The sequence below is a fragment of the Eubalaena glacialis genome, chromosome X (genome assembly GCF_028564815.1).
Source record: "Eubalaena glacialis isolate mEubGla1 chromosome X, mEubGla1.1.hap2.+ XY, whole genome shotgun sequence".
In the NCBI taxonomy this organism is placed as follows: domain Eukaryota; kingdom Metazoa; phylum Chordata; class Mammalia; order Artiodactyla; family Balaenidae; genus Eubalaena; species Eubalaena glacialis.
Window position 1 is genome coordinate 94,199,373 of NC_083736.1, and position 72,089 is coordinate 94,271,461.

The following is a 72,089-nucleotide window of genomic DNA, read 5'->3' on the forward strand; positions in this document are numbered from 1 at the left end:
GGTCTGTTTTGGGCACAATGCCCACCCTTCTGCTGGGGAAAATGACAGGGGATGTAAAATGTAAAATGCACTTCCTTTCTTTTCCCAGAGAGAAATGTAAACTGTTTCAGATGTTATTGTTGATTTGCAGGAGCCCTTTAACTACTTTGGATATGAATCCTTTGTTCAGCTGTGACTGAGGTGCTGGGGGCCTATTTGCCACAGCATGCTTTAGTTTTCACTTTCACATTAAGTGAACGTTATAGAAGTACAATTCTGAAATGGTGATGCACAAGGCTGTCTTCTAAGCTAAAGCTACCTGGCTTCCCTGACAAGACTGTAGACAAGGTTGCATCTACAGTTCAGTCTTGTCCTCATCTCTTCATGATCAATACCTGATTTTGTCTGTACGATGAGAGCAGATGCCTCTGTCAAGGAAAGACTCCCATTCATAGAGACATATATAAATCTATATCTGAAGGCCCAAACCCATGGATCTTTGCATTCTCTCCCTGTAAGAAGGCCACAAGAGAAGCTGAGTCTCACAAAGGAATGGCAACTGAAAAATTTATCCTGAGAAATACAACCTTCAGGGGTACTAGAGGTTTCTGTCAGTTTTACCAGCCCATTCTCTCCCTGTTGGCCAGCTACTCCTTGGGAAGCCACAACCTCAGAAGGTTGTGTGGTGAGCCTGAAGTCAGAGCAAGGGCATTGGTGCACGTTAAGAAGTGTCTCTCAGCTAAGAAATTTGAAGTACACTTACGCATCACGGGGATGGCTCTGCCAAAGAAAGCTATTTTTTCCATTCATCTTCGCCAAGACTCCCTTTCCTCCAGACAGTGCTTGGGTGGGAACTATCAACACTTTCCTCTGACTCTCCTTTTCATATATTCCTGTGCTTAAAGAAGCCCCCTCGCTGCACATGATCTTTCTCCAAACACAGAATCATATAGTTGATTTGGTTTCTGCTTACTAAATTTCAGTCATATCCTGTTCACCTTAAACGTACACAGTGTTGTATATCAATTATATCTCATACTGGAAGAAAAAAAATAAATTTTAGTCATATCCTAGTACTGCCTTCCAGAAGTTACATCGATATGAATTTCCCTGGAGTTTTGCCTGTTCCCAAACTTCCCAGACTCTTGATTTACTCCCATATGGTCTGTGGATCTTAAAATTTATACTCAGATAATAAACTTATATCTTAAATATTAGGGCATATCCCACTGTAGACTCTGTGTTCTGACATTATTTTATTATTTTTCCCACTCTTAAATAGTTTGCTCATTGCTGACAGGTGAATCATTGAGTTCATCAAAGCAGTCAGTGAAAAGGTTTCACACTAATTGCTAGATTCCGAGTTCAGCAAATTTTGTCTTGGTCTCAGTGTTCCTCTAACACCTATTTCATTTAAAGATGATACTATTTGTATATTTTGTAATGTTCTTTGTCTGCCACTCACTTTGTCAGTGTGCGTGCCTCTCTATCTGACGGACATCCACGACATAGTTGTGATTTCTACTCAACCTTTTCTGTGTCACTGGCTTCTGAGGTCTCCATGCCTCTTCCTTGCTAACTGATGGGAGTGAAAGTCTCCTGTTTAGAAGACTGGCCTAGTCAGAAGATTTATGTATCCTCAGACACAGTGATGAGCTCATTCAGGATTGTGTTATGTGCTAGGCCCCAGAAGACATTAAGATTGCTTTGAGTGAAGTGTGTAACACTCCCTGCAAGTGAGAAAATGTGGGACTTTTGGAGGCCATCACCCAACATCACTCTCCAACTCCCACTCTTTTTTTTTTTCTCAAATGAAAATAGCTTTACAGAAATTCTTTTCTCACAAAAAGAATGTAGGCTGGGGGTGGGAGAGGGCAGAACTGAAAGAACAAAAAAGCATTAAGAAAGAAAAAAACCACACTCACTCCAGGTCTCCTTTTCTGATGGCTTTTTCTTTTCAGATCTGGGACTAGATTTCAGAGGAAACGGTAGACATTTGTAGCTGGGAGGTGGGGAGGTGGAAGGAGAGGTTGCTGCCCCAGGAGCCTAGGGAAGGAAGAGGCAATTTTTCAAAAAGTACAAGTGGCCAGTAACCCCAGGGGAAGATGCTGTCCCTTTCTGGTAATCAGAGGAAGGCAAACACAACTACAGGGAGATGGGATTAGCAAAGAAGAAAGAGTAACAAGGCCTGATATGGGGGAGGGAATGGAGGGGGGCGGGCCCTCTTCTGCCGCACTGCTGGTGGGAGGGGAAATTGGGGACCCGAGTTGGTGGATGACGTAGCTCTCACGTGACCAAGAGCTGACGTGTGCAGAAGTCCTTCTTGTTCTGGTCGTTGTTCCCGTCTGAGTACCAGCTCCCCATTGCCCTGAGGGCGAGCGGGCCTGCAGCAGAGGCAAGAAGGAGGAGGAGAAGGAAATTGTCCCGGATCCCTGCAGGTCAGTGCCTCGGAGATTCCAGAAGGTGGGGGTGGCCGAGGGCGCAGGGCGGAGACCGTCGCGGGTCCTGGGGCGCCTCCGTCGTCTCTCCCACTCGCCGCCGGCTTTCCAAGACATCTGTCCCGCCCGCAGCCCATTTCGTTGCTGCGAAATGGTGAGCAGCGGGGTGTTTGGGGAGGAGCTCAGAGATTAGGAGGTGGGAATCTGGTGGAACCGAGGCCATAATCTGGAAAGGGAGCTGCGGCCTGGGTGTTTGCCCCCAGTACTCCAGGACAGTGCCGGCGGGGAAAGGCTGGACATGGGGAGAGGGGTGTGCAACGTGATGTGTCAGCAGAACCCCGAGAGGGGTCATAGGGGTGGGAAACCTTTGACAACCAGGCCTCCGAATTAGGAAAGAGTTTTCTGTTCTGGGGACCGGTCCGTCCACCAAGCACTTGGTAGCGGCTGTTTCCCGTCTTTCTGACTGTGACTGTGTCTTCCTGACCATGGCTCTGTGTCTTGTGGGTCCGAGCCTCTCCCGGGTTGCCAGTCTTTCCGTAGGTTGCGGCACTACGCCAGGCTAGAGAAGAGGAAGGAAATTAACCCCGATCGGTGAAGGTCGATTTGAGGGTAAGACCAAATGGGGACCCTAACAGGGGCGGTGGTGGGGGTGGGGAGAAACCAGAGATGGCAATAATCTAGGTTGGGTCTGAGTCTGAGTGTGTTTCTTGCACTCCTGGGACTGTGGCGAAATGGCGTGCGTTGTGTGTGTGTGTGTGTGTGTGTGTGCGCGCGCGCGCGCGTGTGTCGCGGGGGGTGGGGTGGGGGAGAATGACAGAAGGGAAACCTATCAGATAGTTTGTTCATAATCCTCTTCTCTCAACAGCATTTAGTCCCCATGTTTTCGATCTGTCATCCTGCAGGTCTGCTGTAGCAGGTGGCACCACTTGAAGCGAGGGAGGAAGTTTCCTCAGATCAGTAGAGGTCGGTGTGGGCGTGGGGGCTGCTTGGAATGGGGGAGGGGTTGGAAATCGCCCGCGGTTGGACAGGCTCACCCAATCCTACCTTATTTCCCTAACATCCCTCCCATTTCAGGCTAGGGAAGGGGCAGGCACGTGCATGTTTTGGATGGCATAGAGAGGTTTTTTTTAAAAAAAATCTGACAACCTATATAGGTGAATCAGGAAAGCAACGAATGTACAGTCAATCCATCAAGGCTTCAGTTCTCACTGGCTCTGGTCTCTCTGCAGATTGCAAGGGTTGTTAGGCGTGGCACACCTCCAGGGGAGGGAAGAAGGGGCAAACTGCCTGTCTGAAGGAGGTTAGTGCAAGGTGCCACTCCCTGGGAACACCCGAGGTTGGGGTGGCTGAGGGCCCAGCAGAGACTATGGGCTCCGTTGCCTTTATCTAGGCTTGGGGAGGGGGTGGACTGCGGAGGGTAGGGGGAGAGTGAAATGAGGAGGAAAGAGTTTGTTAACAATCTACACTTCCTGCCAAGAACTCATTTACTTATCCCTCTGTGCAACTGTCTGCATGGGACAACACAAGGAGAAGAGAAACTCAAACCCCTTTTCCTTCCTCCACCCGCTAGGTCCACCTCCAGAATCAGCTGTTGTGGCCTTGAAGTGGCTGAAGACAATCATCCTCCGAAGGCCTGCACCCAGGCCAGGCCCATAGCCCTCCTCCCCCAGCCTGTGACTACTCTGTTCCTTGGTCCCTGATATCGTCAGGGACGATTGCATGGGCTACGCCAGGAAAGTAGGCTGGGTGACTGCAGGACTGGTGATTGGGGCTGGCGCCTGCTATTGCATTTATAGACTGACCAGGGGAAGAAAACAGAACAAGGAGAAAATGGCTGAGGGCGGGTCTGGGGATGTGGATGATGTTGGGGACTGTCCTGGGGCCAGGTACAATGACTGGTCTGATGATGATGATGACAACAGTGAGAACAAAGGTATAGTATGGTACCCACCTTGGGCCCGGATTGGGACTGAGGCTGGGACCAGAGCTAGGGCCAGGGCAAGGGCCAGGGCTACCCGGGCTCGTCGGGCCGTGCAGAAAAGGGCTTCCCCCAATTCAGATGATACTATTTTGTCCCCTCAAGAGTTGCAAAAAGTTCTTTGCTTGGTTGAGATGTCTGAAAAGCCTTATATTCTTGAAGCAGCTTTAATTGCCCTGGGTAACAACGCTGCTTACGCATTTAACAGAGATATTATTCGTGATCTGGGTGGTCTCCCAATTGTTGCAAAGATTCTCAATACTCGGGATCCCATAGTTAAGGAAAAGGCTTTAATTGTCCTAAATAACTTGAGTGTGAATGCTGAAAATCAGCGCAGGCTTAAGATATACATGAATCAAGTGTGTGATGACACAATCACTTCTCGCTTGAACTCATCTGTGCAGCTGGCGGGACTAAGATTGCTTACGAACATGACTGTTACTAATGAGTATCAGCACATGCTTGCTAATTCCATTTCAGACTTTTTTCGTTTATTTTCAGCAGGAAATGAAGAAACCAAATTTCAGGTTTTGAAACTCCTTTTGAATTTGGCTGAAAATCCAGCCATGACTAGAGAACTGCTCAGGGCCCAAGTACCATCTTCACTGGGTTCCCTGTTTAATAAGAAGGAGAACAAAGAGGTGATTCTTAAACTTCTGGTCATATTTGAGAACATAAATGACAATTTTAAATGGGAGGAAAATGAACCTACTCAGAATCAATTCAGCGAAGGTTCACTTTTTTTCTTTTTAAAAGAATTTCAAGTGTGTGCTGATAAGATTCTGGGGATAGAAAGCCATCATGATTTTTTGGTGAAAGTAAAAGTTGGAAAATTCATGGCCAAACTGGCTGAGCATATGTTCCCAAAGAGCCAGGAATAACTTCTTGATTTTGTAGTTTAGAAGCAACACACATTGTAAACTATTCCTTTTCTCCACCTTGTTTATATGGTAAAGGAATCCTTTCAGCTGCCAATTTTGAGTAATGAATATCATATTGTATCATCAACGCTGATATTTATCTGAGTTGGTCTTCAGGTCTAAGCTGGATGAATGAATATCACTACCTGTTCTGAAAACAAGTTTGTTGCTTTTTATCTCACTGCCTAGATTGAAATATTTTTACTATTTCTTCTGCATAAGTGACAGTGAACCAATTCGTCATAAATAAGCTCCCTCCTGTCATGGGCATTGACTTAATTTGTGTATTATCAATAAAATTGTGTGTTAATGCTGGAAAAAAAAAGAAAGAAGAAAAAGAAACCATCCTTGTCTTTTGGTTTATAATCTAGTTGGAGAGATAAGAAACATACAAACAAAAAGATAACAGAATATCTCAAGCATATATTCATCGTCAAATATGTGTGTTCAGAGCACAGAGGAAGCAAAGGTTTCTGTGGGATACAATAGTCAGCTACAGATTTATGGAGGAAGTGGCCATTTAAAATGAGTCCTCTATGGGATAGGTAGTTAAGGCATTCCGTATGATGGGAGTGACGGGGGACTGGTGTGAGAAAGGCATGGAGGCAGGAACTCTTCTTATGACAGTAAGGGGGAGACTAGTCTGCTTAGAGTGGAGAATGTAAGGATGGGAAGTAAATAAATTTGGAAAGCTGGCTGAAGCCAGTTTGTGGAGAACTGTTTGAATATTATCCCACTGAACGCTGAGAGCCAGTAAATAATTTTGACTAGAAAGAATAATTGGAATTCATATAAAAGTTCCTCTCTCACCCACTGTGCAGTGTGCTTGAGGGTGTGGCAAAATGGATCCTTTCAAACCCTGGTGGCAGGAATGAGCTTACACTGGCACAAGGTTTGTGGAGGGCCATTTTGTAATACATATCATAAGCCTTAAAATAGGTAAACCCTTTGTCCTAAGGAAATAATTGATTCATTGGCCAAAAACTGTATGTACAAGGCTGTTCATCCCAGCAATGTGTGAAATAGTAAAAACTGGAAACAACTTAAACAATTTAGCACACTGGATTGGTTAAATAAATTAAGGAATATTCACGTGGTATAAGATAAATATGTCACTTGCAATCCATATTGCCAGGGAACGATATTCATCATGCATTGTTAAGTGAGAAAGGTAGGTTAGATAGCAGTATTCATAGTATGATTCCATTTTTTTGAGAATATAAGACGTTTAAGTAGACACTAAAAACTCTGGAATTACAGACACCCAAATAGTAACAGTGGTTATCTTTGGGTGGAAGGATAGAGTAATCTTTAACTTTTTACTTTTTATTCATCTATGTGTTCTTATTTATCTAAAACAAATACTGATTTTTTTCAAAAATTTTTGAAAAAGAAAAGTGTTGGGAATGGAGCAGGTGATTGATTGGAGCATGTACTGAGTGGAAAAAATATTTAGATTAAACATGAGGTGGGTTGAAGTTTTCTCTCTGAAATAATAGATGAGTGCTGAAGATGGGGCTCGTTGTGAGGATTAAATGAAGTAATACATGGGAAATACTTAGAATATTCTGGCACATAGCAGTTAATTAAGAAAAGTGAGCACGCTTAATTCCCTCGAATTCAAGGTTGATAGCTTTTTTGGTTGACCTTTGTTTCGCTGGGGGCATTCTGCCACGTGTCAGCATCATTTAATAAATAATAACAACAATAAAGTTTAGCACTTATTAAGTGACCACTGTGTAGAGTGATGTCATTCCTGCAAGGCAACTGTTACAATAATTTCTCAAAGAAATAGGGTTTTCTTATTTCTAAGGACACAAAGTGTTTCATCAGACATGATCTCACCCGCCCTCACAACATATTCCTAGTCAGTTTGGAGATGTTATCCTGCTTTATACATGAGGCCAGGAAAGGGTAAAATCTCTGTTCAGTTATGATCTGGTTTTAGCCCCAGGCTTCCATATACTTACTCTAATGTTGCCTATAGTAGACAAAAGGACCAAGGACTGGTTAGCTTAAAGTTGTTGGGTATGGTGACCCTATTGAATCATGAACACGTGGGGGCTAATTTGACATCAATTTTAAGGATGGGATGAGGGTAAAGGGAACTAACATTTTTCTTGCTCTATTATTAGGCAGGAGAAAAAGATTTGGGAGGGGAAGCCTAATCCATTTAAAATAAGTTGAGTTTGAGGTAACTGTGTGACATCCAGATGGATACACCCTATTGTCACTTGAATGTATTGATCTGGCGCTCAGAGAAGACTAGGCTATAGATACAGATTTGGGGGCCACTGGAGGATGAATGATAATTGAGGACATTGGAGTGGATGTGATCCCCAGAGAGAAGGTGCAGAGAGTAAGAGTGGAGGGCTGCAGAAAGAACTGGGTAAGGGACTGTGGCAGCTGGGGAGAGAAGCATAGAATTGCACCTGTGGATACCCTTCCAGACACTTGTACTATCCATATACCTATATATTCTATACATCAAATTGGATGATACTGTAGATGAATTTTCAGAGCCTGATTTAAAATTTTTCTATTTTTCTACTAAAAATTATTCATTGGAGATCCTTAAGAAAATAGAGACAACAAGAACAAACTTGTCCCCTGACCCGGATCTGTATCTTGAACACCTAAAAAATATTCAGATCAAGCCATGTTGAACTTGGGGTGCTGAGTGACTTTTCTACATGGGGTGAAAAATGAGGTCAACTTGCGTAATGAAAAGCCACCGTGCAGCAGGGGCACAGGTCTGACCAGTGTCCATCTGTTCCTGCAGGTCTCTTTTCTCATCCCTTCCCATTCTTCTTCCCTCTCCCTCCCTCACACTTGTCTTTTTATTTCCTCCTTCTGAGAGACCATTGGCAGTAGTCTCTTTGTGCTTCTGTGTCTTTTGTGGGTGACCGCTTAATTCCCGTGACACCAGGTCATGCACCGGTGGGCATTTGATACAGAATAATAATTGTCATTGCTGTGGTAATACGGTGACCTGGGTGTGGCTGGATGCCAAGATTTTTTGGACCTTTGTTGAACAGAGACTGAGAAGGCACCAGTCTTAACGTGGCACAGCCCTATGTGCACTGCATGTAATTTTGATGTCCCACACCTGGTATTGTTTGGCACGGAATCACCCAGACTTTGGTAAGTGCTGTGTGAGACAGATATGTGACTGCCTGGTCCAGGGAGGCCACAGGGCCGGCCCAGCCACACGCAGATGTCCTCATGCTTTCACATCGGAGGCTGCCACTCTCAAACATTTTGGGAAGGGCACAGTTCTGTGATTGTGGCAGCTCATCGGGGCAGGGAGGGGGCAGTGTCTTCTCTTTAGAGAGGATGGCAACTTCTGGGTAACCGAGGAAATTAGAAACTCAGAGGATATTCTGCTATTTTGGTTTTTCTCTCATCTAATGGTTTTAGGAATTTAAGTGGGTCTATCCCAGTCAAATGTGTTCAAAGGGAATTTTACAAAGGTGGAGTAGAGTTCTCTTATAAATTGTCACCCAAAGCATAATATTTCAAGGCTCAGGAAACTGGTTTTCTATTTTTAAATTCATATTTTACTTGCCTTGTTTCAAAAGAGATTCTAAGTGTAGGTTTAGCAAATTGATGTGGTTCAGGCAAATTTTGTGTTTATGCCTCTGTTTGGTTAATTTCTCCGCTAAATTCCCTTGAGAATGGTTTTTTTGAAGAGTGATTATGACTATTTTCAATGCTATCTTTTTACATTCATTTTACATCACATCCCAGGTTGAACGTTTTATTCTGATTTCTCTGTTTAAACTGTGGCTCTTCCTTGCCTTTAAAGCAGAACTATCGTGCTGCCATCTCGGGGTGCAGAAGACTAGGGTAATGACCCCTGGTTTGCTCTGCCCTGAGGTGTGGTGTCAAGCAGGATAACACATATTTACTTTCAGAGATGTGTATTTCCATGCTTTCCCCTCTCCATTGGGTCCCTCTCAGGCCTTGTGTTAAGGGCTTGGGCAATGTTGGGTTTGGGGGTAAGCCTGAGTGGAGGGAGAAGGTAGGGGGTGGGAAAGAAGCCTTATTGGATGGGTAACTTTATCCTAACAGGTTCATGTCAATGGAATTCAATCCAGCACTGGCAGTGGGCTAAGTGTAACTCTTTGGCCCTGTTGACCATTTACATTTTAAAAAGTGAAAGAGTAAGTGTAATACAAGCATCTTTGTTTGGGCATTAGAGCCTTCTGTTTATTGAGCATTTTTCTAAGTTTGCACATGGACATAACGTGTTATTAAATGGGGTGGAATTTCGTTTTGAAAATAAAATAACAGAATGACAGTCTATGTTACTATAAGAAATGTAATTACCAAATAGATCAGATTCTTAGTGTTGGCTGCTCAGAACATTCTCTCCCTAAGATCAATGTGCATCAGAAACCAAATTATCATCAGAAGGTTGTTTATTTAGTGCTCAGGGAATCAGAGCAAGCTGACTTAGGTAGATGTTAGTGCTGTCAAAGTAGAAGAACCAGGTGCATCCACGTCTGCTATGGAGATTGACTTGTGGCTGAAATCAAATACTTGTATTCAAGAGCTAGAGCATCTTTCTCCCTGGACACAATTAAAAATTTTGTCTGCCTAGATACCCCTTTGCCAGAGGTGGATCATCAGTTGATGGTAGTTTTATGACTTTTAAGATATATTATCAATTAGCTTTCATACAGAGTGAGAGATGTATACTTTTACAACAGGAGAAAACTGTAGTATTTGCAATGCATTCTCTCTTACATGTTGATTAGTATCTTTCTTTTCTGGAATTTTTTTGATGAGTAATGATAATTTGTTATTGATTTTTTTTTGAATCTCAAGCAAAATGAATTGTCACCTCTTTAGTTTTTTTTCCATCTCTATTTCAGTCTTCGCTAAAATGTGGTTTAACTATAATCTTGCTAATTTTTGTGGCTTTCTTTCAATAAGCTGTAATGAAAACCCTGACATAATGAAATGGATCAATAAAAGAAAACTTTTAATTTTTACCTTCTTCCATCATTTAAAATGAATTAAATTGGATTCTCTTTTTGATATTAGAAAGGATGAAATCTAGGCAAGACCAAATAAAACATACAATATTTAAAATATTTTCTAAATCTTAAATCCATTTAAGCTGACTTGGGGAATGATTCTTTGTAATCACTTATTATTTAACATCATCAATCATCAGCTCTTGTTATGCTGGTCTGTGTAATCTATAGCCAAAATTGGAAGTATTAAATTGCACCATGTCGCTTATAATTCCATTAAATTCTGGTTGATTTTCTTCCGATATAAAAGTTAAATCTTTATGTTATGAATGTCATAACTTGTGAATGTCTATAAATATGTCATACATATATCATCACATGTGTTTAGGTGGAAATGACTATAATTGGGGAAATATTAAGATATTAGTAACACTCTGGAATTGTTTTTCAGCTATTTTAAAACTATCAATAGAAGTCCCAGATATATTTGTTTTAACTTAGAAAGGGGAAAAGTTAGTATCTGGGGAAGAAGGCCATATTATAGCTTCTGCATTGGTGGACAGGATTATGCATCCACCTGGGCATTTGACTACCACTCTGAGACAGATTTGGGAATTAACACCAGTCTGAGAGATTATTTTTCATAATGAACTCTATTTTAATCTTCTTTATTGTATTTTCTTAAACCATAGCAGTTCTATTAAAAACTAAAACAGATAAATATGAATTAAAACGTAAAACTGCCCTTTTCTCGCCCATTTTTACAGTTACCTACTATGAATGTGTTTTATGTGTATTTAAACATAAATGATACACGTATTCATATTTTTATCGGAAAATGAAATCACAGTCCATATATTGTTCTGTTCTGCAACTTTTATTTCACTTAAAATACATCATGTGTATATTTCCATGCATATCCTACCTCATTTAACTTTGTTCATGGTGTCTTTTTCTGTAGAAGAGCTACATATTCAGGTAGTCATATAATTCAGCCTTTCCCTTTATGGCTTCTAGGATTCTGGACATGCTGAGGCAAGCTTTTCCTACCCCAAGAGTTTACAATAATTTTTAATATTTTCTTCAAGCTTTTAAAAATAGCTATTTGTATGTGTGTGTGTTTAATCCTTCTGGTATATAATTTTGTATGTGGTATGAAGTAGAGATGTAATTTTATTTCTTTTTCCCATCCCCAGACATTGAATATGCCATCCTTTTCTCCACTTTTTGACAGAACTTTTTAGAGATTATTAGTTATAGGTTATTTACCACATGTTATTCTTCTCTATAAATGGAAACATTATTGCTCTTTTTGCTATCTTTGAGGCATGATGCACTGAAGACTGTTGGTGAAGTCCTATATCACAGAACCTGTTTTATTAAAGTTGGAATGAATAGTATTGGGTTGTGATACTAGTAATTAATTGTTTATGGGTCTATTATGAAGAAATTTGAAACACCAAAGGGTATATACAGTGCACTATGGGCTGTGAAAATGCCACAACTTGTAAAAAGTAGTCTAGCAAGTGACTTACACGAGTGTGACAACACTTCACTCAAAGCATTGACAATGAACAAGCTAATCGGTGTATTTGAGAGTTTGAAAATCTGCTAGCTAACTCAGTCTTCCAAGCAGGAGAGTTGTTACATATTGTCACATGTGCCTTGGAACCGAAGATAAGAAACCGATCTTTTTGAAACATGGAATGAACTGTTAGATCTAGAAGGCTTGAGCACTATGAATTAAGACATTTTGGTGGACACTTACAAGATAAAATAATATTCTTATCAAAAAACTGGAAGAGATACAGATTTAAATTTATAAAAGACACTTGTGTACAAATAGAGAAAATAATATAATGAAAAAACTGAAATAAACATCAGTGACACATTGACACTGAAACAATTGGTTGAAGTAGCAATTGACTAAAACATTCTATGGATGAGTTTGATAGAGGATACTCCTTTCATTAGCAATATATATCCTTTTAAGCAAAAGAAATAAGAAAATAATGTTAGCACATGGTCTCTAGAGTGCAATACTTCCTAAAAACTTGCTAGAATAGAGGAAAGCTATTGATTTTTTTGTGTTTATCTTTGCCTCACCACCTTTTCTATTTTGCTTATTGACTTTGTGATTTTTAAATAGTCCTCTGTGTTTTAGACAAATACAGTCATATCAATTGTAAATAGAAATTGCTTTTAACTTTTCCCAGTTTTACACTAATTATTTATTTTCTTATCTTATTGCAATAACTAGAATCACCCAAAATACTACTGAATAAAAATGGAGATTGTGGATGACCTTGACTTGTTCCTGGTTTTAGTGGAAATGACTTTGGCATTTCATGGTTAGAATGAGGATTGCTGTTGACTGTTGGTAAAAAGCACTTTCAATATTTAAGTTATTCCCTTCTATTCTTGTTGGTACCCATTAGAAGTAGCTGCTGATTTTTTTCTAATCCTACTAGGTCATAGTAGAGCTTTTTATTGCCAAACTTCTGAGTTCTGTTTGTTTATAAGTTTTATAGTTTGTTAATGTTTTATTTTGATTCTTATATTTATTATTAATATTTGTTTATAGTTACCTTTTATGTACTACCTTTAGCAGGTTTTGGTCTTAGGTTTGCTAGCTTTATAAAATTCATTAGTGAACTTTCAATTTTTTTCCTCTTTTCTGGTAGAGTGTAAATAATATTGGTATTATCTCCTCTTTAAATGTTAGATAGAACTGAACTGCAAAACCATTTGATCCTGATTCCTTTTTTTAGTGGTAGGTCTACAGTCACATTTCCAATCTTATCTCTTGTAATTTGTCTACTCAAATTTTCTATTTCTTGGGTTAATGTTGGTAACTTCTATTCTACTGGGAAATCATCCATTACCTTTAGATTTTTAAATTTGATGTCAAAGATGTATATGTAAAATTATAACTTTTAATCACATCTATTTTTGTAGTGAAATCCTTTATTATTCATAATTTGTATACTTTTGCTTTTCTTCCATTATTACTTAGTTTTACTTATGAAGAGTGTGTTTATTTTATTGGCCTTTTCAAAGAACCAGGCTTTTATTTATCATTTCTACAATGTTTTTTGTGGTCATTATTTTTAACTTTAACTTTACTAATTTCTTCTATCTTTGGATTTGTTCTATTGTGCTTGTCTAATGCTTCAAGAATAGGGCTTATTTCTTTTATTTATGGCCTTCTTGAATAATAATGGTAATTAAGATTATTTATTTTTCTCTGAATACAGCTTTAGCCATGCCCCATAAGCTTTGATATGATGTATTCTCTTTTTCTTTGCTTTCCTTATAGCTTGCAATTTTACTTTTAATTTCCTCTTTGACCCAGGGGTTATTATGGAGAACAGTGCTATATTGTCAGGCAGTTACGTTTAATGGTGATCTTTTATTATTTATTTCTAATTTTATTTTGTTAAGGTAAGAGGATGTGCCTATAAATTCTCTCCTTTTTAGAATGTATTTTCTCTTATATTTAATCTGTTTTTAAATTTGAAAATCATGTTTTTCAATCCCAGAAATTATTTTTTTCTGCTTTACTTGTATTCCTTTCAGTGCTCTTATTACTTATTTTGCTAAAGATTATATCTGACTCCTTAAGTAGTTCTATTTCAGTGGGAGATAATATAAGTTTTGAAGTGCACAGACGTGAATATGAATAGTCATCTGTGGAAGTAATACAAGGGACTGGAGAAATTTGGAGAATAGAAACTCCAAGGAAGGTCTTCTGGGAGATATCCCTTGGAGGCAGGACTGGGATTTGATTGAAATAATTTTATGATTCTGCATTTATTCTTCACTATATGTGCATTTTCTTCAAACATTGTTTCTTAGACATACCTAGTGATGCCTACCTAAGTGGTAGATTAAAGATTTTTTAGAAAGTATCTTTAGACTCTTACCCATAATTCGTTTGTTTTCTCACTCTGTCTCTCTTACCTCTTCCAGATTTGCAATGTATCTCATTAACACAGTGCTCCAGCTATCATTATTGTATTGTATTGTACGTTGATTACCTTAGTTGTAGCTTAAAAAAGCTATGCTCAGAATTTAGTGTCCAAGAGAAAACAGGGTGCAGGCAAATAAGCTGTGTAGAGACTATGGCTTGACCAACAGCTGATACCATTTCCCAATGGGCTCATCCTACTTATGTCTCTGAGGGAAACCTCTGAATAGTCAGAAAGAAAAAAATATACAGTAATTTACTAAGGGATGGGATGACAGACACCAAAAACTACATGAACATTTCCATGTACTCTCTCACATATTTATGTGTATGCATATATGATATAATATTATGTTTTAGATATAAACTTATATTCTTGTTTTTCTCTCCCACAGTATTTCTTACTTTTCCATTTTCCCCATTCCTTTCTTCAGGAAAAGTTTATGGAAGGGCTTTGTCATTTCCCAAAGCCCAAACACATGAAAGTATCATGCTAGGTATAGTTGATGCTCTACACTAAGATGTGTCTAGTTATGGTTTTATTTGTATTCAACCTGCTCAAGAGTCAGTGTGTTCCATATAAGGATTCATGTCTTGCTTCAGTTATTGAAAATTCTGTGCCACAATCTCTTCAAATATTACCTTTTGCTTATTCTCTCTAGTCTTTTTTTATGGAACTTCTTCCAAGCGTATTTTGATATTTTTCATTCTTTCTGCCATGTCTTCTAGCTTCTCATGCATATTTTGCACCACTTTACCTTTTTATGCTGCATTCTGGGTGATTATTTTTTGAGATATATCTTTAAATGTCTTAATTATCTCCTTGGGTTTGAGTTTACCTCTGCTAGAATCATACAACTTTAACCAGTTCCAGATTAATTTTTATGTAGTTTGTGTCCTTTGGGTTCACTAACATGTAGGAACTGTGAATTCAACCCTACACCTATGGGTGGAGCTGGCCTGGGTTCTGATTGCTCTCAGGGATCTCTTTATCCACCCATAACCTCACATAAAAGACAAGCTTTCTTGTTATATATCTTTGCTGTGAGAAAAGGTTTTCTAGTCATCATTTTAGGTACTGGTTGTGCTTCTATGAGATCTGGATTTAGACAGGAGCTCAGTACCAGCCTCCCATCTTCCACTGACTAGAGGCATTGCCTCCTGTGGCCATGTGGGATTAAAACCCTGTTCCCCAGCCCTTAAAGCCAATATCCATCTGTTCGTCTTTATCTCTTGCTCACTGCTGTAAGTTCCTTCTTTGTTCCTTGGGGATTTCCATTTCATGATTATGAGCTTGACTATATTACTACTTTTAGAGGGGGTTCATATTCTATAATTTCTGTGAGTTTTAAGTGGAAGGGGTCAGTTCCGAGTCAGTTCAGCATGCTATTGACTGGAAGTTCCTCATATAGGTTTGTGGGATTGGATTGTGTAGGTGACTTATGTGATGCCTCTTAAGAGATATCTTGGGGGAATGCTGTTTTATATTTCTTCCAGCCAAATAATATAGGGTCTTACCAAGCTTTCTGTATCCCAGAATGGCAATGGCAGGGAAGCAGCAGAGAAAGCCTTGATCATTCAAGGAAGACACAGAAGCAAATAGAGAGCCATCTTGTCTGAAGGGGCCACAAGGAGGGAATGGAAGTGGTGAATTATGTAGAATAATACTAGAACCACATGGACTCCTTCCTTCTAAGAACTCTAAGGCACTCCATAAGCATTCTTGAACTTAGACACAGCATGGAGAAAACAGTAGATCTTGAACTGATACTGTTTCAGTCACCCCCATGGAATGAGAAGACAAAATGAAAATTGTGAGTATTGCTATGGAAAATAAAAGTTGGATGTCTTACACACTTGAATTTGTGGACTGAGATTTATTCCAGTTACATATAAATACATACATATATACACACATGCATATTTGTATATGGATAGTAAACAAGCTGGAAGGATATACCACAGTGTATTAGAATGGCATTCTGTAGCAGTAAGATTACAAGACATTTAATTTATATTTTCTTCTTTGCCTAGTTAACTACACTTTTTCGTATTTTAGCTCAAATTTTACTCCTTGGGGAATTTTTTCTGTCCCCTTTCTACCCCCTTCAGAGAGCTTTGATGTATATTCTTATATACCGGTGTCCCGTTGTTTCTTTGTACTTATATGGAATTATAATTATGCATGCACTTGTGTGATTATTTGATTAATGTATATCCCCCACTAGTCTGTGAGCTTCATGAATGCAAAGACTTAGTTTGTTTTTCTCACCATTGTATTCTCAGTACCTTGCATAGGCACTCAATAAAGACTTACTAAATGGATAAATAAATACATTTCTACATTGTTTGAATATTTTACAATGATTGTATTAATTTCATTATTAAAAGAAAATAAAGATTATCCTATTTAGAACAAATATAAACATAGATCTTCTGGGCCGGTGATTATTTGAGGGTCACACTTCCTAATAAGAATGTGTTGGTAATTATAGCTTCTCTCTCCTGAAAAATCCACATACACCCTCCTTTCATTCCTAACACACAACTTTACATATACTTTAGGTATTTCTAGACTTGGCCAGAGAACACCTGGTCTAGGTTTATCAGTATGGTCAGTGGGTGAGAGTTCCTTGGACACTGGCCTAAGCCTGGCTGAGGGGCCACCAGAGAGGACGTGGAATGGCAGGGAGCAACCCTGCTACAAGGCTAGGCTCCTCCTGGGTTCCCTGGAGTTTGGGAATGAGAGGCCTACCAGACTGCACTCCTCAGGCTAGGTGGGAGGTAGTAGACACGGTCCAGGGAGGCTTCTACTCAGGGAGAGAACAAGTGTGTCTGGGGGGCTCTCCCCGCAGTGATCACTTCTCTAGGCTACATGGAAACCCTCAGGTGCAGGGGTCTAGGAGAGAGCGATCCCATTCTGTTTTCCATTGGTGGGAACAGTGCTCCCATCTATGTTGAGGCTGAGTTATCTTTATGGGAATTTGGGAGAGGGATGGAAGGGGCCAAAGGCATTTACCCAGGTTACCACCTTGGTCACCTGTTAGTGTATATTTTTGAAGTGAGCAACAGAGTCAGGTGCAAAGAATGAGAGGCTGTGGAATATGGGAAGGGGTTGGGAAACAGCACCTTATGCCCATCTTGACAGGACAGGGAGAATCAGACCATCTTTGCAACCCTTACACTCTCAGCTGCCTCGGCCTCACAGCTCTTCCCTTTGCTCAGTTGAATCTCACTGTTCAGAAGGATTCAGTCTAAAAACTTATCAAATACTTTAAGCATGTGGGGGACTTCCCTGGTGGTCCAGTGGTTAAAGACTTCGCCTTCCAATGCAGGGGGTGCGGGTTCAATCCCTGGTTGGGGAGCTAAGATCCCACATGCCTTGTGGCCAAAAAACCAAAACGTAGAATGAAAGCAATATTGTAACAAATTCAATAAAGACCTTAAAAATGGTCCACATTAAAAAAATCTTAGAAAAATGTACTTTAAGCATGTTTATAACACTTCATATGTAGAAAAACAGTACAATCGTAAAACTTAATTGGACTAAGGCACTTGCATGAAGCAAAGCTTCCTTCTTAAGTTGGAAATATTTTTTACGATATATTTTTCCTCGAATTGATTCCTTGTTACTTTTTCAGTGAAAGTAATTTCATTGCCTTTTTTTCTGATGGTAAAAAATGATTGCATGCTGATGCTTATTTTTAAGGGCTGCAATAGTACTAGAAAATACGAGGAAGTAAGTACAAATCTCATGTTTACTCTCTGTCTCTACTACTGACTTCCTGCCCACTCTCTAACCCCAATCCCCTGCTCCATTTTGGTATATGGATATGGTTGCAGGGGAGATCGAAGATGTTACTGCCCCAGGGGATTGAAGGTGGAGGGAGGGGGCCTGAGGATCAGGCTAATCTTGTGAAAGATATCGATGGGGCTGAAAACATTTGAAAACTGTTACCCAGAGTCAGAAAAAGCAGCTACTGAGACCAGCATCCTGGATGATTAATGTCTTTTAATAACATTTTATAATTCCTTCCACAAAGCTCTTGCCTATTGTGGCAGAGGCTGTTAATGCTCCCCAATATTCATGTTGTCCGCTTCCTCCTGGGTATCCAGCTAGATGACAATGGTAAGTGTCCCTTTTGATTGAGTGCAGCCATAAGTCTGATTCTGGGCCAAAGAATTGTGGCAGAAGTGATGTAAGTCACCTCCGGATTTTTCCACGTAAAACCTCTCCATGCTTGACCTGTCCTCTCTCTTTTCCCATCCACCAGCTGAATGGATGGACAGCAAAACCTCCCTGCTGAACTGAAACATTAACTTGAGACTCTTTTGTGGGAAAAAATTATTTTTGCTTTCAAAATCATACTTTTTTAAGTCTTTTGTTGTAACAGTTTTACCCTTTTATGCTACTATGACATTGATGGCTTTCTTTCCTTCCTTTTTTTTTTTTTGGACCTCAGATGATGAAGATTACACTAATCAGATTCCTTCCTTCATATCATACCATTTGCATAGGTCTAATCAAAACCTTTTCCTCTTTGAAAGGCTTTTTGGCACAAGATCTATTCTGCTTATTTTAATAAATATATAAATAAGTTTAAAAGACCCCTTTTCTTTATTCACTCATTTACTACTTTGTTTCTTTCATCTCTATTCCTCACTTCCATCTTCCTCCCAACGGGCAACCGTTCTAATATATTTGATGTGTATATTCTTGTTTGTCTGAGTTCTTTTAGAACTTACGTTATTTAGTATGCATGAATTTTTAATTTAGATAGTGGTATGTTGCTGTGGTTCTTATTTTGTTTTTCTTTTCCCACTCAGCAGTATTTTTTTTTTTATGTTACATGTTACTCTGGGTACATCTAATCTGTAGTTTCCAGCTTTTGCATGATGTACGAAAGTGTTCATCCACTCTAATTTACTTCTTCATTTTCCTAGGAATAGAATCTAGACTGCTTCCAACTCCTTACTACCCCAAACACTGAGATGAATGTCCTCATATATGTCCCCTTATGGACCTGTGTGAGAAGTGTTCTGGAATATAAAAATGGAATTGTTAGGTCATAGGGCACATATACAATTAATGTGATTAAATACTGTCAGATTGCTTTTTGGAATAGCAGTGACAGTCTAAAATCTAATTAGCTGCCTGTATGTGTAAGAGTTCCTATATCCTTGCACTCTTACTAACACTTGGCATTTCCCATCTTTTGAATTGCTGGCCAAATAGGTTGTAAGTGTACAGGTATCCTCCGCTTTTTGAAAGTTCACTTTTACGAAAGACTTAACCTTAGTAGCTCTTTCTGCTAACAGAAAGAAATCTGAAGAGGATTTTGCTCTTATGAAAAATGGAGAAAAGTGAAAATAGCAGTTCAGGGTTTGTTTTGCAGCAAGCCATTATAGAGGCAGCGTGCACCCAGAGCAGCAGGAGTAGCACCATCAAGTTCCTTCTCCCGGAACTACACTCAGTATCAAGCTACCATAGCTTTGAACTGTGTCTGTGAGCATCTGTGTTTTATCTTGATTTATTTTGTGCATCCGTTAGCAAGATGTGTCCTAAGGTAATTGTTTCTTCACTTTAGACCATTTCTGCTTATGAAACACTCTACTTTTGGCCAGTGGGGGAAACCTGTATTTATAACTATATTTTAATTAGCAATTATCTGATTAATAATGAGTTTGAACATCTCCATGTATTTTTTTTTAATTTATATATATTTTATTTTTGGCTGTGTTGGGTCTTCGTTTCTGTGCAAGGGCTTTCTCTAGTTGCGGCAAGCGGGGGCCACTCTTCATCGCAGTGCGCGGGCCTCTCACTGTCGCGGCCTCTCTTGTTGCGGAGCACAAGCTCCAAACGCGCAGGCTCAGCAGTTGTGGCTCACGGGCTTAGTTGCTCCGCGGCATGTGGGATCTTCCCAGACCAGGGCTCGAACCCGTGTCCCCTGCATTGGCAGGCAGATTCTCAACCGCTGCGCCACCAGGGAAGCCCTCTCCATGTATTTTTAAGCATTTTGGTTTTCCTCTTCTCTAGGTGTACTTTTCATATATTTTGCCAATTTAGGGTGGTGTGTCTCTGTCTTTTTCTCTTGGATTTGAAGAGTACTGTGCATATGCTAGATATTAATCCTTTGTTAGTTTAAAATATTGCAAATATCTTTTTTTCTGTCTGTCATCTATTAACTTTGTTCATGGTGTCCTTTATTGAATAGAAATTCTGATTTTTATATAACAAAATCTATTAATCTTTTTTGCCATATGGTATGTATTTCTGAGGTTTTGTTTAAGAAATTTTTGTCCAATTCTAGGCCACAAAGATATTCTCCTATATTATCTTCTATTAACTTCATAATTTTAACTTTCATATTTAGGTCTTTCATCCTCCAGAGTCCAGATTTATATTTGGTGTTAGGCAGGGGTCCAGTTTTATTTTTCTCCAAATCGAGAGCCAGTCTTCCCAATACCATATACTAAACAGTCCATCCTTTTCCATTGATTTGTAGTGCCAATTTTATAGTATATTAAGTTTTTATATTTACTTAAGTCTGTCTCTAAGCTTTTACATTTATCTGTTTATCTCTTACATATTTCTTTTATTACTGTGATATGGCAGGGACAGCTAGTACTCACCAAATGATCTTTGTTTTTTCCTACTCTCCTGCCTGCCTTGCATTTATAATAATTGAGGCCATATGACTAGATCTGGACAAGGTACTATAAGCAAAAGTAATGTGAATTACTTCTGGCCCAAGGTAGTTTAAAATCCTGTATAAGAGGCCACATTTGAGATGGAGGAGGCACGAGATAGAAGAAACCACAAGATGGAAGAGTAACAGCATGGAAGACTGAGAGCTGCCCAACCGGCATTGAATTTTATGTAAACAAGAAATAAACTTTTGTGTATTCACTGAGATTTGGGGGTTCATTTGTTACTGCAGCATAACCTATTGTTATCTTGACTAATGATATAATTTTGTAGTATATCTTACTATTTGGTAGAATCAGTCTCCCCTCTTTATCCTTATTTTTCAAAATTGGCATAGCTCTTTTAGAGTCTTAATACTTCATATATATATATGTTAGAATGTGTCAGTCAAGCTTTGATAGCTATTTTTCATGTTAAGCCAATTTTGCATTCCAAGTTGATCATGAAAAAATTTTTTATACATAGCTGGATTCCACTTGCTGGTATTTTGTTTAAAAATTTTACATTTATGTTTATAGGTAAGACATGTATAGTTTTCCTTTTTCATACTAACTTTGGTTTTGATATACAGGTTAGTACTAGTCTCATAAAATGCATTGGATAGTATTACTTATTTCTGTTCTCTGGAAGAGTTTGTACGAGATTGGAATTATCAATTCCATCTGGGCCTATTTTGGGGAGCAGAGGGACTTTTAAACTACTGATTTAATTTCCTCAGTGGTTATAGGACCCTTTAGAGTTTCTGTATCTTTTTGAGTCAGTTTTGGTAAGTTCTATTCTTCAAGGGATTCAAACATTTCATCCACATTTTCAAATTCATTGCATAAAGTTAATCATAATATTCTTTTATCTTTAAAAATATTTGCTTACTCATTATTATGTCCTCTTGTTCATTGCTAATATTTTTTCTTAACACCTTTTTTTCCTTGATTAGTCTCACCAAAGGTTTGCTTTTTTAAATTATACCATTCACAGGACCAGGTTTTGGCTTTGTTGATATTGTCTAATGTATTTTTACTTTCTATTTCATCTATTGCTGCTCTTGTCTTTTTCATTCTTCTGTCTTTATTCTGTTGGTCTTTTTCTAACTTCTTAATTTGGATGCTTAGCTTATCAATGTTTAGCCTTTTTTTCTAGTCTAAAATAAGATTTAAAAAAATAACTTTATTGAGAGATAATTCACATACTAAATTCACCTATTTAAAGTGTACAATTCAATGTGTTTTAAGTATATTCACAGAGTTGTACAACCATCACCACAATCAATTTTAAAACATTTTTATCACTCCAAAAAGAAACCCTGTACCCTTTAGCTGTCACTCTTCATCTCTCCTCCACTGCCCCTCCAGCACTTGTCCACCATGATTCTACTTTTTGTCTCTATAGATTCACCTATTCTGGACGTATCGTACAACATAAAGATTTAAGGCCATAAATTTCCCTTGAAATACCGTTTTTACTGAATCCCACAAATTTTGATCTTTAGCATTCTTCTTATTATTCAATTCTCAGTATTTAAAAATTTCCACTATGCTTCCTTTTTAACCCATTGATTATTTAAAAATATGTTTTAAAATTTCCAAGCACATGGATTTTTAAAATGTTGTCTTTTTATTATTGATTTTTATTCTAATTGCATTTTGGTCAGATAAGGTGAACTTTATGAAACTGATTCTCAGAAATTTGTTGAGACTTGATTTATGGCCAACTATGTGATCAATTATTGTAAAAGTCCTGTGTATGCTTGAGAAGAAAATGTATTCTCCTATTATTGGGTGCAGGATTCTGTTTATTTTCATTAAATCAGCTTGTTGATTGTATTGTTCTCTATTCTATAACTTTACCATTTTTAGCAAATACTTGTCCTTTAAATATTTTAGAAAAGTGTGTCGAATTATCCCATGTGATCGTTGATGTTTTCATTTCTTTTTTTCTTTACATATTTTGAGGTTACTTTATTAAATGCCCACACACTTAGAATTGTTATTTATTTTGGTGAATTGAACCATTTATCATCAGTTAAAAAATCTTACTTTGAAATAATTATAGATTTACAGGAAGTTGCAAGGATAATACAGAGAATTTTTCTGTACCTTTCACACAGTTTTCCCCAATGGTTACATCTTACATAACTATAGTGTGATATGAAAATTAGGAAACTGACATTGGTACAATATGTGTGTCTAGCTCTATGCCATTTTCTCTCACCATGGCAACCAAGATTCTAAACTCTTCCAACAACGCAAAGATCTCCTTTGTGTTATCTCTTTCTAGTCACACACACTCTCCCCCTTACCATCCCTAACTCCCTATTCTTCATTTCTATAATTTTTTTCATTTTAAGAATGTTATATAAATTGAATCATAGAGTATGTGTTTTTTTTTTGAGATTGGCTTTTTTCCCCCCACTCAGTACAATGCCCTTGAGATCCACTCAAGTTGCTTTGTGTATCAATAATAGTTCATTCCTTTTTATAGCCAAGTAATATTCCATGGTATGGATATACCATGGTTTGTTTAACCATTCACATATTTTTTATCTTTAATAATGCCTTCTGTCTTAAAACCTATTTTTGTCTTATTAATTTGGCTCTTCCAACTTCCTTTTGGTTAGTGTTTACATGGTATATTTTTCTGACTTTTACTTTCAAAGTTTCTGCATGCTTATTCTTTATCATGTAGCTTGATTTTTTAAATCTGACAAAATCTTTTAACTAGTAAGTTTAGCCCATTTTTTCTTATTATGATTACTAATACATGTGAGTTCTGTGCTTTCTCTTTTTCTTGCTCTTTTAAGGCTTCACATTTCTCACCTTCTTTTGGATTAAATTATTCTTCTTAGTGCATTTTTCCCTTTAATGCATTGGACATTTTACACTCTCTATTATTTTAGTGGTCACTCTTGCAATTTTATCATTCATATCTAACTTAAGTCTAGAGTTAATCAATTATATTAAGAATAGATGAGAGTCCCAATTGTGATTAATTTGGACTGATATAAACTTATGTTCTTAGGCACACTCAAAATCTATAATTCTTTTCTTTTTTGTTCTGATAATGCAATATCACCCTCAGACCTAAGGTGTTTTCACATTTGAAAGTATGAATCTCAGTTAAGGCAGGAGGCAAATTGCTATTTATTTTCCTTATAAGCAGGGCACAGTGGTAACTATTTTAAAAAGGCCTAGAAAGGCTCAGAATTTCCCAGATCACCTTCTTGAGTTACCAGTGTTCCCATTTTACTAAAGAAATCTGATGAAATGGTGCATTCAACTGATATAACAATTAAGTAATGGAAAAGGCCAGTTTCTAAACTTATTCTTCAAGTTGTCTCTGACAGCTTTAAGTGGAGAAAGATTCATGCAGTAGGATTTTGTAATTGCTTTATTTTATCTTTTACATTGAATCAGGTATTTCATAATTTAGTCTACTCATTGTTTTCACTGGAATTTGCTCAATGATTTTAGAAACAAACATCTGATCTCACCCAAATCCTCTTCTCCATGAAACCATTCTATGGGAGGAACAACCTTGTCACCTAGAACCCATTGTCAGTGGGAAAGGACACTCAGTTAATTGTAGGCTATTAGTTTTCAAACCCAGACTGTGGAAAAAATTCTTATTTGCATTTTGCCCACCTCAACCCAAATACCTCACGTTTTCTTGAGACTCTATTGCTTACTACCCACTTCTGGTCTTACTCTTAGTCTGTAGACTTTTGTTTAAGCACAACAAGGGAATTTAAGGAAAGATGTTGTGATATATCTTACAAGTAATGGAAAAGTTGAATATCTGGCCTGATAAAGGATGGAAACAAGTGCAGCTCAGGGACTCCAAGAGCAGGAGTTTGTATCACTTCATCCTTGTGCTCTACCACTAAAATGACAGCCCTGTATTCTCAATTCTTGCATTTATCAGTTGATATTCTTTAAAAATAATTTAAAAAACCATGATAACTTTCGATCCAGTTGTTTACCCAGACCAATAAATTAAAGCAAGGAAGGCAGGACTATTCAGTGCAAACATGGTTGTGAGAATTGCCCCCACTTCAACCATGCCCTGAACACACAATGTAGAAGGTAAAAACTATAGTACTACAGAATGTCTAAGGAATGTTTCAACAATCATGCTTAAGTAATAATAGAACACTATATAGCTGGTGCTCAATTCCTGGTGCCTATTGTCATAATTTTACTAGGTTAAATCTTTCCAAAGAACTACCTTTTTAAATCTCAGCACCACCTGGACTATGCTGTTGATCGTTCTCATGCGATGTGATTTAAGACGCAAAAACCTAGACTTTAGGAAATGAAATATTTGCCTATTGTGTGATTCTTAGCTCATTCATAAGACCAGACTACATGTCTCTGCATGGGAATAGGTTCCATCTGAAGGCGATGGAAATTTCCACTGCTAATCAGAGCAAAGGAAGCTGGTTGGATTACCTTCATATCTGGGATCAAGCCAAGAGACGTTAATGCATCCATCTTCAGTATATGAGCTCAGATACCATCTCTACTTCATCCAGAAGAAGACATTGCTGTTCCAGGATTGACATCTTTTCAGATTCTCCTTATTAAGGTTTCAAACAATCTTGGGTCCAGCCTCACCCAGGGTCACCTCGTTACCAGAGCAATGATATTCTTTATTAAATGACCATGGGTTTGATGTCATATGGGTTACAATGGTCACAGTAAAACTGAGTAAGGTCAACATTAGGCCCCAGAGTCCTCCATCATTTCTCTCCTAAAAGGAGAAACAAAAAAGGCTTTCACCTTCATTATTATCACCACTGATCTCTTCAGAAAATCCTTAAATATTACGAGCTGTCAAGCCTATGGTTGTGGATACAAGCTTTCCAAAATTCTAATTTTGCTTGAAAGCTCAAATTTTATTGTTGGTGGCAAATACAGTCAGTTGTTTTTCTTGAAGGTTCACCTCATTAATTTTCAAGAAAATGTCTGCCCAGTACTCAAGTCTGAAAAACCACAGTCTTTCTGCCAGTCATTCTTTCAAGTAAAAATTGTGTTCCATGTCAAAAGCAGCTAATGCAGTGCACAACTCAAATGATTGTGCAAACATTTTCCTTCGAGACAACCACTGTATTAAGCTATGCAGGAGAAGTGCTTTGTGCACACTTCGTGTTACACAGAATTTTAAAAAGATATGCACTCAATCATCAAGATTTAATAAAAATATAATTTTATTATAAATAAGGACTCCATTAAAGACATTTAGAAATGAAACTGGATTACAAAAATTTGTTGAGTGTGTGGCTGTAAAGAATTCAATCACTACTAGTACAGTTTGGGGACACTGCCTTGATCTATGCTGAGGCACCAGCAGTTTTACCAACCATTGCTTTATTTTGAAAATAATTTTGACCTTACAGTTTCAGGGACCTGTAGTGGTCTGTGAACTACACATTGAGAACCACTGATGTACAATACGATTCCAATTCTGTGTAAAAATACACTGAGATGACATAATAAACATCTGAAAGAATTTTCACTGACTTTCAATTGCAGGAGCCTTTTTTCGACTGATGCCACAGACTCTTACATATGGTGAATGTCTTTTCATGCCAATAATATAAAAGTACATCACAGTTTTTAACAGTTGCATACTATTTTACTGTGTGGACATACCACCTATTATTTAGCCAATTCCATAGTGTTAGATATTTAAGTTGCTTCTTTTTCTCTCTTAGAAACACTGCTCAATTGAATACCCTTGATATTCCTCTGTATACAATTATTTGATTATTTCCGTAGGGAAAAATATCCTACAAGTGCAATGCTTGGCTGAAAGGCAGGTGCACCTTTAAAGCTTCTTATATAGATTGCCAAATTGCCTTCCAGATAAGTTGTGCCAGTATATTAGGCCAACCTGTCCGTTTTCTATGTGCCCCCCTCCCAGGAGTCCCTGTCTGTATTTCTGCCACAGCCTACCATACACTTGCACCAAAATGAAGATTTCATGAGAGGTGTCAGGAGAGCAGGTTGCGTTTGGAAAATCTCTGCAACTTCTCCCATTTTCTTCTTTCATTGCTTCACTGGGCCAGGGAGCAGAGGAAGGAAGATTTTCCTGCTCTTAAGTGAACTCAGAGGTGGGGGTGGGGTTCCCATAAAGGCCTCACCACTGCCCCTCTTCTAAACAAAGGAGGACCTAGACCTCTAACCTGAGGGGGGAAAAAATCACTTTGCACCAAGAGTCATTCTTTTTGTAGCACTGCTCTTTCTCGTCATTATAAATGGTGACTCAATAAAAAGAAAAAAAAATGGAAAGAAAAAAAATGGTAACTCACTTTGGCATTGCTTGGTTGCCAGAACTGCCCAAGAAAGAGGGCTTTCTCTGTCAGAACCTGCACAAGATCATACAATCCTTCCTCTCTCTTGACCTATAGCCAAGATAGCAGATTTTGGTACTTTTTTTGGTAAGCATCTCTTATCATCATTCCCTAACATTTCCTATAGCCATCGCCCTATTTCACTCTTCATCATCTCATGCTTGGTTTATAATTTCCTAACAAATGTCTCTACACCTAACCCCATCCCAGCTCCAATCCATTTTGCACATTGCCACCAGATTATTTTTCCTTTTGCCAAAAATGCCCAGTAACTCCCAGAAAATGACAGGATCATATTTCAATCTTCAGCTTGGGGTTCCGGGTCTTCCCAAACTTTTTTCGCCCTACATTTCCACCCTTATCTCCCATCACTCCTCTTCCCATACTTTCCATTCCAGGCAAACTGGTTACCTTCCTGTCACTGGAACAGATTTCCTACCTCCGCGTCTTTCTTCAAGCCATTTCCTCTCCTGGAATACCCTTCTGTGTTTTCTCATGCTGTCCTTCAGGGCCCACCTTAAGTGTGCCCTTCCTCATTGAAGCATTCTAGCCACTTCTGCTTCATTTAAACAGATAGCATATATTTGACAATAAGCATATGCTCAGGTACTGTAATCTTTTTCTATTTATGTACCTTATCTCTCCAGCTAGATTTTAAATTCAAGCAAGAGAACAATTTTTTTTTGTCAGTTGAAACATACAACTTTATTAATGATACACAAATGAAGTCTTTGGTGAATAAATTCAAGTCAAAACAGATGATAGAAGTGTAGGCTATTCATGATGGACAGGTTCACTGTCAATTCACATAGAGGAACCAGTAAAAATATTTCCATTCAAGCAGCACGATTAAAGTCACAAATGTGTTTTCAGTACAAGAGGACTATTTATTTGGTATTCATAAAATTGTTCAGCTTAAAGCTGGAGACTGTCACAGATAACATCACTCTGGATGATACATTATTCAAAACTGGCAGCTGAAAGGATCCCTTTACTATATAAGCAAGTGGAAAAGCAGTAACTTTCAATTTTCATTGCTTCCAGACTGCAAAACCAGACATTTCTTCAAGTCTCTGAGACACATAGCCAATCAGAATTTGTCCACTAGTTTTATAACTTTCACTTTCACCAAGAGGTCATGGTGATCTGCTAAGGCTCGAATTTTCTTAACGCACACTCCAGATGTGGTGCATAAGTAAAAAAGGGAGCCTTTATTGAACTCTCTGTAGTTGAATACTTCTGCTCTGAGATTGTCATAGATGATCTCAAATAGAGTCAGGGCATTAATAAGAATTTCTGATTCCACATAAGAATTGTAGAGGGAACTAAATGATGATGGCACTTGGGTACTGAGCAGTTTTTTTAACATATCTGGATTTTCAGCAAAATTCGAAAGTATTTTCAAAATCTCAACCTTGATTTTTCCACCTCCCTGAGATAACAAACGGAAAAAGTTTGCAATGGAATTGACAAGCAGGTGCTGGTAGTCATTTGTAATAGTCATGTTTGTTAAAAATTTTAGTCCAACTACCTGTACTGCTGAGTTCAGGTTAGAGGCCATGATGTCATCCATCACTTTATTCATGTATACCTGAAGCCGGCCCTGATTTTCATAATTCTCACTCAGGTTGTTCATGGCCATTAAGGCTTTTTCCTTAATGTGGGGATCAGTTTTGTTGATCATGTTTGCAATAATCGGGAGGCCTCCCAATTTGCGAATCGTGTCTTGGTTGCATGAATAATTGGCATTGTTGCTCAGAGTGAGCAAAGCTACCTGTTGGATGAAAGGATCATCCGATTTCTGAAGCAAAGCAAGGACTTTCCTGAGATCTCGGACACCCAGAATCTCATCAATTTCATAAGGAAAGGGGCGCTTCTGCATGGGAACGGGTCTCCTCCCTCTCCCTCTCTGCTGGGTCTCAGGCTCAGAGTCTGACTCCGATTCTGTGTCTGTCCACCCAGACTCCCCTTCTTCAGAATCAGGAACCTCTGCCAGGAAAGCCTGTCCTCCATTAGCGGAGGCTGCGGCAGCTGCCGCAGCCCCATCTCCAGGGCGGAAGCCCAGCCCCAATTCATCTACTTCAACCTTATTTTTCTTGCCTTTGCCCTTGCCTCCAGTCCGGGACTTGGTTCCACCCTTAGCTCCACCTTTGGGTACAGCTCCAGTAGCTGACCCGGCCTTAGGTATAGCCCCAGTATGAGCCCCAGGGGTTGTTTTCTTGGCGGCTGCTGCTGCTCTAGAGGACCCTGAAGTCCCAGGAGCCTCTGCAGCCCCAGTAGGGGCTGCTGCCCCAGAAGGCACTGCAGCCCCAGAAGGTGCTGCTGCCCCAGAAGATGCTGTTGCCCCAGAAAGTGCTGCTACCTCAGTAGGCGTTGCTGGTATGGGAGCCTCCACCGCCTCGGTAGGTGGTGCTGCCTCAGTAGGAGCTGGTGCCCCAGGAGACTCTGCTGTGCCAGGGGCTTCTGCTAATTTAGGAGCCCCTGTCATTGTGGAGGTCTCTGCAGCCACGGGAGCCTCTGCCTCCCAGGGAGGTGGTGCCACTGCAGAAGTCACTGTGGCTTCTGATTCAGCTTTAGGCCCAACCCCGGCCCCTTCTGCCTCCTGGGCCTGACTTCCTGCCCCACTCTGAGCCTCGGCACTAGATGCAGCTGGGGCCACTGCTTCAGCTCCAGCCATGTCCAGAGCAGAGGTTTCATCCTGGACCCTGACCTCTGCCCCAGTGCGGACTGGGGTTGGAGGACCAAATCCTGGCCCAAGGTCAATTGTGAATCCAGCCCTTAGTCCAGCTCTAGCCCGGGCTCCAGTCCCGGCCACAGCCCTGGTCTTGGGCTTGGCCAGTCTCTTCTTCATCTGGTTTCTTCCCCTGGCATATTTGTAGACACAGTACCAGGCACTGGCCCCGATCACTATCCCAGCGGCTACACAGCCAGCATCCCGAACACGGCTCATGATGCAGCTGGAGTGATTCCCTGATCCAGGGTGTGGAGCCGGTGTGCCCAAGTGGGGTGCGTGCACGACAAGGTAAGGTGCTTCAGTTCAGGCTCGAAAGTTCTGCTGAGGTTGCAAGCCAAGCTGGACCTGGGGTAAAGGATAAAAATGAGGCTTAGGGCTCTGGCTCACTTCATGCTTAACCAGGCCTACTTAAAGGAGAGTTTGGGGACATAATGCTTGGTGGATGGACTAGTACGCAGATACAAGTGTCCAGGCCTCTGTGTGCTGATTCAGGACCCTGGTTGTCTGATGTTTTCTACATCTTTATCCCTAGCCCTCACTGCCCAATGTAAACACATCTAATTTCCCAGCACCTAAATGGGGGATGAGAGGCCATATAGACTTCAGGAAAGCTGGTGGAGAGCCAGAAAGAACCCCAGATTCTTCTCTGATTCCCTCACCCCCACCCCAAAGGTCCCCAGATGATTCTCATACACGTACCAACTTGCTGGGAGCAGAAGCAATTTGCTCTTTTCCACCAGGCTTGCAGTTGTGCAGGGCCCAAAAGGCAGACAGACCTGTGGATAGATCCCAGAAAGGGGGTTTCGGGGGCCTTTGGTAGATGGATTCTCTTCTTTTCTTGATTTGAACCCTTGTGGGCAAGTTTCCCCCTCTCAGGGCTCCTCACTCCCTCCATATCCCTTCCTCCTCAAGCCCTTATTTAAGAAGGCAAATGCCACACCCCTTTCGCTGCACCAAAAAGGACAGGCCCGGGGCAAGGGTTTCTTGTAAAGAGGAAGAAGATGGGGGAAGAGGAGCCCCTGCCTCCAATTTCTGCTCTGGTTTCTGCCACACCATACCAGGGGTTCCCAGACAGTTCCCAGCCCCCACACTGACCTCCAGTGATTCAGGGCTGTTTCTCCTTTCTTCAGTTCAGTTAGAGCTCCATCCTAAGGACAGACTGAAGGGCAGAAATACAGATAGCAAGACGTTGGAGACTGAGAGCCTGGCGGATGGAACGGACTGAAGACCAAAGTCCCCAATTGCCTTTCAGCATTCACATACCAGAATGACAAACGGTTCCACCTCTCAATTCCTTCAACTCTTCTCACCCCTCCCCTCGCACCCCAACCCCCGCCCCTGCGCAGACTCCCCAGGCAGTCAACCTCGCCTTCCCTTTGCCCCGCCCCCCCGTCCGCCATTTCTCCCGGACAGACGGCCACACCCCTTCTCCTGCACCGAAGCGGGAGGGGGCGGAGCGAGGGTGCACAGAAGGCTGGACGGGACGCGGGACTGGGGATTACGGCCAGACAATCTAGCGTCTCCTTCCTATGACCACCAGTCCTTCAGTCCCCAGCCCCCAGGCCTAGCATCAGCCTGCACAACGGGTCCCCAGTGTCTGCCCTTTCGGTTTGAGGGTCATGATTTTCCACTGTTTCTCCGCTCTGGATTCCACCTCCCACACCCCATCGCAGTCTCCTGTTAACCGCCATTTCTCCCGCCAGGGTACCCGAACTCCTTTTTCAGGACTGAAGAAACGGGGGTGAAGGGCTGTATGCGCCGGAGGTGTCTGGAAAGCAGCCTAGGACTTAGCACGGCGGTTTAATACCAGATTCTCTCAGGGCCTCCCCTCTTGTAAAGCCCAGAGCCAGACCGCCACCTCCCCTACAAAGGCTGTCACACCCATTTCCCAGCACCCCCAAAAGACGTGGGGTGGGCCGGGGGAGAGGGGAGGGTGCGGGGGCGGTGGTTCGGAGAGGTATCTGCAAAGTGAGAGTGGGAGTGAATAAGCCGGATTGTTTACTAATTGCGTGCCCCTCCGATCACCCTTTCCCCAACCTCCCCACTGGCCTTATATGCGCTGCCACGTTTATTTATCTTCCCTCCTCCTTTCAAAACAGGACGGGATGTGGGGTGCGGGGCCTGAGTGTCAAAAACAAAACCAAAAAAACACTGGCTGGGAGGGGAAGTAAGCGGATTCTCCGCAAGTATATCAGCGTCTTTACGTTCCCCCCTCCCCCTCTTCCCGCCGCCCACCAAAATGAGCTGCGACTAAGCGCGGGGGTCTGGAGAGCCGGCCAGGGGCGGGCGAGGCGGAGACACCCGCGGCCTCAGACTCCCTCATCTCTGGGCTACCCCTATTCGGGGGTGCCAGGCCATGCCCACTCTCACACCCACCTGCCCGATCTGGGGGAATTTTCTCCTCCTCCTCCTCGCCTGGGTTAAACGCACGGCAGTGCGCAGCGCAATAGAGTTGGTACCCAGAGGAGGACGGAGGACGGCGGTCAGGGCTTTAAGTACCTTTGCCAACGTCAGCTCCTGGTCACGTGAGGGCTGCATCGCCAGTAAGCTTGGGTCCCCAATTTCCACTCCCACCAAGAGCAGGAGCCCCCTCCTTTACCCCCACTAGCACCTCACCCCACCACATCAGGTCCTGTCACTCATTTTTTTGTCTTTGTAGTCCCAGAGGCCACAAGTAGCCCCTTCTCCTTCTGTTAGAACTTGCCTTTCTCTGGTTACCGGGGAGGGGATGCACCTTCTTGGAGGGCTATTGACAGTTTTTGCTTTTCTTGTTGGGGAATCATCTCATCCTTTCTTGGGCAACTGGATACTCTCCCCTCGCTCCACCTCCAATCCCCCATCCACTAGTGCCCACCATTTACCTTGCAGTTGGGCCCCTGCTCCAGTATAGGTAAGGGGTAGGAATGGTAGTGGGGTCTTTACTTCTGTAATACGTCTCTGTTTTTTTTTTTTTAATAATTTAAATTTATTTATTTATTTATTTATTTTTGGCTGTGTTGGGTCTTCGTTTCTGTGCGAGGGCTTTCTCTAGTTGTGGCAAGCGGGGGCCACTCTTCATTGCGGTGCGCGGGCCTCTCACTATCACGACCTCTCTTGTTGCGGAGCACAGGCTGCAGACGCGCAGGCTCAGTAGTTGTGGCTCACGGGCCTAGTTGCTCCGTGGCATGTGGGATCTTCCCAGACCAGGGCTCGAACCCGTGTCCCCTGCATTGGCAGGCAGATTCTCAACCACTGCGCCACCAGGGAAGCCCTGTTTTGTTTTTAAAGCTATCACCACTCTTTATTATTATAGTAAGAAAATACAACAAAACAAGAGTTCAGTGTGGGAAGCAGCAACAAAAGAAAAAGAGTAGGCATGTTTTAGAAAAAAGATTTCCCACTAATATTGGAAGACACCATTAATTTTAGTTAATTTTTACCACATAGAAAATTCTATTGGCCACATAGGAAATAGTTTTCAAAACATGCTAAGGTATTTGAATATCTAAAAATGGAATTTTTCTCAACAAGATAAGCATGTTTCCATACGATCTGTAAATTGATCCATGGAGAGATGTTCAGTTGTCTGATCTTATTTATTTTGAACAAATAATATCCTACTTTTTCTCCTTCTGGGACAGCTTTTAAGTTGGGTAAATAAATGATCCTGTCTTGTTCTGTTAGAGAAACACATTTATTTAATGTTCCCAAACCATTGCTGACTGCTGTGTGAACCTCTTGTAATTTGATGGCTGTAACCATGACAGTTTTGAACACCTGTCCCTGGATTAGGTTCCAGTTTTGCGATTCAGCTCTGGGCAAAAGGAAGAACTATTAGACGAAGGAAATGATGGATATGAGGGATGCAGAGATGGTCAAATCCTTCCAGTCCTGTCAAGAGGGGAGGGAGGAAGGTGCTTGCCCTCCCACCTCTCCTATATTCCAGAGCCTCTCATCCCCTGCGTTCTGGCACCTGACTCTGTTGTTCATCCTAAAAGTATACATGGACAGGTGACCAGGGTGGTAAATGCCATCTTTATTCAGATGACCAATTTGAGTAAATGCCTTTGGCTTCTTCCGTCACTCCCTCCCTCAAATTCCCACAGTGGTAACTTAGGGATGCAGAGAAGGGATTGCAGTTCCCACCTACCCCTGCAGCTGCAGGTTTCCACAAAGATTGCTGGGGGAAGCACCCAGGCCTGCCTGCCCTGCTCTGCCCTTATTCATGGTGTGGCCGAGTTAACCTTGTTCCTGATGCTGTCTGCTGCTACCACCTGGCCTGCAGCCTGTTGACCTCTCACCTCTGGCCTCCTCATCTCAGGGCACCCAGGGAGAACCCAGCCTTGCTGCAGGGTCACTGCCCGAAGCCCACACCCACTTTGATACTTCCTCAGCCAAATGTATACCTGGGCCCCAGGGTCTCTCCCCACTGACCATACTGATTAACCTAGAGTAGGCGTTCTCAACTGGCTACCTCTGTGCTCTAGGTGAAATTGTATGCAAGGTTTTGTTTTTGAGTGTATGTGTGATTAAGTGCATTTTTTGGGGGGAAAGGGGAATAAAGGTCATTGACCTCATCAGTTTCTCAAGGGGTCTAGGATCCCTGCCCTAGATATTAAGAACCAATACAATGGCCTAGAGAGTCTGTGTTATATAAAATAGTCCAGATTAGAAATATCTTGGTTTTTTTTTTTTCTGGTAATGAAAGTAATATATATATTAGTGGTTAAAAATATTCAAAACAATAAGGAAATGTATAAAGTATGCAGGGAAAGTGCTCCATGATATCTTTTCCATTGCTAGTCACTGCTAAAGATTTCCAACTTTCTTTTTATGCACATATTAGTAAGTGCATTTGTGGTTATTAATCAAGTTCTGAATTGAACAACAATAAACTAATAAGCATTTAGAATTTGTATTGTAATTGTGGTAAATCTGCAGATTAATTTGAGGAACATTAGCATCTTAAAATTGAGGCTTCCCCTCCAGGAATATGATATATTTCCATTTTGCTCAGATCTATTTTTATGTTTGTTAATCAAATTTTGTAAGTTTCTTCAGCTAAGTAATTCCTATTACTTGTTAGGTTTTCCCTAGGTATTAGTAGTTTATGTTGCTGAAATGCTATTCCTTTCTCCAATTGTAATTTCTTATAGGTGATTTTCTGCTTAAGGAAAGTGTTCTACTATTATGTATTTATTTTGTATCTGCCAATTTCTGTGATCTGTCTGATTAATTTCAATTGTTTTCAAGTGATACTTTTGGTTTTTCCAGGTATGTATACATAACCATCTTCAAATGATGATTTTTTACATTTCTTCCTTTCCAATATTTATAACTTTTTTCCCCTTTTTTTCTGCATGTGTTATATTGACCAGAACTATGTTGAGCAATGGTGGTGCTTGAGAACCTCTTGATCTTGTTCTTGAAGAAAATGGGAATACCTCTTACGAAGTTTCATCATTTAGTGTAACTTTTGCTGTTTCTGATATATTTTATCTGTTTTTCAAGGTTACTTTTATTTATGTTTACCAGTACTGCACAAAAAGTAGCAGAAGGAAATAATATCAGCGAGTAGAGGTAAGTCACAAGTTCTGTGGTCTTGGTAGCCCACAAGGAGTGAGGAATCTGTTAGGTCAAAAGAGCCTCTGATATAGTCTTCATCAGACTAAGGCTATTTTCTTTTATACTTAATTTAATTTAACCAAGAATAATTCATTAAATTATAAATATATAACTCTTTACCGCACAGGCAAAGTTTCCACTATTCCTATTTTACTAATAGTTTTTTTAAAATTTAGGACTGGCTGACTCAGTTTATCAAATGCTTTAATTGTAAGATTTATTTTCTCCTTCAGTTTGCTGTTGCAATGAATGATGTAGATAAACCAGTCTCCCTTTCACTCTAGTCTCCTTATAGTTTATTCTCAATACCTCCCCCAAGTTCAAACTCCCCACCCACTTCCCCTTGTTTAGAGTAAATGCAAATGTCCTCACTACAACTGACAAGGCCCTACTCTCTTCAACCTTATTACCTTTCTGCCTCATCCTCTACTGCTCTCTCTCTAGCTCAGCGATCCTGGCTTCCTTGATGTTCCTGGAACATACTGGGCTTGTTACCTTCACAGAGCCTTTGCATTTGCTTGTCCTCCTGCCTGGGATATTCTTCCCCCAGATATCACCACACTTAGATCCTTCACTGACTTCAGATCTTTACTGAAAGGTCACCTTTCTAGTGATGCCTTCTCTGGCCACCCTATCTGAAAGTTTAACCCATCTCGACTTTTCATATCTCCTTTTCTTGCTTTAAAATTTTTTAGTATGTATCACTAACAGTATAGTATATATATAGTTTATTTACTTGTTTATTGCTTGTCTCTCTCACTACAATGTAAGGGCCACATGATTTAGAGATTTAGGTCTGTTTTATTCACCCTTGTAACCACAGCATGGAGAACAATGCATGGTATGTAGTAGGTGCTCGGTAAATATGTTGAACAAATGAATAAATAAAGGAATGGCTTTCCAACATTGCACTTACAACGACTCTCTTGCAGTCCAGAAATAAAGCCAATTGGTTATGCTGCATTAGCAGATTTATTAACTCTCAAATAAATGATTAGCTAAATCAGGGTCTTGTCATGTGACAAGATGTGGAAGACATTAAGATTGCTTTGAGTGGCATGTATAAAACTCATTATGCAGTGAGAATGATTGTTTATGAAACATGCCTTTTAAAAAAATAATCTTTTTTTCTTAAATGAAAATAGTTCTATCATTATTTTGCCATAATAGAATTTGGGCAAAAAAAAAGAAACACAATACTGCTAACAAGAAAATAACAAATCCATTCCCACTCTCTGTTTCTTTTCCTGACACCCCTTCCACCATCCCCATTTACAGGTATTTTCAGGACTGCAGAGGTGAACATTAAGGATTCCAAAGAAAAAAAGGTGGAGGGAGCACGGAAAAGGACGGGGCCATTCTCCAGAGAAGCAGTAGAATTGGCCAGTAGCCCAGGAGAAAACATTGCCCCTTCCAATAATCAAAGACAACACGTTTGTTGGATGTGCAAAGACTAGAAAGAGCGACAGTGTCCTGTGTGGTGCTGGTTGGGGGGGGGTTGGGAGGGGGCGGGTCACCCTTTGCTTTGCCAATAATAGGAGGGGAAATTTGGGACCCCGAACTCACCAGTGACGTAACTTCACGTGACCAGGAGCCTGTGTGCTGGTCTGTCCAGATAGCGGTTCTTGCTCAGGTAACCGGCTCCCAATTTCTTTTGAGGTGGCGTGGCTGTGGGCAAGGAAGGAGGAGGACAAGAGGAAACCCGTCCTGATTCCTGCCGGTCACGGTGAGGGTGGGTATTGATTGGAGACTCCTGGAGTGAGGGTGGAGGGTAGCAGCACGATTTTCGAGTTTGGAGGCGCTTCCCTATTTCCCCGCGGAGACACCCGAACCCAGACTCTTTTTCCTGTTGTGCCTTGTAAAAGGCAGCTGAAATGGTTGGCGTGGGTGACTCGAGCGGGCGGAAGGGAGGGGAGGAGGCGGCTATCGGGGAGTGGAGCGATGGGGGACTGTGAGGTGAGAGACAGGCCTGACCACCTGGACGGAGAGGGAAAGGTCCGGGATTGAACCCACGTTCGGGTGTTGGTGCGTTCACCGCATTCACCAGAGCACTGAGTCCTCATTGTCTCCTGTTTGTTCCTGTCTGGTTCTGGCTTTGGTCTGTCCCTGTCTGCCGGTCCATCTATCAGTGGGTTGATGATGCAAAAGAAAAAGAAGCTCAACGCCTCATTTCCTTCTTCCTTCCTCCGCCCCGAACACCCCCGCCCCCTTGACTGCAGTTTCAGACTCCTGCGTCCCAGCGGCTCTCACTAGCCTGAGAGAGAGTCCCCTGAGATCCTCGCTCCAGCTGCAGCATGGGCCGCGCTCAGAATTTGGGCTTGATGGCAACAGGCCTGGTGGTCGGGGCTGGCTCCTGGTACTACATATACCGACTGACGTTGGGAGAGCAGAATAAGAAGAGGCCAGCTGATGCGAAAGACATTAATCCTGCCTACAAAAAGTTTAGAAAATACAGAAAACTGTAAGGAAGAAAATAAAAATAAGCCACCAATTACTATTCCTTGTCTTTCTATCTGTGTAAGAATGTGGATGTGTTTAACATTATTGCAATTACACTGTGTACGATATCCTGGAATTATTTTTTTCAGGTTACATTGCAGGGTATGCCTTTTATTAGTTAATGAAAATGCTTCATAAAGTCTTTTAACAGATTGTTTCATAATAACAGCATAATCATAATCTTCTCCTTTTGCCGGCCTTTCAGATGGGAAAGAAATATTAGATATCTTAATTTTCTAAAAAATAACCGTATATAGAGAAAATCTACATAGACTTACGAGAGGATGTCTTTCCACACTAGTTATAGCTGTGATATCCATCATCCCAGATTCCAGAATGACCAGTTAGGCAGCTTCTGTGCCATGCTTGGCATAGAGGGCATAGGAATTTGGTGAGCCTGGGAGCCCTGGGTAAGATCCAGACTTCCAGGGGCATCATATGGCCAGCAGCTTTGAGTTCCTCCTCTTTTCTTTGGGCTGTCAGGGAGCAGGCCAGTGGTCTCATCTATTCAAGGGACTCAGAGACCTCTCCCTTTTTCCATTGAGTGAGGGAAGGGATTTCTTTTTAGTGTGAGGGAAATCCTTCACTCCCTGAACTTCATTTTTCACAGTGGATTTGGGGTTTGGAGGAAATAAAATCTGGGAAGTCCTGCCACAAACTTTCTCTGAGGCAAGGAAGTACAGAACTGGCTGGACTGAGAAAGGGAAAGCAGAGAACACAGACAGCCATAGAGATGAAACATAAATTAATAGCATTGTGTCTTAAGTGGGGTTCCCTAGAAGCAGAGCCTGACATGGGGATTCTTCTGAAAGTAGTTTATTGAGGGAGTGTTCTCAGATGAAACGTGTATGGAGATGAGGGGAGCAGGATAGGACAGGGGAAGAAACTAGGCATAGCTGTAGTTCAGCTGAAGTGTAACTTCAGCTTGAGCCCAGGGCAGATCTGGGATGTGAAGGGCGCCACAGAACTGATCCATTGTGAGACAAAGGAGCCAGGCTTTTGTATCCACTGACTGAAAGCCTTGGTGTATGGGTGAGTTGGAGTGAGAGAAAAGGGGTTTTAGCTCCGAGGTATCCTCTGACAAGGGTGTGACTGTGAGTCTTTAGCAACCAATGTTCATAGCACCTTAGGGGGATGGATGTACTAGCCCAGTAAGTGGAATCTGCACAGGGCATCAATAGTGTCTACTACTTCTACTATAACTAGCCAATCTGCATTCTTTTTTTTTTATATAAACCTATCATTGTTATTGTATAATATTCTTTTTTTCCTTAATTTTTTAAAAAATTTTTGAATTTTATTTTATTTTATTTTTTATACAGCAGGTTCTTATTAGTCATCAATTTTATACACATCAGTGTATACATGTCAATCTCAATCGCCCAATTCAACCAATCTGCATTCTTGTGATGAAAATGTGCTTCCTATCCATGTGATCTTCCCATCAGGAAGCCTTAACTTCAGCATTACTAGCTGTGGAGTTATTTCATGGGTGCGGTCTATCAGGAAATGCCCAGCTTCTCCATAAACAAAACAAAAAGAGGAGAGTGCTCGTACTTCTCTAGCCTTCTAGTGGTTGTCTCAGAAACACTCTCCCTCAGAGGCTAATTTTCTCTCTACAACCTGAGTAAGAATCAAATCTTCTCCTTCAGTGTACAGATTTTGGAGGGGCGCCGTGTAGCACGTAGTTTAGCACCTTGCAAAAATGTGTTCTGCCTATGAGATTGTAGGCTAGTACAAAGGTTGAGGGATGTGCAGATATAGGATGTATGGCTCTGGCCCATTTAGAACAGGCTTTGGCAGGTGTTAAATTGACTGCCATACAACTCTCTTCCAAATTCTTGAAACCAGCAGAGAAGTTACTAGAGGAAGGGCAGGTGCTATTCACCTAGACCAGATGACCCAAGCAGAGGTGGGAGGGTGTCAAGGCAAAGGGACCTTGTTAGCCTGACAAATGGGTTGCCCATTAATTTAACATCCATGTGATGGCCGTGGGTTCCTGGGGATAGAAGGTACCTTGGAGGAATTTAAACTTTGAGCCCTCATCTTGCTAATATGCAAAAAAGAGCAGCCTCATTTATTTTTGTGGTTCCCTTACTCCTCGAATGTTGTCAAAATTTGGGAGCCAGAGTCTCAGAAAGGCAGGCCTATTCACATAGTCTGCTGAGACACACATTGTTCCAGATTGCAAATCCATTTGAGGTTTCAAGGCTCTGGTGCTTCTGCTCTATACTAGAGGACCAGAAATCTTTGTCAAAGCTGGAGTTGCTGAGCATCTCATCATGGCTGTCCTATCTGAGACTTGCCACATCACTGAGGCACTCTTGGGGCAGGGCACAGGTATCTCCTTGTTTAGGAGTCCCTCATTTCTTCATTTGCACTAACCTTTTCCCAGAACAGAGGAATTTTTTTTTTTTTTGTGACTAGGGAGAAATTCCTGTCTCTTTAAACCATAAGTTATCTTGCTCAACTTGACAGATGAGGTCAAGAGGGGGTAAGTAAATTAAGCAAGACCCTATAGATACTGATGGGTCATTGGATAAGTTCTTTCTCATTTTAAAAACATACATCTCGTTAAAATAATTAAATATTGAGAAATTGCACTATAATTCAATTTACTTCCCTCTCCTATCCCTAACCAGTTTCACTTATAATTAAAAGTCATAGCTTTTAATGTTGTGAGATAATTAAATATTACAGCACACTGTAGGATATTATGTAAGAGTCTGTTTACAATGTCTACATGACAAGGATTCCCAAGTCCCAGCTAATGGCCTATTTTTATTCAGTGTGCGCATTTCTCTCACAACCATGTTTTCGTAATTCAAATCGGATATAAGGTCTTTGATTAATTAGGAAACCTAACTTACATTATGTAAAGAGTGGTTGGTATTAATGCCATCAAAATCAGGAGCCACTATCACTTGTATTTTTTTTTAAAGAACATACCAACTTGGTTGAGATGCCTTTAAATTTTGTTTATCCTAACAGTGGGTGATAAAAGTGATAAAAATTGATAAGAATGTGTAAGAAGGTTTGTGCTAATGATAGAGCTTTTGGTGATAAGGAAAAGAAAAGCCATTACTCCTGAACAAATGCTCCATGTAATCAAAACCTGAATTTGTCATCGTAAGTCTATGTTTTATAGCTATACACGTATAGCTTTAATAAAACCTTTATTATTGAAATTCCTGCAGCAAATATAAATTTGCTATTGCAAGTATCAAGTTTTCTAGACTTAAGTCCATTTTCCCCACTGAAACAAATGTTTTTTAGAGAGGAATTTTGAAACTGTTGGTTCCTTTGAAATGCAAATACCGCTTCATAGGAGAGCAGGGTGTACTTGTGAGTCTTGTGAACAATTTGGTAACCATGACAATTCTGACTACTAAGTGGAGAAGAGCCTTTCTGTTATCTCCATCTAGGGCCCCCCAGGGATCAGAAATCCAGAAAAACATGTTTCACCTATTTTAGTTTTATTTTGAAGAGTGAGTGTAGAACTGGTTTACTGGTTGACCATCCAATCAAAATCTCATTAAGAAAGATGCTGGGACTCCAACCCAATCTGCTGGAATATGAGAACTTCCCATATCATATATTGTAGTAGATGAGATGGTATTTTGGGAAAGGGAACCCTTACCTTTGGCTTTCAGAATCAACACCCAGAACTGCTCATCAGGCTCTAACTAGCCCTGTGGCTTTCTCTTCATCTAGAAAGTACAAAGTTTATTATAGTTCATGAATACAATATGCTTCTCAGGCACTCTTTCTTCCTCCTGATGCCTGGCATAAAAGCCCTAGGATGGCAGGCTCCAGATTGTCCTGGAGCAAGAATAATAAAAATAGAAATAGTAATAATAATAATAATAATAAAGATAAATGTAACGAAAGCTTTCTATGTGTTATCTATTTCATTTTTATAAAATCTCATCGTGGATAGGTATTAGTTTACAGATGAGGAAATAAAGACTCAAGAAGTTAATCAACTTTGATAATGTACACAAAGCTAGAAATTAGTGGAGTTAGAGTCTGAACTGTCTCCAAAACCCACGCCCTTCACTACTAGTTTATGCTGCATCTTAATGTACATGTCCAGGAAGTCCCTGCCAGCAGGCTCTGACAGACAGAACTACACAAACAGCCTGGAAGATGAGGGGAAAAAAGAAAAAAGAAACTGCCTTCCTCAAAAGAGGAGGAACACCAAGAGCCCTCAAATACAGCCCAAAGAATTCAAAGAGAGGAAAAGGATGACACACCCTTCCGCAGGCCACCCCACCTCCAGATACACAGATACACAGTAAATAGGAAAACAAAGTAGTGAGGAAAGAAATGATACTGACTTTGAGATAGTACAAAAGTCCTTCTTTTCCACACCACGTGATGTCCATTTGACTTGTGCTGTCTGAGCCTCCAGTTTTCTCCTGGTTCCCATTTCCCTTCTCCTTCCTCTAGCCAGCTGATCCACTCACAGGGTCTGAGGCTGATGATACCCACATCTTTATCTCCAGGGCAGACGTCACAGCCCAACTCCAGACCCATATCATCAACTGGTCACTGAAGAGCTCCATTTAGACAACTCACCAACTCCTAAAACTCAACTTTTCTCAACCTGAGCTCCTCCACTTCCTCCTCAAACTGTTCCTCCTCCTCCCCGCCCTGCCCTTCTCCCTCCCCCTCCTCCTCCTCTGAAAGGTCTCACTCTCAGTGAAGGGCACCAACAACACATTCTGCTGCCCAAACCAGACCCTCTCCTCTGCCTCACCCCCACACCCCATCTATCTACTTCTGAAATATTTCCCATCAGTCCCCTCCTCCCAGTCACCACTTCTGCCAACCTTGCCTGGCCATCTCTCTCCTGGATGACTGCAGCAGCTCCTAACTGGTCTACCCGCCTCTGCTATGGGGTGGGGTGGGGAGAGCTCCAACATACTCTGCAGCCAGAGATCTCCCTCCAATCTGTGTTCCTCCATGTCTCACTTCAAACACCTCAATGGCTGGCTTCCCACTGCACTGGGGATAAGTTCCAAACAGCTAAGCTTTCCACAGCCCTGCCCCTGCCTACTCTTCCTTCTTCACTGCTTTGGCCATACTGAACCTTTTCATGTTCTCTGAATGCACCATGCTGTCTCTCATCTCCTAGCTTTGGCACATATTGTCCCTTTTGCCTGGAACACGCTCTTTCTTCACTTTCATCTGGATGGTCCCCACTTAACCTTGACTGGCATGTTGGGTGTGTGCATGTTCTGCTGTTGTACCTGGGCAGGCAGTCCTTTGATTGTGTCTTACAGTCTACTCTTCAAATCCACTGTGGCTGGGTTTACTTGTTTAGCTTTCAGATGGAAACCTCACTTCTAAGCTCTTCAATGTGTGTATGTATGTGTGTGTGTCTATATTTCCCTCCTTAAAAAAAAAAACACCTTGGTTATAGGATGATTTAATAATTTATTGCTAGAGACTGAGTTTAGCCCTTTGTCTCTAGTCATGCATTCCTTTAATCCTCTAGCATACTTTCTCATTATGCATCTTTACTGATGCCCAATAATATCTGTGGTTTTATATTTTTTTATCAGAATTGCATAATAGTTATGAATTTGGACTCTCCAGTCAGACTGCCTAGGTACAAATCTTTTTTTTATTGCTATATGTATGACTTTGAACAAGTCATTTAACTTCTTTGTGTTTTTTCCTTATGTGAAAAATTAGGATAACAAACATCCTTTCTCACAGGGTATAATTGAGTGTAGAATGTTTAGAGCAGAGCCTGGTACATAGTAAGTGCTCAGTAAATTTAACTAAAATTGTCATCCTCAATGCTGTTTTCTCTTGCATATGCCTTTTCTTCTCAGAGAACAGAACAGTTACTCTCTCTGCATTTTAGAGTCTGTAGCCATTAGGTCTATTCCAATTGTATTTTTTCAAACATACCTTACTCTCTCGGCTTCTCTCCCATTTATAAATTGAGAGTTAAATGTATCCAAAGATTATTACAGCTTCAAAGACCAAAAAGGAATTAAAAAGAACTGGTCAGTGCTTAATGGAGAAAACACTAATTTGGGAATTAATTGTTCCTATGATTTGGGACATTATGAATCTAATGTCTGTCTGGGGTGAGAGCAATAGAAATTCACCCTTCAAATAAAATTGGATATGTAATATGTTTTTGGTTTATTTTATTGAAGTATAATATTAATAATCACAGTGAGGTCTGTTAATAAGGTCTAAGTACTCAAGCAAAATCTCTCCCTCCTACCATGTCCTAATTAGCTGACATTTTAAGTTAGGATGCTTTTGAATGACCAGCCAGCTGCAAAATAGGTTTCCTTTGTTCCTTTCATTCCCTGCTAATTGAGTTAGAATAATCACATCATTAAAAAGCTTCTCTGGGCAGCCAGCTCACAGGAGGGGGTGAATGAAGGTGGGCCACAGGATGAGGTGTTGGAAGCACGGACATTTAAACTACTTCCCTTATCCTGTGCTTCAGTGTATCACAATGTCAGGATTCTCTGGCAACCAGGAAACCCTGTTTTCAGGATGTACCTTAGTTCACCAATCATACTGCCTCTTTCAGATTTATGGATGGCTCAAGGCCATATTTATCAAGAAAAAACTCGATATTAAGAGAGGAAAAGAAAAAGAGTGGAAGAGCGAATGAGAATAAGAGAGAGAGAGAGAGAGGAGAGAGAGAGAGAAACTATAGTTAAGTTCATGCTGTATACTTTACTTTATCCTAAAATTTGGGCCTGTGCCTTGTCAATACCTAGTTAAAATACCATGATTACCTTAAAAATTATGAATTTAAATATTTAAAGACTTTCTAGGGAAGTGGTTGGTAACAGAGGAGCCTGGAGTGGGATTTGGGGACACAGTGGATAGATCTTGAAGTGGGATGTTTCAATCAGCAAAGATTGATATTAAGACTCGTGTCCTGGGGCTGACTGAGTACTTGGATACTCATTGAGTACTCAATTCTCCACTTTTGTTTGTCTTCGGAGTGGGAATGACTGAGGCCAGCTGGGATCCTGGGGCAGCCACGACCTCTTGCACTCTGTGCTGCCTATTTATCTCTTCTGAATACCTCTGCAATCTCTGCTGCCCTACTTTCTGTTTGTTTGTCTGCCCAGGGAGTAAGGACCAGCTCAAAGTCTGGATTCCCAATTTTGTCTCCCACTCTTTGATTACTTTCCTATTTTCAATCAGTCTCCCTCCACACACCCCTGATTGTACTGCGCTGGGGCGGGGGTGTGTTTCTGGTCAGTGAGATGTATGAAGGGAGAGAGTGGTAGGGAAGCCACAAAAGGAATAGACTTCCAAGTGGGAACAGCTTGACAAGCATGGCCATGAATAAAGAACTGCAAGTAGTTGTCCTTCCCTCAAACATTTAATGCTCAATATTTGTCTAGTTTTCTTTCAGGGGAGGGGCTGCTTCAGCCTCTCTCAATCCTCCTTTTTCTATCTCCTTGTATGATTACACTTTCTGTCCACATGTTGATCTGTGGAGAGAGGGAAAATGTAGCTAGAAACAGGTGTCATGGAATTGCCTAAGAGCAAGTCCACAAAGTAGGAAATAGTAGAAAACCAGGGCCCTGCATCAGAAATAACAGGTATTGGCACTGATGGCCAATGATGGTCAGTCCACAAAGCAGTCTCCAATGTCTCCTGCTCTCTATGCAACTGTAGATGAAGAATAGTCTGGACATCTCTGCATAGCTTCAACGAGTGTTTGGAACATCACCTTGCACATAAAAAAATAGAACCATGACTCTAGCTGACTGCAAGTCTCAACCAGAGCACTAAATTAAGATTGAATCCTAATCCAGGGTATAGAATTTGGAGGCAAGGGATGAGGACAGAGATTCAAGGGAAAGGGAGTACAGGCAAATTGGGTTTTGTCTGGGTGCCAGGTCTACTGCTAAGTCCTGTCTTATTAGGACACTGAAAATCTTTATAACCTTCAAGAAGACTCCTGGTTCACATCCCAGATAACAATCCAGCTGTGTCCTCCACAGCTTTCTCTCCATTCAGGAATACTAGGTTTGCTTCTCTATCTGAGGCTCCCATACTCTGCCATCCTGCCTCAAGGAAAATCTTACTGATATTCTCCTGGACTTGCTTTTGTTTTTCTTTTTACCTACAGCTTTGAACTTGAATACTTAGATCTATTCTGGTTCCCATTTGCTTAGAGACCAACCTCAATGACTCAACCCAGTGAAAAGGCAATAGGATACTAAGGCAGTTTAGGAAGTATAACTGAGTATAAAGAAGAAGAAATTAATTCCATGTTACTCTGCTACAATCTAGAGACTTTTTTATGTAGTTGAAAACATTCTGTATAAACAGTCTTAGCTTCTCTTTAACTGGAAACTTCCTGGGCTTCTGGTTGGGTAGAGCGGAGACCAGACATTACACTTGCAGTCATTTATAACTTTATCAATGTGTGTGTGTGTGTGTGTAAGAAGGCAAGTTATAAGAGGGGTAATGGTGAGGTGATAAATGTTTGAAGACCACTACCCAGAACCAGGAACTATGAGTTTTGAGATCAGTGTTCTGGGCTGATCTTTTCCCTGCTTCTGATCTGGGCATGGAGACAGCTACTCTACTTTTAAGCACTGCTGTCGGTGAGTTGCTAAGGAGGTGCAGATATAAAGAGTCCCCACCCCAGCCATGTCCTTAACAGTTCATTCATCCACAGGCACCAAGGAAAACACCCGTTCCATAAGAGATCTACTGCAGATCTTACTGGGGCTTTAGTTCAGGGTTAAGTTCCAATTTGGATGTGTGGAGGTTGAAGTCAGAGCTTCTAGAAGGAAGGAAATAGCCTTTATTGAGCCTCAGCTGGATGCCAGTTCATCACATCAGGTTACATTATTCCTTCTTAATCCCCAAGAAAATTACTGATTTTCACATATTCCAGCAACAGAGACTTAGTGGGTTTCTTAGGAACTGCAGTAATAAAAACTTCCTTTTCCTTGTTTTCTAGCTGGTTTTTATTTAGTCGCAGGAAAGCTATTAATTTTTATGTATTAATCTTGTAAATGGTCACTTACTGGACTGGCTCATTGCTTCTAATGGCTTTCCAGTTTTTTTCTTGGATTTTTCCAGGTATTAAATCATATCATCTATAAATAAAGATAAAATTTGCTTCCTCCTTTCCAGTATTTATATATCCTTTTTTTTTTTCTGATTGCACTGGGCTGGTACTTCCAGAACCATGTTAAAATATAATGATGAAAGCACTGTTACCTTGTTTTTGATTTTGCTGAAAATGCTTCTGTGGTGTTCCCTCATTAATGACTGTGGCTTTGACTGAAAATATATTTATCAATTTTATAAAGTCTTTTTAAAAGCCAGGATTAGGTGATAAATATTGGCACATTCCTTTTCTGCATCTTTAAGAATGATCATATGGTTTTCCTCCTATAACTATTATTTTAATTAATGATAGCAATAGATTTAAAAAAATTTTTTATTTATTTATTTATTTATTATTTTTGGCTGTGTTGGGTCTGCGTTTCTGTGCGAGGGCTTTCTCTAGTTGCGGCGAGTGGGGTCCACTCTTCATCGTGGTGCGCGGGCCTCTCACTATCGCGGCCTCTCTTGTTGCGGAGCACAGGCTCCAGACGCGCAGGCTCAGTAGTTGTGGCTCACGGGTCCAGTTGCTCCGCGGCATGTGGGATCTTCCCAGACCAGGGCTCGAACCGGTGTCCCCTGCATTGGCAGGCAGATTCTCAACCACTGCACCACCAGGGAAGCCCCTAGATTTCTTAATATTGTCACAAGTTTACCCTACTGAGATGAAACTTAACAAAGAGTATTATTTTTAATGTAATGTCGGATACTATTTGCTAATATTTTATTTGAGATTTTTGCATTTTTAATTTTTTTATTGAAGTATAGTTAATTTACAATGCTGTGTTAGTTTCAAGTGTACAGCAAAGTGATTCAGTTATAAATATGTATATATTCTCTTTCAGATTCTTTTCCATTATAGGTTATTATAAGATATTGAATGTAGTTCCCTGTGCTATACAGTAAGTCCTTGTTGTTTCTCTATTTTACATACAGGATTTTTGCATTGTTATTCCTAAAGAGTCCAAGTGTTCGATTTTGGAAGATGTATTGGGAAAATATATTTATAACTTCTATAATTATTGCTAGCATTATAAAAAAGAAAATGAAAGTTTTAAAATTTTCTTCATGCTTCGAATAGTTTAAATAACATGGGAATTATCTGCTTCTTAAAGAACCATTGAAGTTCTAATCTGGGAAGTGGCTTAGTGAAAAACTATCCTGGCAGCGATGTGCAGAGGAGAGAGACTGGAGACAGGAAAACAGTCTGGAAGTCATTGTAATGGTACAAGCATGAGATGAAGAAGGCCTGTTACAAGAGGAAGAGGTGAGAATGCTGGAATTGGAGGCGCTGTTGTGGAAGTAAAAGACACTTCAATAAAAGGAGAGAGAGAATTTGGTAACTGTTAGTGTTGCCAAATAAAATACAGGATGCCAAATATTGAGTGACAGAGTGGGAAGATTGTGTGATCTAATGCACATTTTGAAAGGTAAATTCCCTTTCTCTTGAGCAATTCCAGTGATTGTGTAACTGAAAAAAAATTACCATTTTGAATAATGAGAAAAGAGCAGCGGTGGAAAGAACAACCTTTAGAGTTCACACATGATTTGTTTTATGAGGTTAGAAGTTTAAGTCTGTTTTCTTTTAGAACAGGGACAATGGTAAGACTTTTTATGACACCACTGAGTTTATTTAAGAAAAAAATTCACCTTCCTTTTTTCCTTTCCTGCTCCACTGAAGTAATGAAAGGATGGTAAGAAAGTAGAACAAATGAACATGATTTTTAAAAGTTGAAATATTTTTTCTGAGTAATTTGGGTTACACAAAGGAAGGGTTTCTTTATAGGAGATTTTGATACTAAAATGCTTAAGTCATTTGTTCTAATTTTGTGACTTTTTGAAGAATGATGAAAATCTTGAGTGTATAATTCTTGATTAGAGCCATAGGATTTTTTTCAAATATTAAAGGTGAGTTTTGAGCCACAAATTATTTTCACAATATTGATTAACTTTAAAATTAAGTTTAAAGGAAAAAATGCAAAATACTCTGCAAGTGTAACTGTAATTTTCTGAAATAAAAATTATGGGTCTTTGTAAAAGAAATAGTTTAATACTTATTAGTAGCTGCATCTCATTGCAGAGTTGGAGGTATTTACTCACAACTTCTAATTTAGCTTTTGTTTTTTTTCTGACTTCTTAACGTTATTTTATTCAAAGATTACAAGGAAAAGAAATTCAAACATTCAAAAATTTTAAGCTAAATACACTGAACAGTTTTGTTCAGTAAAACTATCTTCTCAATTTAAAATTTTATTATTAATTTATGAGAGATTTATCACTTAAATCCAGTGTTACACAATTAACTTTTTCATGCTAAGTGATCTTTTGTTTATTTGTAACTTCTTTGCTATTCCTATCCAAGATAGAAATGTACGTTTACAGAGACTGCAGTAAGTTTCTAATATTCAGGCTAAGGATGTTGAATATTTAGTCCTTTTGAGATTTTATACTTCATTGACTCACTGAAACCAGTGAGCTCAAACCATTTCCATGTACCTTTTATTATCGTCTCAGGTTTCATTCAGAGAAGACTAAGAGGAATGCTTCTCTGCATTTAATTTGTAAATCAATTAAATTCAAAACCATTTGGGAAATAAAATCCCACATGATAAATAGATGTTTAGAGACCTGACTTGCTGAGAAAGGAGAGAGAACAACAGAGACCAGAGATGGCACTACTCTTCGTTAAAACACATGCATCTTGCTCTACCTAAGAGTGACTAACCGCCCTGGTATATTATCCCTAGTGTCCTATGATCAGTTCTGATTTGTTCTATCCACTAAGTGTCAGCAGGGCATTCTGAATGGAATTCCCCCTCCTCTTTCCTAGAGGCTTTCTGCTTCTACTCTTTACCAGCCTAGTCAGTACCAAGGGTTTTATGAAGTAAAATAAGACTTTTGAATCTTCCAACCTGCAGCAGCTACCTGTTGTGTGAGCTGAACTCCTTAACAGCAAACCAAAACCAGATGCTCTCAGACTGTGGTGTCCAAGAGAAAGCTGAGTACAGACCAATGATCTAGACAGAGATTGTTTCTTCTCCGGCAGTTATTCCTCTGCTGGAGGGCTCCTGCTACAGCCCAGAGCCCAAGGAGTTTCCCTCCGAAAAGTTCTGCATAGTCTTAGGAAGGAAGAAATACCCAGTATGTTAGCATTGGATTAAGGGAGTAAGAGGTGATGGAGAAAAATATTACTCATTTCCAAGTATTCTTCCTTGAAACTTGGAAAGAGAAAATCATTGCCTATATTGTTACAGGATGGTCATTTGATTGTGAAATGGGAAAGATTATTGCAGTGGAACTAATAAACTCAACTGCCAAAGAATATTCCATCCAGTAGCTCCTACTAAAACATAACTTATTCATAGCTCTGCCCTTGCATTTTAAGGAACAGAAATATTAATCCTGTTTTACCAGAACTGTACTGACAGTGAAAAGGTGGCATATGACGCTGGCCAAGAGACCGACTTTCTTCTTTAACAAACATGGGAACTTAAAATGCAAACAAGTACTGACCTTCAAAATAGTTACCTTTTTTTTTTTTTCAAAATAGTTACCTTTGAAAGAAGCCATATGCCTCTGTTGTCTTTGCTTAAAATACATTGGGAATTGCTTTCAGAACTGGTTCCAAACTTATACAGGCAAAACAAAACAAGTCAAAACGAAAACAAAAACAAGTCAAAACGAAAACAAAAAGCCTGTATAGATATATTTCATAGTATGAGTTATTTTATACTTTACATAAATGACTTTCCAACTTTCTGAGCTGCTGAATCTTCTATTTAAAGGGAATGTTATAATAAGCTTCATACTAAATAGATAATAGGGAAAGTAATCTGGAAAATGCTGTGCTGGGGGATGACCAGACTCCTGCCAACTTGCTATCCCCTCAGTCTCTACCCAGGTCCATAAGAAACTTGCCTGAAACCCAGAGCTCTGTAGAACACAGTTGGAAAGCCACTATTTTACATGGCTGCCAGTATTATATTAAAAATATTAGCAGCGGAGAGAAAGCTCTATGAAAAAGCAGTGTTCACAAACTTGGGTGTGCAAGCCTTTCGCACACTCAGGTCTGCAAAGATTATTTTTTAAGAATCTAATTTAATTAGCAAGAAACAAAACTTTAAAAAACTGATTCAACCTAATTTCTATTTTGAGCCTATCACTCCCCTGGGATGGCAGAAATTTAATTCCCATGTAGTTTGAATTCTTCTCTTTTTGCAGGGTTGTGTTTAAATTCCAGTGCAAAAAGGAGATGGGAGCAAAGATATTGGTTGGAGGTGGACATCTGGTCCTGAGTCATACGTCACACAGGTCTGGGTTATCGATCCTTGGAGATTGCTGCTGAAAGTCCCTCATTCCTGTCTGATGGCCCCTTCAACTCTAAAACCTCTGTCAGATGCTTCCTCTCCATACCAAGGCACAGGAACTCTGTAAGTTTGCCCAGGGCCTCATGCACCTCTACACAACTTGCATTCATTTCCTTCCTGGAATCTCTGCTCTTATCACTTCCTTTCCTTCTCTCTCCTCTCCACTGGGTTGGGGGAGGGCCCTTTCTCTAATCTGGGAAAAATCCTCCTCCCTATTATTCTTGTTTTTTGCTTCAGAGGCTCCTAGAATAATGGGCTCAGGTTTTTATAGAAACACAAAAACCAGGAAACCCTGCTACAAACTTTCACGGATATCTGCATGAATGACAGGAAGGCAAAAGAGTGAAATGCCCAGAGGAGCCACAAGAATATAGGTTAATGTCTCAAAAATATTATTTCCCACACAGCTAAGGTAGAGGAATGCATGCAAAATAATGCATGTTGTTAACATCAGTGAGGGGGCATCTGATTCAGTAGCACAGCACTTAGATCAACTTATGCAAATCATCACGATGCAGTCATAAGAGGGAGAGGTTTTTCATTTGCAAAACCCCAAGTGCTCTGTTCTTCCATAGACCACAGCATGGAGAAATGACTAGGACTAATTAAAATGGCTGTAGGATGAGACAGAGAGCCCAGCTGAACGTTGGGCTCATGAATGTATAACTGAAGTCCCTGAGCACCTTGTCGTCAGGATTTTCTCCAGTGGCAGCAACTGCAGCAGTAGTGGAGTCTGGGAGCCCCTTGGAGCAGCAGCAGAGAAAACTGATTCAGGGCTAGTGAGTGGCAGAGGAATGTGGATTAAAATGATTATGAGCTCAGAGAATTGACGGTACTATTGAGAGGACAATTACCTGTGAAATCTCACTGAATCAAGATTAAAGCAAGATAGGAAGTACCTGCAGGCATGTTGAATTAATGGGAAAACATATTGAAGAGAAAGCGTTGGAGATGGGTTGTAGGATTCTTCCTTAAAGGGTATCTGTGGCTTCTAGGGCCTTTGGGTAATATAAATTAAGAAAGAGAGAGACTGTTGGAAGGAAATCCTATTTACTCTCAATATAGCATCCTTCCAGGCTATAGAAGTGAAGTCTACTCCCAACCCAAGTGGCTTCAGAGAGAAGTTACCATAAATATTCTGTTAGGCCTGTTTTTATCACTTCCACTGCCAGGAATTCTGTCTTCACTATAGCCATGCAAACGATCAAGTGGAATAAGGGTGGGAAGAGTTAATTAAATATTATCAGGAGACACCAAAGAAATTAGTAATTGCTACAACCTTTACCCCTTTTCCTGAGTGTATGGGGATGATGGTCTCTGATTTTTTTCTTGCTCAGTGAATGACTGTCTCACACTTTTATATTCCATATAAGCCATGACCACACAGATTCTTTGGTCCTTCTGCCAAATATAAGTTACCAGATATTTTCTATGTAATCACTCTAAGAGCTAATACTTGTATGGGACTTACTGTGTGCCAGGCCCTGTTCTAAGTCCTTTCCATATATTAACTCATGTAATCCTTACAACACCCCTGCGGAAGTATATACTGCCATAATCGTCACCATTTCACTGACGAGCAAGTTGATGCACACTGAGGTTAGCTACCTTATCCAACACCACACAGGTAGTAAATGGTAGTTCTGGGATTTAAAAGCTAGGCAGGCAGACTGGCAGGCAGGTAGGAAGTATGGCTCCAGAATCCACAAGTGGAACCACTTCACCTTTGCTACTTAGTGTACTTGACTAACAGGAGGGCTGTAACCAACTCCAAAGCCTGAGGCATGTTTGCTTAACAGAAATACCCCAACTCCTTTAACCAGGAAGTAAAAGAACAAAGGAATGCCTTCCTCAGATGATTGACCATTCAGAGCTATCCTGCTTTAAGTACCAGCTAATGGGGAGGGAGTAAAGTCAGAAAAGTTTTCTTCCTCAGAGTTCACTGCCAAAACCATATTATTAGCAGTCTTCCACACAGTAATAGTCCATCTCAAATCATAACTCAACAAGTGCTAAGAATATATTTTTTTAATCAAGATATTAGAGATTTCACCAGAAATAGTTCTATGTGGTTACGTTAACGTGAAAATGGTGTGGCTCAGCCAGATCCTGGAAGTAGGTGCCTGTACAGCTGTTGCTGGCAGGGACATTTGCACGGGAAGAGGGTGGGTAATACATCAAGGCAGTGTGTGTAATAAAAGGTTGCTAGTCAGTGCTTTATGCAAACACAAGTAGCCTTGGCTTTTTGAAAACCTTGGCTTACTTTGAAAATTGTTTAGAACTCTTATGCAAAGGGATGGGGAAGAAGAGCAAGGAAATGGGAATGTGGGCAAGCTCAGCACGAAGTTGAAATCTGAGAAGGGTTGGAAAAATAGAAGAGAAAGGGCAGCAAAAAGGAGAGGGGAGAAATTCACCTTTTACATTATATGCTTTTACACTGTTGAATTTTTACCACAATGATTACTTTTGGGATTTGAAACAATAACAAAGGAAAAAATTGATAATGTTCTTTTTTAAAGGGAGAATTTTTTAAAAAACAATAAAGATTGCCAGTATAAATTAAGTTTCTCTTGGATTTTTTCCCCTGACTTTTTCCAACTATAATACCAATACCCAACCAAACACTATGTTTTATATTCTGAATACAGCTTAGTAAGGGCAGGAGGAAGTTGTCCCATGGCAATTTTACATTCCTGAGTTTGGTTCCCGGCACCACCTCTTCTCCCAAGTCTCACGTTTCTAAGTTTCAGACTGATTGCCTTTTCTGTAGTGTCTGTTTCGCTGTGTGGACTAGCCTGCGACAGGGAGTACAAAGCCCAGCGCCCTCCAGGCAGGCATGAGAGAGGGGGGCCAAGACAAGACTTGAGCCCTTACAGCATCTCAGAGAGACTCCCAGCTCTTTCTCTTGCTGTGGGTCCTCTAGGAGGGCATGGGGTTATGGATGTAGCTCCCAGTAGTTCTGAAGAGGAAAGTGCCAGATGTACAGTCCCACTAATTGAAACACCTTAAGCTTTGGAGTGAATGTAAAATTACAATAAAACACCCATTTGAAGGATGAAAAAAATGGAAGAAGGGACCTCAGCGATGGATACTGAAACAAAGACCATTAAAAACAAAACTGGGCTGAATCACACTAATTTCCCAGATGGCTTCATAAAAGAATTCTGCCACGTGTTTAAAGAAGAATTAACACTGATTCCAGAAAATAGAAGAGGAAGGAGTACTTCCATTTCATGAAGCTAGTATTATCCCGATACCAGAACCAGAACAAAGACAGTACAAAGAGAAAGAAACCAAGAGACCAATATCCTTCATGAATATAAGGACAAAAACCTTTACCAAAATATTAACAAATAGAATTCAGCAATATATAAAAAGAAATATACACCATGATCAAGTGTGGTTTATTTCAGGGATGCAAGTCTGGTTCAACATTCAAAAACCAACCAATATAATCCACCATATGGAGAGTCTAAAGGAGAAAAATAATAGATCAGTAGACAGAGATAAAGAATTTGACAAAAAAAAAAAAGAATTTGACAAAATTCAACACCTATTCATAACAAAAACTCTCAACGAGTTAGGAATAGAGAGGGAAATTCCTTGGTTTGAAACAGAATATCTACAAAGGATTACAGCTAACACTGTATTTAATCGTGAATGAATGAATGCTTTTTCCCCTAAGATCAGGAGCTAGGAAAGATTTCTGCTCTTGCACTCTTATACAACACAGTACTGGAAGTTCTAATCATTGTGATAAGGCAAGAAAAGGAAATAAAGGCATACTGATCAGAAAGAAAGAAAACTTGCTATTTGCAGAAGACATGATTGCCTACATAGTAAATTCCAAGGAAACCACATTTTGTTATCTTTCACTCTTACATGAATTTGCTAAGAAGTGTATTTCAAAGAAAAATATCCTAAACAAAATAAAAGAAGACCATTATTTTCTGATGTGTAAAGGATTCCTCTACTCTATACAAGTATGTCATCAGGCTACTTATGAAATGTTAAGAGGCTTGGTTGTCTTGGCTCTCCACCAGGCTATAAGGGGTTCATGTTAAGTTAGGGGAAATTTGGAGTAACCAGGAGAAATCATCCCATCTCACAAAGTTGTACACCCAGGACCACAGAAGACTGTCACACACTCTGCCCACCAGGGAACATAACAGTGGTTGAGAGTGAGTGTCTGGGGATCATATGGTGTGGGTTTGAGTCCCAGCCTTGCCACTTATAATTAGCTGGTTCTGCAGACAAACCCCTTCAGCCTCTACTTTCTCTTTGGTAAAACATGTATAAAAGTGGTACCTATCTCAGAGACTTGTGCTGAGGATTAGATGACGCAAGTAGAGCACTTAACACAATCCCTGTCACGTAGTATAGGGTATTTACAGTAAAGGCTACTTACAAAACCTGTACAAAATGAGAAACTTCAGGAGATAATGACAAAAATATGCAGAGGCAGAGACAAGGAAATTTGCTGATCTTTATGTTTTCTGCTCTTATGTCACGTGGCGTGGAGATCCATGGTTTTTGAGCAAAGCCAGAGCCAGCTATTCAATACCAAAAGGTGATGGTAATGGACTACATGATCTTCTCTTTCAGCCTGTTCTTTGTTCTTTTTTTCTGAGAGCTGCAGACACCAACAGACTTTGTCTTTCATCTTAGAGAGGCTGCATCTGCTGGAGTTAAGTTGTCCAAAGTTGTTTCCAGATTTGAAAGGCCATGCGGGACGCTAATGTGATGAGGAGCAGAAGAGAGAGAATCAGCTGCAACATGAAAAAGTCATAGGGAATCATGTCTGACCAACCACCCATTGTGATGGACAGATTTTCACTCAGAGAAGGCCCTCTCTTCACTCTGCCAACAGCAAGGAGTCCATAATTTTAAAGTGTTGGAAGAGGAGCTGTCCTACAGTCACAAACTCTCTGGGTTGTCGTCTCCTCTTTCACTCAGTCTAAGTTCACAGCGATGGGTGATTTGGGCAAGAGGCTTAAAGGGAGGCTGACCAGAGAACTTCAGTGTCTGTTGACCTGGCAACGGGGTGGCTCCATTATTACCTGCCTCCATTATTACCTGACTCTTTTTTTTCTCCTCTGAAACTTCCATTATTACCCTAGCATGCAGAGCTGCTTATCAGAGTCTTGGTTGCCAGTTCAGCCTTGGGTGGAGGAGCTACTGCTAGTTTTCCTAGAAACTTTATTCACTGACTAATTTATTTGGTGTTTCCCATTTTGTACTGAAAAAATGACTCGTGATTCTTTTCTGCCAGTATATGGGGTGGGAAAAGAAATGTTGTAGCACTCATCAAAAGTGTCCAGCCACTGCTTTGTCACATGTAGTTATCTCCTTCTGGGCTTCACTATAAATCCTTACTCTTGTTTTGGGTGGATTATGCTAGACATGGGGTTCTTTGTCCCCCAGGGCCCTCAAGGAAAGACCTCATCCACCCTCCTCCCCAATTAGTCTCAGGGAGAGGAGGTCATTTCTCAGAAGCTCTTTGCCTGGCTCTCATCAGAGGCAGCTCCCTTCACTTTGCCAGGAGGCCTAAATTAATTCCTTTAAAAGAATCTACCACATGAACAACCTTACTCTGTGACTCTCTCCATGTCTAAAACTGCTGGAACTGAATACAACCTCTGAGTTCTAATTCTTGCCTAGAAACAGCCTTCTTCCAAAGGAGGATCCCGCCACCTCCCTGCTCTCCTGGAGTGATCCACCGGCATCAGAAAGATGCTCATCAGGAGGCATCCAGAACCCTGGGAATGTGAGGACGGTACAGTCACTGTCTGACTTAGGGCCTTGGTCCCATTCCCTTCCAGCCTCAATGGGCCTGTGAAGACAGAAGCCGAGCCATACATTCAAAGGAAAAAGGAAGAGGGGCTCACAATTTTTGAGGACAGATCTGCTGAGAGTCAGAAATCTGGTGGAGTTTTACCCTACTAGTAGTGGAGGGGGCAAGAGAGTGTGAACTACAGATGTGAATATATTTGAGGGGCAGCATGATCTGGAGAGCATGTGGAGAGAAGGAAAATACACACACGTTTCTATTTTGACTGTGAGTCAACGCCGTTTCATGTGTATCTGTGTATCTGGAGGTGGGGTGGCCTGGGGAAGGGTGTGTCATCCTTTTCCTCTCCTTGTATTCTTTGGGCTGTATTTGAGGGCTCTTGCTGTTCCTCCTCTTTCGAGGAGGCAGTTTCTTTTTTCCCCTCCTCTTCCAGGCTGTTTGTGCAGTTCTGTCTGCCAGAGCCTGCTGGTGGGGACTTCCTAGACAAGTACATTAAGATGCAGCATAAACTAACGGTGAAGAGTGTGGGTTTGGTGTCAGAGTCCTGATGGTTGTCATGGTTACCTAGTCATTAACATGGCTAACAAATAATGCTTGAGAAGCAGGCTATTGCCTGGGTGTCGGGAATCCTTGTCAAGTTGGCTGCTTTGTAGACTCAATTGATTTTCTGTAATGTGGTGTAAGTCACCTTATTCTTTCAAGCGCCAGAAGTATGCCTTTTAATTGCAAAAAGATGCTGTGTAAAGAGAGGGTAGTAGAATGAATTATAGGAAAAAATTTCAACATGAAATAATTTTAGTAGTAAGGTAGTAGTGACGTTCCCAAGGACTCACACACCTAGCTATATCCTCTGAGTCTCATGCCAATATCCTGTGCATCAGATCGTGATTGTGCTTTGCGGCCCTATAATGTCTTAATATTCTAGGGTTCAATGACAACACTGACATCCAGTTCATGTGTATTTCCTAAAGGGAACAAAAAGTCACCCTGACTCAATAGGAAAGAGGTAAGGACTTTTGCCCAGTCTACTCCATTAGACAACACCCTAAATTATAGAAATAACACTGACATTTTTACATCATCTAGATGATAGTGGGTCTTTTCCTTTTTGCTGTACCTTTTTTTTTTTTTTTTTTTGCTGTTACCTTTTGAAGGCTTACCATGACATAGTAAGCTTTGTTGATTAACAGATTGGCTGCTTTGGATGGGAAGAACTCAGAACAATAGTGAAGGGTATTACCCTTAGCCAAGTGCCGAATATCTGCTAGACACTGTATCATTGGTTTTTTTTTCTTTTCAACTCCTATCAATCAACTGAGCAATGTTTATCTTTCCAGTTTTTTCTAACTATATCTATTTACAGAAAAATGGATAATTTCTGTACATATTGGCTCATAGTCTGCTTAGAAAATGACTTTCATTGCTTTTTTCCCCTTGTACTAATGATACATGTGAATTGGGAAATATTTAGAAAATACAATTGAGTGCCACTTGGAGTTCAAAGTCAGAACTGCAGCTTGAACATCACAGAGCAGGAATGCTGGGAGGCAAGGTAGGAAGGAGGGAGTAAAGGGAGGAGGGACTACTGCTCTAACGTCCAGACAGAGCTTTCCAGAAGTTTGCGTGGCATAGGAAACACATCAGGAACAGGCAGTCTCTGCTGAGATTTTCTCCAAGCAAGTCAGAAAGGCCCCTACTGTGCTTTCCACTTCTCCTCCTCCCCTCCTTCCCTTCCTCCTCTTTTCTCTCCTCCTCTCTCTCCCCCTCCTCTCCTTCCTTCCCCTCCTTCTCCTCCCCCTCCTCTTCCTTCTCCCCTCTCTTCCTCATCAGCCTCCTCCTCCTACAACATACACAAATCAGGGTGGGAACAAAAGCCAAGGCCTGTTCAGAGCAGGCAGGAAGCCATCTCAGTCCTATGGAATCTTCCACTCTCAGCTGAAGAGAAGCTGTGTGTGTGTGTGTGCACGCACACACACACACATGCATGGATTTAAAATAAAAATAGGATCTCGTTTGCAGCTTTTTTCTGATTATGAAAGTTATACTTGCCCGTAAAGAAAAATCTGTAGAATTCAGAAAAGCGTAAAGAAGAAAATATATATTACCTAGACTCCTAAATTCAGGTGTTCACTCGTGGTTTTGTACGTTTGTAGAGTTTAGAATTTTTCTATGCACAAATATATATGTACATACAATTTGTAACCACCATTTTAAATTTAACCATGTGTTGTGAATATCTTTCAGTGTCAATAAATAGATTTGTACTTTATTTTATAAATCACTTTAAAATAAAACTTTTCAAGTTTTAAACTTTAATCTCTATTCTTCCAATTTCAAAAGTAAAATATCCTTATAAAGATCAAATAAAATACAAATGTTTAACAGAGATAATGAAATTGTCTCACATCTCCTTCACCCGTCAAATCTGTGGAAATATTCTCTGTTTATAGCTTTGAGAACATTCCTTCAGAGAATTTTCTTTGGGGATACACAAATATATTTCATTGCAAAAGTGAGACAATACTAAAAACATAGTTATTATTCTGCATGTATTTTTCTAAATCTATCACATGCTTACAATGTTTGCAGGCTGCACTTTTCACTTAGCAATAAACTCAATATATTTCAGGTCAATAAATATATTTCTACATAATTTTTTAAAATGAATCAATTAATTTATTTTTGGCTGCATTGCGTCTTCATTGCTGTGCGCGGGCTTTCTCTAGTTGCGGCGAGCGGGGGCTACTCTTTGTTGCGGCGCGCGGGCTTCTCATTGCAGTGACTTCTCTTGTTGCGGAGCACGGGCTCCAGGTGTGCGGGCTTTAGTAGTTGTGGCTCGTGGGCTCTAGAGCGCAGGCTCAGTGGCGCAGGGGCTTAGTTGCTCCGCGGCATGTGGGATCTTCCCGGACCAGGGCTTGAACCCGTGTCCCCTGCATTGGCAGGCAGATTCTTAACCACTGTGACACCAGGGAAGTGCCTATTTCTACATCATTTTATGAATCACTCATTATTCAATAAGATAGCTTCTAATTTTAGGATTTTTTTCTCATTACAAATTATATGTGCTTGCAGCAAAAATTCAAAGGATACAAATTGCATAAATTAGGAAATGAAATTTCCCTGTATATCTCCTTTCCTCTGTCAAGGTAGCTATTGGTATCTATTCTTCCAGTTATTTCTTTGCAAAATGCCAGTCTCTCTCTCTCCCTCCCTCCCTGTCTTTCTCTCTGTCACACACACACACACACACACACACACACACACACATTCTTTTGCACAAAATGAGATCATATTGAGTATATTGTGTAACAACTTGTTGGGTTCTTTTTACTTAAATATATATATATTTGACATCTTTCCATTACATTTGATATAGCTCCACCTAATTTCCTTTAACCCAGTCAGAGGATTCCATTGTAAGAACGTACAATTTTTAATTTAACCCATAAGCTATAAATGCCCTTTAGGTTCACTATTACAAATCACGCTGAAGTGGACTTTTCTCATATATATATATATATAAAGAACAGATTTATGGTTGTCACTTAAGTGCACCCATTTTTTTTTTTGGCTGTACCTCGAGGCTTGTGGGATCCTAGTTCCCAGACCAGGGATAGAACCCGGGCCCCCAGCAGTGGAAGCACAGGGTCCCAACCACTGGACCGCCAGGGAATTCCAAGTGCACCCATTATCTTTGTTATAAATTCTTAAGAGTGAAATTACTGTCTCAAAGAACAAGCACATTTGAAATTTGCCTTCAAAAGTCTGAAGCAATTTATAGCCACACCAAGGGTGTATGAGAATGACAATTTTTACACACCCTCTGGAACACCATATATCATAAAGATATTCTAAAATATGTTTGCCCCTCCAGCAAAATCACACATGTAAATCCTAGGATTTGGAGAAGAGAATCTGACCATTGCTGTTGTCGGTGGTATTGGTGGTGTTGCTGATAGTAATGATGTGTTTGTGTTTCTGCTAATGTTTGCAACTGCCTAAAACTCTTTTTCCTTTTGAACCTTCTTTGACACTCTTCCTGTGTGGCAATTACTCCTTCTCTAAATTCTTGTCCTTGCCCAAATACTGAAACTAGGGATTTACAGAGATGAACATTCCTGAGCTTTATCCTTATTCATATCCTGAACTATTTTCTTAGGTTGAACTCCTGGAAGTGAGATTGCTGGATGAAAGGATACATATATTATAAAGCCAAAGGCTTTATTTATATGCTTATAATTCCCAAGTTTATCTCTTGTCCAAAATCTCCTCTGAGTTTCAGACCTGTATTAAGCAACCTGCTTCTCACCTTAACATCTCAAACTCACGATGTCCAAGATTAATCTAATCATTTCTGCTCTCTCTCATCCTCCAACACGGTCCTCCCTTACCTTTCTTTATCTCAGTGAATGGTAGGTAACATCACCCGTTTTTACAAACCAGAAACTGTGACTCCTATCTCTTTGTCACATTCACCCCCAGTTTCTCCCAAGTCCTGTTGATTCTATCTCCTAAATGTATTTTCAAGATCTCTGTCTCCCTCCAACTCCACTGCTAGCGCACTAGTCCAAACTAACATCTCTTCTTAGCTAAACTACTATAAGGCCTCCTAAATTACTTTCTTTATCCATATATTTCAGAGTAAATGCCATTTATTACATGAACTTCCAGGAATATGAAACACAGCCAAATTATGTTACCATCCACATAGAAACACTGAATTTATCTATTTCATACAATTCTTAACATTTAGCCTTTACTTTTTGCATATTAAATAAGCAAAAGGCACTGACTTTCATTTTTTGAAAACTGATGCCATTAATAAGGAAAGTCTCAGAGTAAACGGACAAAAAAAGAGCAAATGTTGTAATAAAATTTTTGAAAAAAAATGTTTTTTCCAAAATAATTGATAAAACAATTTAGAAATTCTTTTTAGGCTTTGGAAATACTAGTAGACACGTGGTCACATGCAAATCTTAACTATTTTGATAACACAATGGACATAGAGAAGAGTTTAGAATTCAGAATGCAAATTTAATGTTTCTTTTTCTGGTTTTAGAAACAAACAGGCAGTAATTTCCCCTTCTAAGATGTCTAAAATGAATGGGGAAAATGTACATAGCGGAATTTTTCAATTAGCTGAGAAATCGCAGAGAACAAACGCTCACTTTTCTCTATCCTTAGTTCTAACCAAATTCACTTCTTTTTTCTTTCCTCCCTCACTCCCACCCTCCCTCCTTCCCTTCCCTTTCTTTCCTTCCTTCTTTTTACTGAGATATAATTCACACATCATAAAATAAATTTTAAATTGCACAATCGAGTGTTTTTTTTTAACATCTTTATTGGAGTATAATTGCTTTACAATGGTGTGTTAGTTTCTGCTTTATAACAAAGTAAATCAGCTATACATATACATATATCCCCATATCTCTTCCCTCTTGCATCTCCCTCCCTCCCACCCTCCCTATCCCACCCCTCTAGGTGGTCACACAGCACCGAGCTGATCTCCCTGTGCTATGCGGCTGCTTCCCACTAGCTATCGGTTTTACATTTGGTAGTGTATATATGTACATGCCACTCTCTCACTTTGTCTCAGCTTACCTTTCCCCCTCTCCGTGTCCTCAAGTCCATTCTCTAGTAGGTCTGCATCTTTATTCCTGTCCTGCCCCTAGGTTCTTCATGACCATTTTTTTTTTAGATTCCATATATATGTGTTAGCATACGGTATTTGTTTTTCTCTTTCTGACTTACTTCACTCTGTATGACAGACTCTAGGTCCATCCACCTCACTACAAATAACTCAATTTCATTTTTTTTAAATGGCTGAGTAATATTCCATTGTATACATGTGCCACATCTTCTTTATCCATTCATCTGTCGATGGACACTTAGGTTGCTTCCATGTCCTGGCTATTGTAAATAGAGCTGCAATGAACATTGTGGTCCATGACTCTTTCTGAATTATGGTTTCTCAGGGTATATGCCCAATAGTGGGATTGCTTGATTATAGCTAGTCTAGTGGGCGCTGAGTAGTGTCTCATTGTGGTTTTGATACGCATTTTCCTAATGACTAATGATTTTGAGTATCTTTTCATATGCTTATTGGCTATTAGTATATCTTCTTATACTAGAGGAAATATCTATTCAAATCCTTTTCTCATCTTTTAAAAATTGAAATTCTGTCAGGTTTTATTAGTATTACAAATCGTAGTATTATATCAGTAGTATTGGGTGTTTTAGTTTACTATTAATAAATAATCAAGATTATTATTGAAATTTTGTCTCTTCTCTTTTTTGAGTCTGTTGAGATGACCATATCTTTTGCCTTTAATCTATTGCTGTATCTCATTATTCCACAGATTTCCTGATATTTAACTCACTGAATTTCAGCAATAAATAATATCTTGTGTGTTCAATTGAATTTACTTATATAAAGTACTTTTCTGTACATATTAATATTGAGTACAGCATCTATTCAAGGTGCAATAACATAGGCCTAATAGAGGCTATTAACACAAATACAATAGTTCTTTTAGGAGACAGCTCATGTTCAGAGGAATTTCAGAGTAGCAGGTGAGGTCAAGCCATTCAAAGCTTCTCCCTTAGGAATGTCTTCTAATTGGAGAGATGAACCATTTGAGCAGGGCATTATTATGGTCCGTGAGCATGTCAGCCTTCACCTATTTTAAATTGAGTTTTTTCTTGTTGTTCAGTTGTAAGAATTCTTTTTTTTAAAAAATTAATTAATTAATTAATTTATGGCTGTGTTGGGTCTTCATTTCTGTGCGAGGGCTTTCTCTAGTTGTGGCAAGCGGGAGCCACTCTTCATCGCGATGCACGGGCCTCTCACTATCGCGGCCTCTCTTGTTGCAGAGCACAGGCTCCAGACGCGCAGGCTCAGCAATTGTGGCTCACGGGCCCAGTTGCTCCGCGGCATGTGGGATCTTCCCAGACCAGGGCTCGAACCCGTGTCCCCTGCATTGGCAGGCAGATTCTCAACCACTGCGCCACCGGGGAAGCCCCCAGTTGTAAGAATTCTTTTTTTTTTTTTAATTAATTAATTAATTTATTTTTGGCTGTGTTGGGTCTTTGTTTCTGTGCGAGGGCTTTCTCTAGTTGTGGCAAGCGGGGACCACTCTTCATCGCAGTGCGCGGGCCTCTCACTATCGCGGCCTCTCTTGTTGCAGAGCACAGGCTCCAGACGCGCAGGCTCAGTAGTTGTGGCTCACGGGCCCAGTTGCTCCGCGGCATGTGGGATCCTCCCAGACCAGGGCTCGAACCCGTGTCCCCTGCATTGGCAGGCAGACTCTCAACCACTGCGCCACCAGGGAAGCCCAAGAATTCTTTATACATTCTGGATATTAAACTCTTTTCAGCCACGTGACTTGCAAATATTTTCTCCCATTCTATAGACTGTCTTTTCATTTTCTTGATGGTAATCCCTTGAAGCACTAAAAGTTTTAAACTTGATAAAGTCAAATTTATCTATTTTCTCTTTTTCTTGCTTGTGGTTTTGGTGTTATATCTAAGAAACCATTGCCTAATTCAAGTTCACAAAGATTTCTCCCTATGTTCTCTTCTAAGAGTTTTGTAGTTTTAGTTCTTACATTTAGGTGTTTGACCCATTTGGAGTTAACTTTCGTTTATGGTGTGAGGCAGGGGTTCAAATTAATTCTTTGGTGTGAGTATATGCACTTGTCCTAGAACCGTTTGTTGAAAAGACTATTCTCTTCCCATTGAGTGGTCTTGGTATCCTTGTTGACAGTCAATTGATGCCAATATATGAGTTTATTTATGACTGTCCTTATATATCAGTATTACACAGTCTTAGTTACAGTAGCTTTGTAGTAAGTTTTGAAATTTGGTTGTGTGAGTCCTCCAACTTTGTTCTTTTTCAAGGTTGTTTTAGCTATTCTTTGTCTCTTATACTTTGATATTAATTTTAGTTTCAGCTTGTGTATTTCTGCAAAAAAAAAAGCCAGCTTGGATATTGATAGGGATTGTGTTGAATGTGTTGACCAGTTTGAGAAGTACTGCTATCTTAACAATATTAAATCTTCCAATCTATTAACATAACTGCCTTTCCATTTAGGTAGGTCTAGGTCTTTAAAAAACTTCCTACAAAAATGTTTTGTAGTTTTCAGTGTATAATTCTTGCTTTTCCTTGATTAAATTTATTCCTAAGAATTGTATTCTTTTTGATGCTATTTTAAATAAAATTGTTTTCTTGATTTCATTTTTGGATTGTTCATTGCTGGTGTATTAAAATACAAATGATTTTTGCATATTGATCTTTTAGCCTGGAAACCTTTCTGAACTTGTTTACTAATTCTAATAGTTTATTTGTGGATTCCTGAGGATTTTCTATGTACAAGATCATGTCATCTGGAAATAGAGATCGTTTTACTTCTTTTCTTATTTGGACAACTTTTTTTTTCTTCCTAATTTCCCTGGCAAGAACATCCAGTACACTGTTGAATAGAAGTGGCAAAATGAGGATCCTTGCTTTGTTCTTGATTTTAGTGTCTCCATCTAATCTTGCTCCTGATTCATTCTGCATCTAGAGCAATCATTTAAAAACTCCAGTGTATTCTTGTCATACTTAGAATACCCAAATTATTTTTCTTGGCCCTTCATGCTCTCCTTCTCTAATCTTATCTCACATTACACTTTTTACTCTCTGCACACTAGCCACATAAACCATTAAAGGATCTAAAAGGCACCATGTTCTATCCTGCCACAAGCCCTATACACATGCTACCCCTTTCTTTGGACAAATAAATTTCTTTAACTCCCTTGTCTCTTTGTGCTAATTTGAAACCACCTGGAAAACCCCCATCCATGGATGAACAATCCAGTTTCCATCCTTTTGTTCTTAATAATGTTTCTGAATGCTTCTGGGAAAAATTATGTAACATCAAGATTTGGTCTCAAAGTCCGGGTATGCCCAGGGTTTCTTCAGTGTTTCATTGTTTTTGTCTCTCATTCATTTTCACAGTGTCGATACTTTTTCCACTCTTCTTAAACCTCTAAACCTTCCCCACTATCTCATCCTTTTCTTGTTTAGTGCTAAGCCCTTCACTTTTGTTTTGGATCTGCTTCCTCTGTGAACTTACTCCATCAATTATTCTCAATTTCTTCTGTAGTTTCAACCTTTCACCCAGCTCCTTTCCCAATAAATTTTAAATATACTCAAATTGTTCCCAGAAAAAAGACAAACAAATCAACCAAACAAAGCCCTGCTTTGCCCCTACACCCCGCTCTAGCTATTGCCCTCTCTCTCTTTCCTGCCCTTCCCAGACAAAGTACTACAAAGAATTGTATACGTTCTCCATTTCCACTTTCTCCCCTCCCACTTTTTCTAGTCTGGTTTGTAGCACTATCTTTCCTATGAAATTGCTCTTCATAAATGACTTCATTGTTGCAGAATCAAATGGGTAACTCTCAGTCTTTACATACAAGTGATCTCTTGCTAGCTTTTGGTCACCAGCTCTTTTTCTAAATTACTTTTCTTTTTCTATATACAAGACAACTTTATAATGCCTTTTAAAAAATCTAGACAGTTTAGAAATATACAATAAAAAAAAATAAAGAGCCCTGTAATCCCATCCTGCAACAATCAGGACTGTTAGATCAGTGTTTATTCTTCCAGACATTTTTTCTGTACCAAAATTAATATACTGTATGTAATAATTATCTTTGGTAAAAAAGAGCTTATATTACTCACAGTTGTTTTGCAACCTCATTTTTTAACTTGTATCTTGGACCATTTTCAATATTAGTCCATATTATAGTTCTACCTCACTCCTTTTAAATGATTCATCATGTTTCCATGGCAAGCATTTACTTAATTTATGGAACTCTACTATATTGATGGATGTTTGTTTATAAAAGTTTGCAATTACACACAATGCTGTAATAAACATTCTTGTAAATTATGTGTTTCTGTGGGACAAAAGTGTAGAGCTAAAATGAAACTGTGTTAATGATGTAAGAGGATAATTTTTATTTTATTACAAATATGAGGTTGTTTTAAAAGTTTAGGCAGTCTATCAAGTTTTAAAGAAAATAAAAAGTATTACTATCTCCTATTCATGGGCGATCAATTTTATCTACCATTTAGTGTGTGTCTACACTGGTATTATGCTGTCATTTTGTATACATTAGCTCATTTAACCCCTATGACAGTCCTGAAGGGTCAACATTATTATATATAATTTTATAGATGAAGAAACTAAGTCTTGGAGGGGATGAGAAAACTTATTGATGGTCACACAACTAGTGAGTAATAGCATTCTGGTCAAAGCACTGTGCTAGGGTCCCTACATGTGCAATACATGGAACTATTATCTCCATTCTCTAGATTGGAAAACTGAGGCTTAGAGAAAGTTTAGGCATCTTGCCCTGGGTCAACAATAAGTAACTGACATGGTTGAGTTTCCAACCCAGGTCTCCCTTCAAAGCCTTTGTATTTTCTTCTAGATTACTTTTTCCATGTCTTCTTACTATTAATATTTTTATGGATTTTAATGATTATGAAGATTATGAAAGTAATTTACTCTCATCTGTGAAACTATAGAAACCATTCTCAAGTTTAGACCAAAAAATATACATAAAAAAATCATCCTATCGCCCACTAAAAACTACTATTTTGGTATATTTCCTTCCTTTATTTTCTATAAACGCAGGCCTTTCCTTTCCTGTCTTGTGACTTTTGCATATTCGTTCCTTTTGTTTTCTCTCTTCTTTCAGATCTTTACGTGGCTGATTCCTTGTCATTCAGGGCTTAGTTTAAATGTCACCCTCTCAGAGAATGCTTTCCTGACCATCTAATCTAAATGAATCTAAAGTTACTTTCTACTCCTTGCCTTGTTCTGTATTCTTCTTTTAATTTTTTTAATTTCAAGTATAGTTGATTTACAGTGTTTCAGGTGTACAGCAAAGTGATTCAGATATATATATATATATTATTTTTCAGATTCTTTTCCATTATAGGTTATCACAAGATATTGAATATAGTTCCCTGTGCTATACAGTAAGACCTTGTTGTTTATTTTATATATAGCAATGTGTATCTATTAATCCCAAATCCCTAATTTATCCCTCCCCCACTTTCCCCTTTGGCAACCATAAGTTTGTTTGCTCTGTCTGTGGGTCTATTTCTGTTTTGTAAATAAGTTCCTTTGTATCTTTTTTTTTAGAATCCACATATAAGTGATATCATATTATATTTATTTTTCTCTGTTTGACTTACTTCACGTAGTATGATAATCTCTAGGTCCATCCATGTTGCTGCAAATGGCATTATTTTATTCTTTGTATCTCTCTTTTTTATCTCTGAGTAATATTCCATTATATACATACATACACGCACATATCACATCTTCTTTATCCATTCATCTGTCCATGGACATTTAGGTTGCTTCCATGTCTTGGCTATTGTAAATAGTGCTTCTATGAACATTGGGGTGCATGTGTCTTTGAATTAGAGATTTTTTCTTTTCTGGATATATGGCCAGGAGTGGGATTGCTGGATCATATGCTAACTCTATTTTTAGTTTTTAAGGAACGTCCATACTGTTTTCCATAGTGGAACCTCCATACTGTTTTCCATGTTTTCCATACATTCCCACCAACACTGTAGGAGGGTTCCCTTTTCTCCACACGCTCTCCAGCATTTATTATTTGTAGACTTTTTGATGATGGCCATTCTGACCAGTGTGAGGTGAAACCTTATTGTAATTTTGATTTGCATTTCTCTAATAATTAGCGATGTTGAGCATCTTTTCATGTGCCTCTTGGCCATCTGTATGTCTTATTTGGAGAAATGTCTATTTAGGTCTTCAGCCAATTTTTTATTGGGTGGGTTGTTTGTTTGTTTGATATTGAGCTGTATGGGCTGTTTGTATATTTTGGAAATTAATCCCTTGTCGGTTTCATAGTTTGCAAATATTTTCTCCCATTCTGTAGGTTGTTTTTTTGTTTATGGTTTCCTTTGCTGTGCAAAAGCTTTTAAGTTAAATTAGGTCTCTTCTGTTTAGTTTTGCTTTTGTCTCCATTACATTAGGAGATGGATCCAAAAAATATTGCTGTGATTTATGTTAAAAAGTGTTCTGCCTATTTTTTTTTCTAGGAGTTTTATAGTATTCCTGTTTCATATTCTTCATAGTACTTACTGCTTTCTATCTATTTAAACTTGTTTTGCTTTATGTCCCTAACCCAAAAGCTAGACAATAACATACAGAAGGGTGAAGACTATGTATATCTTGATCCCTTCTATATATCTTCTGTGCTTAAAACAGTGCCTACTACATGGTATGCACTAAATAGATATTTTTGAATGCATGAATGGATGAATACTCATAGAAAGTGTAAAAATAAGAGAAGTATATAGATATTCTTTAATAGTTTCAGCTGTCCAGACACTTCCCACACAACTCTGTTTGCTTATTGAGTCATGTTTTTTTGGGCTATGCTTAACCCTCTGAAAAATTTGAACCCACAAACCATAATTTGCTCTCTTAACTACTACATTAAAGTGCTTTACTTTCTAACATATTATTAAATAGGTATTTGTTTATTGTATGTTTTTCCCAGTTAGAATATAGCTCTGAGAGGGCAGATGCTTTGCCATTTTATTCACTGCTGTGACTCCTGCACTTAGAATGATGCTTGGCACATAGTAGGTGCTCAATAAATATTTGTCGAATGAATGAATCTCTTGATATCAAAGGTGGATTTGCAACTCTGCCCCTTGGACTAAGAAACCTGATTCTGTGAGCCACACAGATTGGATGGTCTCTAGTCAGCATGGTCATCAGACAGGTAAATGGCCTTAGGAAGGAGAGAAGATGGCACGGAGGAAAGGAAACTAACATGTATGACGCATCTAAATTTTACTTCTTCTCACAGCGATTTTTGAGGTAAGTGTTATTATCTCCATTATGAAGATGAAGACATTAAGACCTTAAAAAGTTAAGTACCTTGATTTAGACCACGCAGCTTGAAAGTGACTGAACAGGGAATTAATATCAAATATGGTTCTGAAGCTCAATGGGCTGATATTCACCCACAGACTGTCAGAAGTTTAGTGCAGTCCTCATCCTGGTCACCTCCAGTTTTGGATCTAGTCTCACTTTTATATAGGGATTGTCAAGGCACTACAAAATCTATAGATTGGTAACACTTCTTTTGAATGTATGTCAATATATTGTTAAATATTTTACAATGAGATGTGTTTTATAGTCAATAAATAAATGCTTTTTGTATTGCCTAAACCACTATTGAAATGTATATGAAAAACAGTAATAAACCATTTGCATTACATACTGCAGGCAGAGGGCTAATATATTTAATATATAAGTATCTCTTACATCTTCCAACAGAGAGCTATTCAAAGGAAATGAACAAGAGATTTCAAGAAAAAAATCAATTTAAAGAGATGCTCAATAACATTAATAACTCAAAAATTGTAAAGGAAAATAAAATTACCATTTGTGCCTATCACGCTGGCAAAGATGAAAAATGTAAATAACAGCCAGCACTATGTAAGATGTGGCAAAAGAGGCATTTTTATACTGTGTGGAAGGTGTGCAAATTACTGCATTTTTTTCATAAGATAATTTGGCACTATCTACTACAATATTCAGAAATTCCACTTTTAGGAATTTAGCTTACAAAAGTCCTCTTTTAAATATACAAACATGTATGTACAAAAATTAATTGCAGCAATATTTATAATATTGAAAAATTAGAAGAGTAAAACACGAGGAAAAAACAGTGAAAAACCGGAAATGACTAAATTTCTATAAATGGGAGAAAGGATAATTATATTTGAGTTTATTATCTTCAAACAATAAAATATTCCAGATATAAAGAAAATAAAGAAGCTTTATTTGTATTGACAATAACATATCCAAGATAAAGTGGGAAAATATCTTGCAACAAAATTGTAATTATTTTGTAAAAAAAAATGTGTAAATGCATACATACACCCTCAAATTAATGAAACATACACATAAAATGTTAATAATGTTTTTAATCAGGAAGTGGCAAAAAGTGATTTTTCCCTTTTTGCTTTTATGTATTTCTAAATTTTCTATAATGAAAATGTATACTTTGTGTAATAAAAAATTAAAGAATGAAAATATACTTTCATCAGAAATTATTAGGGTTTATTAATGGAAGCCTAGGTTATATAATGTCCATTAAATTTAACTTGCTCTAAATTCTTTTTTGGCTCTATGCAATATATCAATAGATGAGGGTATAATTTCAGAGAAATTATATGTGAAATTTTAAAAGGGTGAGGCCACACCTTGGTGACAATGTAAAGTGTATTCAAAGCCATTTTCAGGAATTGACATTACTTCAGAAAATAAAAGACAAAAAATAAGTAAGAAAGTGTAAATTCCCAAACAGCCAAAAACATCTGGAGAAAGAAGAACAAAGCTGGAGGCATCATGCTCCCTGATTTCAAGCTATATTACAAAGCTGTAGTAATTACACAGTATAAGTTTGGCATAAAAACAGACACACATATCAATGGAACAGAACAGAGAGCCCAGAAATAAACCCACACATATATGCCAACTAATTTATGACAAAGGAGCCAAGAGTATACAATGAGGAAAGTGCAGT

The 72,089-nt window shown here is 39.6% G+C and overlaps 2 protein-coding genes and 1 long non-coding RNA gene across 7 annotated transcripts; 2 read left to right on the top strand and 1 right to left on the bottom strand.

The window, feature by feature from the left end:
- Positions 1-2,268: 2,268 nt before the first annotated feature.
- On the top strand, positions 2,269-7,047 carry ARMCX3 (armadillo repeat containing X-linked 3). 3 transcript variants are annotated; one of them, XM_061178670.1, is made up of 5 exons: positions 2,269-2,417; positions 2,947-3,026; positions 3,320-3,380; positions 3,647-3,717; positions 3,988-7,047. In XM_061178670.1, exon 5 carries the CDS (start codon positions 4,137-4,139, stop codon positions 5,274-5,276), a length of 1,140 nt encoding a protein of 379 aa, XP_061034653.1. In that variant the 5' UTR covers positions 2,269-2,417; positions 2,947-3,026; positions 3,320-3,380; positions 3,647-3,717; positions 3,988-4,136; the 3' UTR covers positions 5,277-7,047. The 3 variants fall into 3 exon arrangements, with proteins under 3 accessions (XP_061034653.1, XP_061034656.1, XP_061034654.1); XM_061178671.1 differs by lacking the exon at positions 2,269-2,417 and adding an exon at positions 2,426-2,571; XM_061178673.1 differs by lacking the exon at positions 3,647-3,717.
- Positions 7,048-28,051: 21,004 nt separating this feature from the next.
- ARMCX2 (armadillo repeat containing X-linked 2) lies at positions 28,052-37,547 on the bottom strand. Of its 3 annotated transcripts, none has more exons than XM_061179070.1 (4): positions 37,233-37,547; positions 31,158-31,221; positions 30,762-30,838; positions 28,052-30,407 (listed from the first exon to the last, which is right to left on the bottom strand). In XM_061179070.1, exon 4 carries the CDS (start codon positions 30,276-30,278, stop codon positions 28,419-28,421), a length of 1,860 nt encoding a protein of 619 aa, XP_061035053.1. In that variant the 5' UTR covers positions 30,279-30,407; positions 30,762-30,838; positions 31,158-31,221; positions 37,233-37,547; the 3' UTR covers positions 28,052-28,418. The 3 variants fall into 3 exon arrangements, with proteins under 3 accessions (XP_061035053.1, XP_061035052.1, XP_061035054.1); XM_061179069.1 differs by lacking the exon at positions 37,233-37,547 and adding an exon at positions 32,439-32,520; XM_061179071.1 differs by lacking the exons at positions 31,158-31,221; positions 37,233-37,547 and adding an exon at positions 32,439-32,518.
- LOC133082473 (uncharacterized) lies at positions 37,245-38,157 on the top strand. The gene is made up of 2 exons (XR_009698953.1): positions 37,245-37,398; positions 37,886-38,157. It is a non-coding gene; the product is annotated as an uncharacterized LOC133082473 (long non-coding RNA).
- The last annotated feature ends 33,932 nt before the right edge of the window (positions 38,158-72,089 follow it).

Excerpts from the sequence above, each read along its gene's own strand:
- ARMCX3 (XM_061178670.1), top strand. The coding sequence starts at position 4,137 with ATGGGCTACGCCAGGAAAGTAGGCTGGGTGACTGCAGGACTGGTGATT.
- ARMCX2 (XM_061179070.1), bottom strand. The coding sequence starts at position 30,278 with ATGAGCCGTGTTCGGGATGCTGGCTGTGTAGCCGCTGGGATAGTGATC.